General features: G+C 37.4%; 2 protein-coding genes across 15 annotated transcripts; both read right to left on the minus strand.

Annotated features, from left to right (window-relative positions):
- Positions 1 to 452: 452 nt before the first annotated feature.
- CLEC1A (C-type lectin domain family 1 member A) lies at positions 453 to 31,892 on the minus strand. 8 transcript variants are annotated; one of them, XM_036252205.1, is made up of 8 exons: positions 30,608 to 31,892; positions 26,190 to 26,215; positions 21,820 to 21,942; positions 8,287 to 8,385; positions 6,946 to 7,122; positions 4,258 to 4,409; positions 3,122 to 3,240; positions 454 to 2,378 (listed from the first exon to the last, which is right to left on the minus strand). In XM_036252205.1, the coding sequence occupies exons 3-8, from the start codon at positions 21,932 to 21,934 to the stop codon at positions 2,228 to 2,230; spliced, it is 813 nt and encodes a 270-aa protein (XP_036108098.1). In that variant the 5' UTR covers positions 21,935 to 21,942; positions 26,190 to 26,215; positions 30,608 to 31,892; the 3' UTR covers positions 454 to 2,227. The 8 variants fall into 8 exon arrangements, with proteins under 8 accessions (XP_036108097.1, XP_036108098.1, XP_036108096.1 ...); XM_036252203.1 differs by having other exon boundaries at positions 26,190 to 26,327; XM_036252202.1 differs by having other exon boundaries at positions 26,190 to 26,383.
- An 8,022-nt stretch (positions 31,893 to 39,914) lies between these two features.
- On the minus strand, positions 39,915 to 55,236 carry CLEC7A (C-type lectin domain containing 7A). Of its 7 annotated transcripts, none has more exons than XM_036252907.1 (7): positions 54,901 to 55,009; positions 54,454 to 54,647; positions 53,045 to 53,140; positions 51,073 to 51,129; positions 49,483 to 49,634; positions 47,747 to 47,865; positions 39,915 to 40,806 (listed from the first exon to the last, which is right to left on the minus strand). In XM_036252907.1, the coding sequence occupies exons 2-7, from the start codon at positions 54,596 to 54,598 to the stop codon at positions 40,674 to 40,676; spliced, it is 702 nt and encodes a 233-aa protein (XP_036108800.1). In that variant the 5' UTR covers positions 54,599 to 54,647; positions 54,901 to 55,009; the 3' UTR covers positions 39,915 to 40,673. The 7 variants fall into 7 exon arrangements, with proteins under 7 accessions (XP_036108800.1, XP_036108797.1, XP_036108798.1 ...); XM_036252904.1 differs by having other exon boundaries at positions 50,992 to 51,129; XM_036252905.1 differs by lacking the exon at positions 54,454 to 54,647 and having other exon boundaries at positions 50,992 to 51,129; positions 54,901 to 55,236.
- Between the last annotated feature and the right edge of the window lie 3,959 nt (positions 55,237 to 59,195).

Here is a 59,195-nt window from a genome sequence, read left to right on the forward strand (position 1 = left end):
TCCCCAAAGTAGGTTCCTCTCTACAATGTGTTCATTAATACAGGTCTCCAAAGAAGGTTGTTCATGCTCATTTGTGCTCTCCTATATTTCAAACAACCACTAAATCCCTTCTCCCCTTTTGCATATTTGAAATATACCTTAAATTTTATATTAGCAATTTAGATTATGGAACCAATTTCACATTTACCTCATTTCAACTAACAATAACACCATCATGAAATTATAAATATTTCCACTCTATACTTAATGAAATAAGCTTCTTGAAATAAAAGGATTTAATAATAATAAATAAGGGATATAAAATTTCCATTTTATGATCACAAACACAGTTCTCTTTGCACAACACAGTAAATCAACACAAAATTTTTTCAACACTGAATAAATTCCCTAGCTAATAGACAGAAAATTGAAAGAAAAAAAATCTTAAGAAATCTGCAATTAGTGATTGAAAGGTAAGAGTCTTATGAAAATGAACATGAAAGTGTTCTCTTTATCATTTAATGTCATTTTACCATAACATAGATGTTTACTGAAAATAAAACTGAAGCATCCCAGTTTCCACTGTTGAAAAGTAAAGATTTATAATAAATTATTCTTTCTAGTGTTAAAGCCCTAAAATGAATTTTTCTATAAACAAACGAAGTCAGTGTTTATGATGGTGTAATTCGCAATGGCCCCTGCGTGGTGGTGCATATTGTCATCCTGAGAAAAGGACACCTCCACAGGAAGCCAACTAAGCATGTCACTGTCTCTCACTTTTCATGACCTGATTGGATAATTTGCCCTACTGCAATATGATTTCTTCATTTTGAGTCACATGTTGATGACGTAAACTTGCCTCAAACAATTTCATTTCAGGAAAGTATTAAAACCATCCTCTTGAAGACAGCATGCATCTCAAGGACTTCTTATTTTCCTCAAATATCAGCACTCTTACAGAGCCCATAGGTCTCAATGAGGAGCCAACAATTAGAACACTGACATCTATCATCTTTTGAAGAACATTTCCACACTGAATATTTCCCTAAATCACAAATCCATTCTAAAATCACACATGCTTCACATTGTTTACTTTTATTATTATTAAATCTTCAGTACCTGAAAGGTATAAACATAGATCAAATGGTAGCAAATAGGAACTGAAACCAATGCACATAACAGATGCATATAAACAGACTGACTTTGGTTCTGGTCATCAATCTCTCTGAGAACATCAGGGAGAGTAATGCTGATATGCAACCAAGTTGAGAATATGTTTACCCTAGAAGAAATTGCTAGGGGAAGGAGACAATCAGTGGAATCTTAAATAGACATGTAAGAAGTTAAGACTCTAATGGAGAGAATTTCCCTGCAGGCCATAGACACAGCAATTGGGGGCTCTATCGAGAAATTGAGAAGGAAAAAATTATGAACTTAAGCAAACAAAATGAAATAGTTTTGCATTTGGTAGTTCAACATAAGAAATGATTGCTAATTTCTCATGGACTAATCGACTGTTGGAGCAGAGGATGTTACGTACATTTATTTCCTCTGTTTAAGTCTCTCATTTCTCTAAATATTAAGGGAGACATGGAAATAGGAGATGATATTAGATGCTGAAAGGGAAGAACACTAGAAAGTTATCTCAAAATCCAGAAGGTGGATTACAACTTGATGGGCTCCTGGAGCTGGTTGGTGACATGAATCAACACTCCTTTGTGATTGGTGAATACAGGCATGAACTTCCAAGCTCAGAAGTGCTGGTGATCTTGATCAAGAACCATAAAAATCCTTCTTGTGCCTGTCAGAAGGATTGCCCTTTCTGATTGTTTTCCCATTTCCCTAGGTCTCAAATATCCTTTGCATTGCCTTTGCTGTGCTCAAACTTTCTGTTGACTTGTTATACAAACGCGGATCAAATGACAGAGAATAGTTTAAAACCAAACTCTTACAAAGGCACGTGAAGAGACTGACTTTTGTTCTGATCTTCAATTTCTCTGAAGGGAGCCAGCGTCGTCGTGGTAGCTGGAGAGTCAATCACCTCCGGGGCAGGGGTGAGGGATGTCCAGCCACAGGCCGTGTAATGCCCATGAAATCAATACCAGCTGACATCGCACGACTCACCAAATTAGCCTGACCCAAGATAGCAGGCTACTTTTGAAGTTGATGATTTTGTCCGGCCCCTGAATGATGTTATAAATATCCAAATGGCCCTTGGCAGAGAGAAGGCTCCCGCCTCTGCGAGAGGCTAAGGGAGCCTCTCCACCCGGACTGCGGTTGCCCTCCTCTCACACGCACACCGCCTCAGCTCCTGACAGTTCTTCGAGAACACAGTTCCGCTGAGGATGGTCGCACAGTCCCTGTCTCTGAGGCTGGTCAAGTCTGCTTTAATCCTAAACCTTTAAAAAGAAGAAAAAAAATAATGTTCATTATAGTTTATTTCTAAAAGAAAATACTCGTACTCAGAAAGTATATAAGAAATATTCCTAGCGTGATAAAATTATAGAATAGATGCCCAGAGTGAGTTTACTGGAAAAATGGAGTCACCAACCTCTTTCTTTTCAGCCCCTCAACTTCCACAGTCATTTTTTGAAACATCAAGTCACCCCAAACAACAAAACCTATTTCTAACTAAAACTAAAGTACATGTTATCATCTAACTTTAACGAATACTTTACTTTTACAGCCATCTGAAAAATGACCTATCTTCTCTGTGACTCAGTTTCCTCAACCGTAAAATAAAAATGATTAAGTTGTATATGTCCTATCTCCTGGAAGAATAAACCTTATGTGGTACATAGAGAAGAGAGGTGTCTTTTTTTTTTAATTTTTCTTTTATTGATTTTAGAGAGGAAGGGAGAGGGAGAGAGAGAGTGGGGGCTCGGGCCCACAACCTGGGCATGTGCCCTGACTGGGAAGCGAACCAGCAACCTCTTGGTGCATGGGTTCGCCCTCACTGGTTAATCAGCCATTCAGAAGCAAGCACTATTTTATACATCATTGGGCATCCTCCTACAAACATGGTATCCAATACAAAGCAGATGTTCAGTTAATGCTTGTTGAATCAATTTGTTGAACTCTGTCACTCAAGCAATACCTTCCTATGACATGCCTTTCCTACAAAATATTTCTGAAGGCTTACAATTCCGAGGTGTAAGGTGCTCCATCCACCCACAGCCAGGCCTTGTCACTGCCGTTGCGGGATAGCCCTATCCAGTAAGAGTAGAAAAACTCATTGTAGCTCAGAGGCATGGCAAGCTGCTGAAAAGGCACACAAGAAAACGTTTAGCTTTTAGAGACATTATAATGCATATATATACAGGGATGTGTAGTGCCAGCCAGGAGTCATGTTGAATATAAGAACAGCACATGACTCCTGCCTCACATAAATAGTAGTTCACTTAAGAGGAAAGCATCTACGTTAGGGTCAGTTAATTTGTCCAACTTAAAGAATTTCATTTGTCTTAATAAACATGAATGATATACTGATATTCTGAAACAAAGAATCACATCAATCAAGATGTATGTGGCCCATTATTTTCAAGTCACAGGGTAAACACTTAGATTGATATAAAAAAAAAAAATACAGGAGGCAAATTTACAAAGAGATGTGAAGTGATTCTGAGAAATGCAGGAATGGGGAAGTAACCTTTAGAAATAATATGGAAAGGAACTAACCAAGAAGGACAAGAGAAAAATGAAAAGATTTAAAGTCAAAGAGGTAAAAGAATTTGGAAGGATGATTTATGTCTCAGACTAGGAAGAGGAGGAAGAGAAATATATATATATATATTAATCCTCACCTGAGAATATATTCTTTCATTGATTTGAGAGAGAGAGAGAGAGAGAGAGAGAGAGAGAGAGAGGTCAGATAGAAACATCAATCAGTTGGCTTCCATATGCACCCAGACTGGGATTAAACAAATAATCTATGTATGTAACCTGACCAGGAATCAAAACTGCAACTTTTTGATGTAGGGGATGATGCTCCAACCAACTGAGCCACCTAGCCAGGGCACATACTTATACACATATATGTACAAAGTGATATATAGCCCTGCTTAGGAGAGTCTGTGGACCGTGACACCTTAGATTCTTCTCTTTTAAAGACATCTTGTTGAGCCCTGGCCAGTTTGGCTCAGAGGTTGGAGCATCAGCCTGCGGACCAGAGAGTCCCAGGTTCAGTTCCCGTTAGGGGCGTGTGCGGAAAAAAAAAAAAAAAAAAAAAGACATCTTGTTGAGAATACTTCAAACACTGACCAAACCTCAGGACCTTACCAGCACGTCTTGTGTGTTTATCTTCAGCATGGTTGAGTTCTCAGCAATACAGAAATAGTCGCAGTCCTGCCAACTCTTGCTCTCTGTATAGAATTGGTAGCATTTGTTCCCATGCCACCTCCACTTTTCTGAGCAAGGGCTACATCTGTGCTCTTGGAAAGAAACCAGTTTTAGTAAGTTATTTTCTACCTAGATCTGTTTTCTTTCCTCTCTTGAAATTATACAGTATTTGATAATCCAAGAAAGAATGGATTCCCTTTCTCTTAAATATGTAGTTGCCTAGGCAATGATAACTACAAATGTTTACCTAGCAACCACTATAGACCAAGAGTTGTCCTGAGCATACAGTGGACATTAAAACAGACACTACCTGCTTTCATGGACATGGAATCTAGCATTGAATGATTGGAACTTCCTTGCTCCTTGCCCTATGCAATTCAGCATATAGAGAGGATGTTCAATGCATAAAGAACTTTTCATATGTTCAGAAACTCAACATGAAATGTACTTAAGAAACAACTGAAGTTTTATAATTTTCTTCTTAGAAATCCTCTTATATAATAGCAAAATCCTCTATACAGCAAAGTTTTTTTTAATGTTTCTACTGATTTTTTAGAGAGAGAGATTAAGAAATATAGATGAGAAACATCAATTGGCTGCCTCCTGCATGCCCCCTACTGGGGATAGGGCCTGCAACCGAGGTACGTGCCCTGACCGGAATTCAACCAGAGACCTCTTAGTGCATGGGATGAAGCTCAATCCACTAAGCCACACCGGCTAGGCTATATAGCAAAGTGTTTTAAATGCAATATTGCCCTGGCTGGTTTTGCTCAGTGGTTAGAGCATCGGCCCACAGACTAAAGGGTTGTGGGTTCGATTCCAGTCAAGGGCACGTACCTGGGTTGCAAGTTCAATATCCAACCCCCGTTGGGGTTGTGCCAGAGGTAATCAATCTATGTGTCTCTCTTATACTGATGTTTCTCTTCCTCTCTCTCTCTCTCTCTCTCTCTCTCTCTCTCTCTCTCTTCCTCCCTCCCTCCTTCCTTTCCACTCTATCTAAAATCAATGGAAAAAAATTTTTTTAAATACAATATTGCCTGGCCGGTGTGGCTCAGTGGTTGAGTGTTGACCCATGAACCAAAAGGTCACCAGTTTTATTCCCGGTCAGGGCATATGCCCCAGTTGTGGGCCAAATCCCCTGTGGGGGTATGCAAGAGGTGTCCAGTTGATGTTCTCTTTCATCAATGTTTCTATCTCTCTTCCTCTCCCTTTCTCTCTCTCTAAAATCAATAAAGAAGAAGAAAAAAATATATATATATATATATGCCAATAGGATATAAACTCTTTTCTTGTTCTAAACACAAGTAAATAAAATTTTAGGAAAAATGCATAAGTACTAAGCCAAGTATGAATTAGAATAGTAAATCTTCATGTATCAGAAAGAAAGAAAGGGCATCAAAGTTAGAGAATTCAGTACATACTTAAGGGTGAGATGTACTACTGTGGGTAGTGGTTGTAAATATAGGAACTAAGCCCTGACAGCCATGGTTTAATACCTATGTGGCAACATGGCCTTGGAGCTTTGAGAGTGGGGTACCTGTAACCAAGTCCCTTGTTGGCGTAGAGTAGGATGGGAACTTAACAATGCTATAAAAATGTCTTTATTTTAAAAACAATCCAGTGCCAAAATGTAAACACGTTAAAATCTGAGTGGTCAATAGAAATAGCTATATTATTGCTTGTATTTTACTGTATATTTGAAATATTTCATAAGACAAAACAAAGTTTTAAACAAATTAATAAATTAGGAGATGTCTTTATAAGTCAGTTTATATCTCTGGCCTAGATTTTATTTCTTATATACCAAACTACCTGGCCACAGCTCCACATATTTATCTAAATTACATTTCATATTCAGTCTGCCTAAAACAGCACTCCTGGTTCTAACCTCCCCCTTTATAGACACAGAACTTCCCCCCATTTTTCTTGATCACGTCTCTATGCTCTAGTTGCTTTTCTCAGAAACTCTGGAGATACCTTTGACTCCTTTCTTTCTCTCACAACTCATTTATTCCATCATGAGTTCATGTCTGCTGATCATATCCTGGTTTGAACCCCCACTATCTCTTACCTAGATTACTGCAATGGCCATCTCTTCGGTGATTTCTCTGTTTCTATCCTTCCCTCTTCTAATGTATATTCAACATATTTGAAGAGTAAGCCTTTAAAAATTCATGTCAGATACGTATTTCCTCTGCTCAAGGTCCTGTAATGAATCCTCATTTTGCTCAAAATGAAAGCCAAATCCCTTACAATGTCCCTTAGTGTCATAAATAATCTCTGCCTCATCTTCTATTAGTCTTCTACTCACTCACTCTGGTCCAGGTACACAAGCTCCTTATTTTTTCTTAAATATGCAGATATATTCACATCCTAGGCTTCTTGCATTGTCTAAAATCTCTGAATTTCAGGAATCGCTTCATGTGTTATAACACAGATGTATTTGGGTTAAATTATCCCAATAAATGGACATGCTCTGGAACCACAAACTATTAAGTTTGCCAGACAATTAGTTAAATAATGGAACTAGTTAATTAATATATTGGTTCCCAGGTACACTGATGAGAAAGCCAGCCCTACATGGACAGACATCCTGAGGGTAGAGCAAGCTTAGTGATCCGGACTCACCTCCAGTTTTGTTATAGAGCTCACGACAGTACTTTTCAGCCACCTGCTGCAGAGTTTCTGCAAGTTTCCTATTCTGGGCTTGCAGAGATTGCAGTTGTTGAGAGAGATTCCCCGATCTTTCTTCTAATTTATTCATGCTGTCTTTCTGAGTTTTGGAGAGCTGGTAGACCTGAAAAACTAACCCAAGTTACCAAGTCAAACGAGACCGTTTATTTCTTCATTTCTATTTCTATTTTCTACGTATAAGGAAGACAAAACAGTATGATCTCAGGCTCTGAGATCTTTTACCACCTATATTCAAGTTTGGACTGTAGTACATAACAGATTGTATTTCTGTGGGCAAATTAATTTCTCTAAGTCTGTTCCTTGTCTGAAAATATGAAGTCATAGTAACAGTTTCTAAAGTCAGGAATAAATTCCTTAACCATATTTACTGTTTAATAATTTTTTAATATATTCTCAAAACATTACTCAACCTAAAACCACAAGTCCATTTATCCTTTGTCCATTATATTGAGTATTGACAATGTACCATTATCTCAATGTCATATTATCATTTCTATATTTTTACACATTTGCAGTTTGAACAAGTGAGAACATGTTACTATCACTTGGTTTAAAATGTCAACACTTAGGTTTAAACTCTGAACAAAATATGGAAAAATGCCCTCGGGTGAGAATAAAAACAAAAAAAAATTGTGACGTTGAAACCTGCTCTTCAATGAACCTTTTATCTTGAACCATCTTCTTCAACTGTTTCAGGAAACATTGCGGTGATGCGATTTTCTGATGAAGCAAATGTGTCCAATTCCTTTTTAATGTTTTTGAACTTTGTCTGTACTCGTTTGAAATTTAAAGACTTTTCCTTTTTTTTATTTTCACAGGTTTTTAAAAATGATTCAATAACTTCCTGGATATTTTGAAACATATTATAGTGATTAAAGACCTGGTCTTTCTCCTTATATTGAGGGGGCGGGATATAAATGAAATCTCTTTCCTCTGTATTAGCCCACCGAGCTAGGTACGCTTTAACTCTTCTGTGGCGTGGTAGAAGCTGAAGCATGCACTTATTAAAAATCATTGATTGTAAATATTGGCATATAAACAAAGAGACAACCACTTCTTATCTCAGACAGATATAAAAGTCTAGCTGGCAAATGAGCTCTTTATTTTAATGCTTCTTCCACTACTCACTATTTAAGTAGGTACTTCAGAACAAGGTACATTGAATTATCCACAGAATCTAGAATTAAAGTAAAAAATATATATATTCCATAACAAATATTTCTCATCCTAGACAAACCCGGGAACCAGGATTATCCCCCCAGAGTACAGACTTACACATAAACCCCAGTATTGCCAGGCCAATCAGCAGCACCAAGAACAAAATGAGCAGGGTCAAGGCCACTGGACGCCATGCGGAAGAGGGAGGCGGGTGCTCTGCAGGGAACAACAACAAAAAAAGCAGGGTTTCACATCTTTTCCCTCTTGGATGTATGCCAGCTGCAAGCCAGTGAGAGGAGTTGGTTCTGGGAAAGGATAAATTCTGAAGGACAGCACTAATCAGGGACTAGATAACATTCCTTCTGTCCTCAGAAACGTCATCAGGCTCCTGGCCAAGGCTCACTTATCACCACTAGATTCTTTCACAAGCCCCACCCACTTCTATTCCCTACACCCACCCAGTCCTGCTTTGCTGTGAGTCAAGTTATGCATTACTGTTATCTTTATAGGGTTGTTTGTTTAACTCAATGTTTGTCGAAATTTGAATTGTAAAAGAATCTCTTGCAAATGCCTTAACGAGGAGCAACGTTTTACATCATCAAAGAGATTAAATTAATTCTTTGTCACTTTTGCAAAATACCACCCCTCCCAAGATCCATATATTTAAGCTTCTTCCAAAAGGAAAATTGCATATCATTAATAAGAAATGATCATTCTATTGTTTCTTTGGGGATTTCTTTGTTGAAAGTCTCTCTTTTGTAAAGACGTTGTTTGTACATTCATTTATAGCTCTCCAAAAACAGATTATAAAGAAACACGATTATCGGATCATCGCCCTGGCTGGTGTGACTCAGTGAGTTAAGCATTATCCTGTGCACCAAAAGGTTGCTGGTTTGATAGCCAGTGGACTCCCAGTGAGCATACATGCCAGGGTTGTGGGCTCGATCCCCAGTGGGGGACATGCCCGAGTCAGCTGGTCTGTTTCTTTCTCTCCCTTTCTCCCCTCTCTCTGCAAAAGTCATTAAAACATTTTTTTTAAAGAAGCAGAAACATGATCATTAATTTCTCAAGAACAGATCCAAGCATTTGAGTCAATTAAGTAATAAAAACGCTGTAACCTCATCCCTTGCCCATACCCTCACAAGTTTAACATGTGGCAATTTTAGGGGCTCCACTTAGTGGAAAAGAAAACCATCACCCAGTGAAATCAGCTATCAATCTGAATGAACTTGCAATATATAACCCTTGTCATATATAGGAAGACCCCCTGATCAGGCGCAGGTAACATCTAGCATTGTGATTAAAATGAAAGAATAGAGAAACTCTCAAACAAACTGATCTCGTCATCACTTGTGAGTTTTATTTTGGTGGGAACTCAAGCCAGTTTCTAAAACAGAAAGATTAAAGAAACATAAATTCATTTCCTCTTTAGAAAACTCCTCAATATATTCTAGGTACAGAGATTTGTACCAAACATTATTTCCAAATAGGGAATGATACATGGTGAAGATGTATAGAAACAGAAAATACCATCACCACCCTTTGGAGCTTACAATCTAGTAGGAAAATTAAGTAAAAATCATGGAGCATATTTTAAAATGTGAATCTTAATTTCTCTTAATAATCATCTTCATAAAAAAACTTTCAATGGTTTGTATTACAATTCAAATAAAAGCCAAATCACTTTTCATAAAGACTCAGATGTCTCTCTCTTTTTTTAATGGAAATTTGACTGTGGTACTTCCAGACTTAAACTTTTCCAATAGTTTTATTGCACTTAAAAATTCTGTGAGAATTTTTATCATCTAGATGCTGCCTGGCTCCTTCATCCCTTTCTGCATTATTCCGCCCTCAAGCAAATGCTCTACTCACAGTGACCTCAGTTTATCCGTGAAACAAACACGTGTGTCCCCGTCTCAGTGCCTTTGTGTAAACTCTGCCCCTACCCCAGCATGAATTAATGCTCAGATGGATTTATTCGTAGGATACAGCCTGGTATTCAGCTTTCAGTTTATTTATTTTATTTTATATATTTTTTTATCCTCACCCAAGGACATTTTTCCATTTTTTGTTCAGATAGAGTGTGAGGGAGAGAGAGGGAGAAAAAAAAAATCGATGAGAAAGGTGGCTGTCACTCGCAGGACCAACCAGGGCCTGGGACAAACTGCAACTGAGGTACCCACCCTTAGTGGGAACCAAACCCAGGTCCCTGTGGACTATAGGCCGATTCTCTAACAGCTGAACCAAACCAGCCAGGGCTTAGCTTTCAGTTTAAATGGCACATCCTCAGGAGAGGTCCATGCATTCACCTCTAGCCCATTACCCCAATGGATATGATTTTTCAAACTGAGATTATTAAGCATTTTTTTCAGGGTTTTTGTTGTTTCTTTTTCTCTATCTCCTCCCCCTTATATGTACACTCCATTACCAAGTTGTTCAGCAGTGTATTCCCAGTACTGAAAATAGTACCTGGCACATAGGGCGGAATATACATTTAATGAGTAAATGAATGAAGAATGAAATTATAAAAAATTAATATTACCTAAACTACATAATTTTTACAAAGGCACAGAAGACTATCTAAAGTTAAACCTTACAGATTGATTTTTTTTTAATCTACTGACGTTTGAGCAATCTTTGTGTCAGCAGAGGGCAGTCTCAGCTAAATTCCTCTCTAGCTCCACCGTGTCTCTAACCACTGACGTGTGAGAGGCTAAGTCATAAACAGATCTGAGGGATCTGGCCCTATGTGTGTTGTTCTAAATTTTCCTGGAAATTGCTGATTTCTCAAGGCATTGACTTTAAGAGTGTCTCAGGTTAGCAGAGCATAACAGAACAAGAGTTTAAACATCTTCTCCAAAACCTGAAGACTTTTTAAAGTTCTGTGTAGTCAAAAAACATTAACCAGGTGGATGTTTCTGATCCCAGAGATACATGTGCATATGTGGGCCAACCATTACAGTAGCTTTGTTTTTCTCCAATCTCTTATTACCATCAGATATACTATATACTATTTCTTTGGTTTACCCCAGTAAAGAGTAAGCTTCCTTCTTGGAAAAGATTTTTGTCTGTTTAGCACATAGACATCAGTTGAAATAAACTCAATGAATGTCCAATGGATGAATGTGTCTATTATACATAAATGTCTCTGTTATATGCCTATCTATTCCTGCTCAGACTTATTTATATTAATATACATGTAAACAGCATAATTTTTAAATAGACTGTCCTTTTATATGATTAATATTTCTTTAGCTGAAATGAGAAGTAGTAAGAAGGTCAAAGAAAAGAACTAAAAAATCAACCAAGTTATTTACTCTTTAAGAAAATTGTTTTCCCTTATATAATATTAGGGGCAAGGAAGGTATTGATTTTCTGTCCAAAGGATCAAAAAGAATGAACTTACATCTTTACTGTGAAGTGAGGGCATGGACTTGAGGGTTAAAAATATTATTTAATAATAATTTCATCCATGTAAAGAATAAATACATGATCCTTCCTAAGGCTACCTCTAGGATGGATGAGAAAAGAAGTATAGTATATCTTCTGTTAAAGAAACAAAGTTTAACATTTTCATTTCTGAGGAATGGTCTTTCCTTGATCATTTGGAAATTTTTTTACTCTGACTCTTCTCTCTCTCTTACTCTTCCTCCCTCCCTCTCTCATCTTTCCTTCTTCCCTCCCTCTTTTTCTCCCTCAGTATTCAAAATATCTTTCTGCTTTGTCTAAAGACTCAGAGAAATGAAACCCTAGGGAGTTCCTATACCAGGTTTAGTCATTTCTAAGAAATCAGATTTTCATGACGGAAAGACTATGGAGTTGCGTGTACCACTTTTCCTTTTCCCCTTCTAGGTGTTTTTTCCTGACTATGGGTTTAATATTCCTGAGTTTTAATCCAACTGCCTCTGATCAGTGAGGTTTCTCTCGAGGGACCACCCCCACCCTAAAATAAGAAAAATAAGCTGCTTTAGAGGTGCTTCAGTTAGGCTTGGCTTCATTGTGTCTTTATTTTTTGGAAGTGGACCTCTATGCTGTCTCCTGAGGCATGTTTAGAAAAAGGTGTGGACAGGCCAAGGAATAATATAAACATCCCTAGGAATAATAAGATATATATGTGTATATATATATATATATATATATATACACACACATACACACACACACACCAGCCCTTTCCTGTATCCCATAACTATACTATAAAAGGCTACAGTGCAGATTTTGAAAATAAATTCCTTTGTAGTTACGAGAAATTTTGTGGATGGAGAGTATCATCTCACTAAACAAGTAAGTTTTCCTCATCAGGCATCAGAGAGGAAAAATTTTATTCTCTGGGCCTATAAGAAATGAAACAGGTATCATCAAATTGGTGTATTAGTTTGCCCCCAAAATGGAAAGGATCATAAAATTTGGAGGAGACAAAGAGAATTTAAATAATTTGCATAAGCCTCATTGCAAACCACTGGGCAAAGCCAGGATTGAATTGTCATGCTGAACACCACACTTTGTACATGTCCCTGAGAACCAGGACTCAGAGAAGCAGGGGCTAACTGGTGACAAGGTACTGATATTTCAGGAAATGCATATCTCAACCTTTAGATTGCTGTTCTTTTTAACATTTTTCAGTTATTGCTAGCTCACATCTGATATGTGATTATATTTTTAAATTTTGAGTGTTTGTTTGTTTGTTTTTTAGCAACTTCTTCTTTCTTTAATCTTCACATGTGGCACACAGTAAATAAAGCCCCCCCTAGGAGAGTACCTGATGCTCTGTGGGTTGAGTCTTTTTTAGTGTTCATAAGAATGCATGTTTCTTTTCACTTATGAATTTATTTCAAGTATCTGCAATTTCCATTCTCCCTAAAAGCAAATAGGTATTATTCTTCCTATAATTTCAAAAAAATATACATCTCAAAACATCCATTATTTCCAGAATATACTGTTTCCTATTTACAGCAATTAGAAACTCAATTATATTTTTTCCTTTTGAGTAAAATTTAGGTGAGTTAATTTGGTATCCCAATCAAGGAGTTTACTTTCTGAAATATAACTCAAAAATTGGCAGTATTGACAACTGCTAATATTTCGTGAATTACTGAGATAAATGCCTTATATGAATTATCTAATCTATTCTTATGAACACCCTAGGAGGCAAATACTATTGTAATCCCCATTTACATATAGTCCATTGAGTCCTAGAGGAGTTAGCTACCTTGCTCGAGGGTACACAGCATCTGATAATACTTACCGAGTATGTTATATATGTTGTGGTTTCATTTGAGTCTCCCAAAAATTATTCAAGAGGGCACTATTTTTTCCCTTTATTTGGATAAGAAACCAGAAGTACTGAGGAGTTACTTCATTTGCTCAGGCTTAAACAGCTAGTAATTGATGGAGCCAGAAGTATTATCTAAGTTCTCTCATTCCAGAGCTGAATGTTTTCAACCATTTTTTTATCCTCCCAACAAATCTCACATAAAGACTTGCCTCATATGCCCTGGCCAATTTGGTTCAGCGGTTAGAGCATCAGCCTGCAGACCAGAGAGTCCCGGGATCGGTTCCCACTAAAGATGCTACCTCGGTTGCAGTTTGTCCCAGACCCTGGTTGGGGTAGTGTGGGTGGCAACCAGTCGATGTATCTCTCTCACATCGATGTCTCTCTCTCTCTCTCTTCCTCCCTCTCTCCTTCCTGTTCTGTCTGAAGATAAATGTAAAAAAGAAAAAAGAATTGCCTTATATGGCAGTTCCATACGGATTTATAGAAAGATGCTAAGGTGTCTGCCACTTGTAAATTTTCACTTCTATGTTGTGAAATATCCCAGTAATAGCCACCTTAAATAATACATTCTTCACTCTACCACCAAAGTGAACTTTATCGAGTATAAATTTAATCCCTTCCTTAAGGAAGCAAAGTTTCTTAGCATGCTGTGTGAAGCCCTGCATAGGAGCGCCTCACCCTACATTCGGCCTCATCTGCCCAAATCTGCCGCATACACCCCTCCCTTCAAGGATTCACATTCCCCATCCCAGTCATCTGCCCTGTCACATTTCATGCTCCTGATAGTTTCCAAAGTTATCTTATTCTGATCTAAATTCCAATCCAAAACTAGTACTTCAACTTTTCCCCCTGACCTCTTATCACTCTTCATTTTACCCATTAGTGCACTGCACCAAGCTAGTTCCTTACCTGTTTTTATCTTTGCACATATGGTCCCCACAATGGAAAGGCCACTCAGTGCCTCATCTTGCTCCACCTGTTAAACTTGAACTCAGCCTTACAGACCAGATCAAATGTCATCTCCTTCAAAAATATGCACATGAATAAACACAGTAACTTATTCACTCCTATTTGCTTTTGTGGCCTCCTATACATATTCCATAGCACTACATAACATCTTCTCGTAATTATTAAGTTTATTCCTTCCACTTCTCCAAACACCTAAAAATAGGGTCTCCATGGTGTCTACCCTAAGGCTTGATATTTAATAGGTATGCATTAAAGATTTATTGCCCTGGCCAGTTTGACTCCACAGTTAGTGTCAGCCCGCAGACCAAAGAGTCTCTGGTTTGATTGTGATCAAGGGCGTGTACCTCAGTTGCGGTTCTGTCCCCCACCCTGGTCAGGGTCATGCAGGAGGCAACCAATCGATGTGTCTCTCTCACATCGATGTCTCTCTCCCAACCACTCTATCTGAAGGTAAATGGAAAAACATCCTCAGGTGAGGATAAAAAAAAAAAAAAAAGATTTATTGAATCTATTCGATGTGATTTACGTCATGACTCTTCAATGAAGGGTTTATGTTGTAGTTAGGAAAATAAAACTAAATCCAAAAAAATGAAGAATATTATAATTAATATGAGTAAGGAAGAGTCTAAGTTGAATCGATCAATAATTATTTTTTTCCTTAAATCCAAACAGGTTTTCATATTCTTTTGATAGGATTACATTTAATCTTCATCAGAAATTTGACCCATCAGTTAATTTTCTCTCTCTCCCGTATAATTACTGTGAGCTGTTCCAACAGTACTTTTTTAAATCTACAATTGAGTGAGACTCTCCTAGATCTTAAAAACTAATTTTAATAAGTACTTACTCAGCCCCATAATACCTCATCTCTAACACTTCACCTAGGCTCCTCTTAAAACAAGAGAAAATGACAAATTATTTCTTTTCCTACTTCACTATTAGTTGCTTTCAAACCCATGCTGTTAAAAATTACCAGTAATCTAGTTTCCTTATAGTTAAAACAGTAAATTGTTTTTAGCATTCCTCTTACTTGAACTCTCTGCAGCATTTATTATTATTATTAAAATTCACTATTCATTACTGTTGACCTTTGCATTTCTTTTGAAGTTATTTTCTCTTGGTTTTCTAGATGTGAATCTCTCCTTGGTCCACTTCTACTACTCTCCACCCTTCATTCTTAGTAGCTCCGACTGAAATCTTTTACTCATCCTGCCCTTCAATATTGTATTCTCTAGAATTCTCTGGTTGGCACTTTTCTCTCTTTAATGTTGTTGGGGTGTTTCTAGTTGTTGTTTGTTTGTCTTTTGTCTTTTCACTTAACATTCTCTTCCTCGGTGATATCACTCATTCTCAGAAAGTTTAATTCCTACCTAAATGCAGATGATTTTCACATAAATATGTAGCTCAGAATTCTTACCTCCAATCCACATACTGCATGTACAAGTATCTTTGGGCAACACCCACTGCATGTCCCTTCTCTTGAAGGCATCTCAAACTCAAACTGAATTCATCATCTTTCCTATTCTTCCTATAGTTTCCATCTCAGTTTATGGCAGCACCATAGACATACTATCAGATGAAACCTAGTCAACCTATGTTCGCCCTTTCCTTGTCTTCCTACTTGTAACTAGTCACCAATTATTTAGATCCCACCTCCTTAACAACTTTCATTCCCTTACTACCTCAGTTAAAGTTCTTCTGATCCCATTATTATACTAGTGCAAAATCTGCATTCGCTCATCCTGTTTCACACTCTATCAATCTATTCTCCTTATTGTAGCCTAGATGGTCTTCTAAAAACACAAAATTGATTATGTTACTACCTGTTTAGATCCATCAGTTAACTCATTTTACCTACGGAATAGAATCAGAATACCTAGTACGACATAATAGGTCCTCCTTACCTTTCCAGACTCACCCACGCGTCAAGCTTCCCCCTCCAATCCTATACCTGAGCTATGACATACTGCTTCTAGTTCTCTGAAACACGAAGCTACCAAAGACCTCCTTGTCTGCCTATGGGGCCTCCAGTCCCTTAAACCTTCCAATTTCTGTTTCCATATCATGAGGAACATCTTAAAGTAAACTCAATTCAATGGTTACTTTCTCTCTCAAAACTTTTTTGGAGGTAAGTGAAGTACTCTCCTCCTCCCACAACCACATCAAAATTACAACTAAACTGCAGAACAACCGTCATTCAGAACTGCCTGAAATTAAGCTGAATGGAAGTCCTACGACTAGGGAATTAAAGAAGCCACATCGAAACTTCTGGTGGGGGATGCTAGAGGTGAGGTTGGGCTGGTCCCACACACTCATGTGGCAGATAAAAATCAAGAGGGATAACCCTGGCCTATTTGGCTCAACTGTTAGAGTGTCGGCCCATGGACTGAAGAGCCTTGGGTTCAATTTCGGTTAAGGGTATGTACCTCAGTGGCAGTTTGGTCCCCGGCCCCTGTCAGGGTCATGTGGGAGGCAACCAGTTGGTGTGTCTCTCTCACATCTATATTTCTCTCTTTTCCCCACCCCCACTCTATCTAAAGATAAATAGAAAAATAGCCTCGAGTGAAAATTTTTAAAAAAAAATTTTTTTTTTTTAAATTAGGGGTTAGACCTCAGCTATGAAGGTCCTCTCTGAGGACAGAGGGTTCCCAGCCCACACTAGACACCCCAGCTCAGGGTTCCAGTGCCAGGAAGAGAAGTCCCCACAAGTTCTGGCTCTAAAAACCAGCGGGAACTGAAGCTAAAAGAGGCTGAGTCTTCTGAAGACCTGGGTAGCTCCTCTTAAAGGGCCTGTACACGGACTTACTTGAACTCTTACCCTCCAATCTCCAGCATTGGGGAGGCAGCCAGAGACATACAGAAAATAACTGAGTTGTTTGATATTGGGGCAAGAGCTGGAGGGGCAGTTCTTCCCTGGACAGACTTGCTGTTGGAAGCCATTGTTCCTTTGGTGAGCCCCTCCTTGGGGTGGCAGAGGCTGCCATAACCTGGCTCACACTGTTTGCCCAGCTCTGGTGATTCCCTGAGGACCTGCCCAATCCAATTTTCAGACCCACTTAAGTTGTTTTCAGCAGCTTTACCACAGCATTGGCCTGTCTTGGATTCTGCTTCAAATTTTCCTAAATTATCTCAAACAACGAGTATCTGGCCCCAGTGAGCCCCATTCCTCTTGCTAAGTGGCCCCAGGCCTGGCACTAGTAGCGGCCAGCCTTGGTTCACAGCTGGGCTTTGCCCGGGCACCTCCAAGCCCAGCACAAGAAGCTGCCATATGCAGCTTTGTAGCTTATGCCTGGTGCCCCCAGGTAGAACACAGGCAGTGCCTGCCCTTGCCCCAGGGCCAGTACACCCAGTGGACAGCTTCCAACCATGTTGAAGTACCACTACCCAACTACCTCCACAAGTGACACACACTCAAGGAGTGGATTCAGTGGGTGCCAGAGCCCTGCTGAAGTAAGTCTTGTGGTGGGCCCCTGCACAGCTGATCTTTCAAGGTAGTCAGAGGTCAGTGGGCAGTGGGCACAGCCAGTCCTTACAGCTGATCAGCCTGAGTAATTCCCTCCTATTGACATGCCAACAGCGATCAAGACTCAATTACAACAGAAGGGTGTACAGTCCACACTAGGGGTTCACCTTGAGGGCCCTGCTGAGGTGATCAGGGAGGCTGTGCCACTGAACCCTACAAGATACCTACACTAATAGGCCACCCTAGGAAACCTAGGGGACATAGCAGCTCTACCTAATACATAGAAACAAACACAGGGAAGCAGCCAAAATGAGGAGACAAAGAAACATGTCCCAAATGAAAGAACTATAAGAAATGGAGATAAGCAATCAATCAGATGCAGAATTCAAAACATTGGTTATAAGTATTCTCAAGGAAATTAGTGACAACTTCAAGGAAGATAGTGAGAACTCCAAGGAACTTAGTGAAAACATCAACATAAGAGAGGACCAGTCAGAAATGATGAATTCACTAACTGAAATAATGAATAATTTACAGGGAATCAATAGTAGAGTAGGTGATGCCAAAAAGCAAACCATCAATTTGGAATATAAGAAAGCAAAAAACACCCAATCAGAACAGCAAAAAGAAAAAAAGAATTTTAAAAACATGAGGATAGTGTAAGGAGCCTCTGGGATAACTTCAAGTGTACCAACATTCGCATCTTGGGGGTGCCAGAAGGAGAAGAGAGAGAGCAAGAAATTGAAAACCTATTGGAAACAATTAATGACAGAAAACTTCCCTAACTTGGTGAAGGAAACAGACATACAAGTTCAGGAAGCACAGAGGGTTCTAAACAAGATGAACCCAAAGAAGTCCACACCAAGACACATCATCAAAATGCCAAAGGTTAAATACAAAGAGAGAATCTTAAAAGAAGCAAGAGAAAAGCAGTTTCTTAGCTACAAAGAGCTCCCATAAGACTGTCAGCTGATTTCTCAAAAGAAACTTTGCAGGTCGGGAAGAAGTGGCAAAAGATATTCAGTGATGAAAAGCAACAACCTACAACCAAGATTACACTATCCTACAAAGCTATCATTTAGAATCAATGGACATATACAGAGTTTCTCAGACAAGAAAAGACTAAAGGAGTTTATCACCACCAAACCAGTATTATATAAAATTTTCAAGGGTCACCCTGGCCAGTTTGGCTCAGTGGTTGAAGCGTCACCCCAAGAACCAAAGAGTTGTGGGTTTGACTCTTTCAAGGGCATGTACTTTGGTGGCAGTTCAATCCCAGGCCCTGGTCGGGGTTGTTTAGGAGACAATCAGTGGATGTGCCTCTCTTGCATAGATGTTTTTCTCTCTCTCTCTACCTCCCTCCCTCCCACTTTATCTGAAAATCAATGGAAAAATATCCTTGGGTGAGGATATAATAAATAATAAATAAAAACATAACTTTATATTAAAAAATGAAAATTTAGAAAACAAATGTGTATCATTTATTTTTAATAATTCTAAAATGTTCTCGTTGTAATTGTGCCACAACATCATGTAGAATTTGAATCTTCTGCATTGCCAAAAAAAAAAAAAAAAAAAAATCCCAGAGTAATTTTTAGTCTGTCTTTTTAACAAATGTATTTCAGACTATTTTCCTAAGAAATAAATAGCCCTGGCCGGTTTGGCTCAGCGGTTAGAGCGTCGGCCTGCGGTACGGAGAGACCCGGGTTCGGTTCCCGCTAAGGGCACGTACTTTGGTTGCAGTTTGTCCCCGGCCCTGGTTGGTCGTGCGGGTGGCAGCCACTCGATGTGTCCCTTTCACGTCGATGTTTCTCTCTCTCTCTCTCCCTCCCACTCTATCTGTACAAAAAATGGAAAAATGTCCTCAGGTGAGGATAAAAAAATAAAATAAAAAAATAAAAAAGAAATAAATAGACTTCTATAGTGACATTGATCTAGATGTTTGCATTATCACAAGGTGAAAACAAGATATCATGCATCTGTAGGGTAAAATAACTATTTTCAGATGTTTTCTTGGAAGAGACTGCTTTTAAGCTCTACGCCTACTGTTTCAATTTCCACTTCTTACAAAAAGTTGCCAGATGTTTCAATTAGTGTTTTATCCTACTCCACCTCCCTCTCCACCCTCCAACCTCAGCAGAATTTATTTGTGCACTCTGTTCCTGATTATGCTGATCACTAATCTTTGTGAGAGTTCCTGGCTCTTGTCAAAGGTGAAAAATTTAGTTACACACATGCCACTTGAAACCACCGCCCTAAGCCTCATCTCTTCATAGGATGTGTTGGAGGAAAACATATCACATCCTATTAAACATATCTAGTGGTACAGAAACTGACATCCCAAAGTTGTCAGATTGTTTCACATCAAGAAGGCTGGAAATCCCCCAGTGTCTCCTCACAATTTACTGGAAAATTAAGGAAAATAAAATTAAATTAAAAAGCCACATTAGTGATCTATTCAATAATTAGAAAGTGAATGGAAAGTTTTAGTAGGGGATAAGAACAAAACCTAAAGAGAAGGAGAAATAGAAGAGAATAAGGGAAACATGTGTCTAGAGACACAAAATTGAAGAAAACCTGGATATAGTCAAAAAGGAAAGGATATGTTAAGATCCAGACATCGAGTGAGGATCTCTCTGATACACAAAAATGTTAAACAGAGCACTTTAGCAATTCTCAAGGAATGCAGTATTGAAAAGTAACGCACATTTTTGGTGTGTCTGCAATGTACCAAGGACTTTGCATAGCTTCATCAGCCTTAGTACTCAGAGCCAGTTAATTAGAGAGATTTTGTTACTTCTATGTAACATTGGCTTAAGTTAATATGAATGAAAACAATACCAGATACATAATAATCACTACATACATGTTTATAATCACTAGCATTTTATAAATGGAGAAACTGAGGCCCTAGAATACTTGAGTAACATACCTAATCTCACATAGTTAGTGAATGACTTAACTGGTATAGAACCTAGTCCTGTCTGCAAGAGAATATAAGGCCTTTCACTAGATTTCAAGACACGTGTCTGCCTTAGATTTGCTGAGTTGCCTGGGAAATAAAACCCTTCTCTACGTATGTGAATTATCTCTTCTATGGACTAAAAAAAAAAAAAAAAATTATTAATATGTCACAGGGTGAATTATTGGAAGTAAAAGTATAATAAAGAAGCTAAATGTAACTGAAATTAAATATTTTCATAATTTGATTCAATCATCTCAATAATATTCTGGAACACAATAGAACAAAAGAAAAGGAGGGGATGAGATATAATTGCAACCAAATAGTATAAGGGTATCATTTAAATCATTGAATCACAGAGTGTCAGAGCTGAAGGGACCTTAAAAGGCATTTGCTTTAATCTCCTCTCATTTCACAGGTAATATGACCAAACAGCTGATGTTGATATGACTCTTCAAAGGCCTCACAACTTCACAATGCAGAACAATTATAGCAAAATACCAGGTTTGATGTGTCTGCTTGGAAACCTCCCTCCAAAGCCATGAGTTCAAAACTAACCAAAAGGTAGCCTTTATAAATCTAAATTTCCAGATGAGGTCACAGATGGTAAATAAAATAGCATTGGTTTTGGCCATCATGGAATGACAGGAAGAGGAAGGAAAAATGTTCTACTGGTACACGCAATCTCACCTTTGTATGCTATACCTAATTGGTCAAAACAACACACCGTCAACTGCAAAGCACTGTGCCAGCAAGAGAACCTTAGAAAAACAAACATCTGTGCATTTATACAGAGTTTAATTTTTCAGATGTTCTTACAGGAAGTGGAACACAAGTGATGGAAAGTGAACAGTTCACACGATTGTAAATCATGACAACATTCATCTGCCTTTCCTCTATTTTGTACATTCCTTGGAGAGGTAGCTTATCTCATGCATTTCTCAGGGGTCTGGCCAATCTTGACTCCAGGAGACAGAGTACCTGTGTTCCCACGCTCTGGACGCCGGGATATAGTAGAGACTCGGGAATGCAGGCTCACGGTTGTGTCCCAGTCATCATCCAGCATGTTCCGCGTGCTGCTGTACTTGGCCTGCATCTGGATTCCTGTAGGGGTAAGGGTAAGCTGTGGTTGGATTGCCCCAAGCTGCCGGGCTTCTGTGAGACAGTTCAGGAACCTACGCACTGAAAGGCATTCCTAACGTTCTCTCCCAGCTAGTAGCAGGGAAACCTCTGACTCAAGTTCCTGCCTGGAGAGGCCCAGCCCCTGTCCTGTAAACTTGTACTCTGAATGCCAAATTGGTCAGGCAAAAGGGAAATAGCATGTGTTTTCTGTTTGGACTGCCTCTGTCTGAACAATTACCGAAGGGGTTGAGCTTCTCAGATCTCTTTTGTTCATTTGTTTGTAGTTCCTGTTTAACTGTGTAAAGAAGGCAAGACCTTACAATCACAGAGAGGCTCCTTCAGACTCTGTAAAACACTAATCAGTCAGAGGGCTACATTACCTTCTTACGCATCATATACTCACTGAGGCACTTAGATTAAGTTTAATCTCTCTGTGCCTTTGAGAAAACCAAAGAGACTACAGAACCAGCCTTTACCTTTCTCCCAAGCTATAGCATAAAGCATCATATACATGGAATGTCAGCACAAAAGAGTCCTTTTGAGGATACCTAATTGATTCTACTCTTATTTTACAAAAAGAGAGGTTGAAGGCCAGATAGGTGAGAAATTGCTCTAAAGCCACCTTGCTTAGGGACAGAATGAGCTTTAAAATACTTTCAGGCCCTGGCTAGGTGGCTCATTTGGAGCGCCGTCCCATACACCAAAAGGTTGAGATTCAATTCTGATCAGGACTCATACTTAGGTTGTAAGTTTAATCCCTGTTTGGGGTATGTACTGGAGGCAACCAATTAATGTTTCATTGTTACCCCCCCCCTCTCTCCCTTCCTCTCTCTAAACGTATCCTGGGGTGAGGATTAATGAGAGAGAGAGAGAGAGAGAGAGAGAGAGAGAGAGAAAGAGAGAAAAGAAAGAAAAGAAATAAGAAAGAAAGGCACTTTCTGGTTGTCAATTCAATTCAATAATCTTTTGTCTTACAGTATGTGGGCTCAATTTAACATTTTATAGCACATTTGGTACATCATGATGATGATATTTTACTGGAAGTAAAGACTTTTAGAATTATTACTAACTATCTGTGACTTTAGGAAGCTAGATAACAATTCGTTCCTAAATTTCCTAAGCTGGAAAGGATATGAGAAGTTTATTTTAGATAATGTCCAAAAACTCTTTCCAAAACAGTACAATAGAATTATATTAGTCTGCTAATACTTTTCTATATTTGTATAGGGGGATAGCTTGGCTAAATCAAGCATACTAAATATAGTGCAGAAGATGCTTGGATTAGGGCCACTAACCCTTATGAGGGATGGATCAGGAAGTATATACTGTGGATTCATCATGTGTCTCAAGCTATGTATTGTTTACCAGGTTATTCTAAATAAAACAAATCTAAAGAGACCTTTCTCTTGCATAATGCCTTGTAAAAAGTAAGAAGACAAAAATTATTTGGTTATTTTCAATGAGTTTATGGCTTAGGAAAGGTTATAGAAGAGAAGGCAGTAAAAAATTTTGAAGGAAACAGTAAGTGAAGCACATTTACTGTGAGAAAGAGGAAGAAAGATGGAATATTAGAAGTCAAAACAGGTGAGGCCTGAAAAATATACACTTAGGAAGTGCTGATAATTATGATTCTAATGAAACAGCAGTTAGAACTATTTTCCAAACTTCAGTGATTCATGTGGATCCTTGACAATGTTTTTCCAAACAACCTACATTAACATTTTACTACTTGTCCTTAAATAATTTTTTTCAACAATGACAAAAATTGTTTTTGAACACCTACATTATTGCAGGTACTGTTCTCTGAGACATATCAGTATAAAATAAAACTCTCCTTTCTTTTAGAGCATACATTCTGTGGAGGAAAATAGATGCTATACAAGAAAAATAATAAGTAAATAGTAGAGTTTACTAGACTGTAATAAGAGATATAAAAATATATGGAGGATAAGGGAGATTAAGAATGTACAGGAAGGAGAGTTGCTAATTTTAAATAAATTAGTCAGCCAAATTAAGAAAGTGCTATTTTTGCAGAGAACTGAAAGAGATGTAAGGGTAGGTCCTGAAAATTTCTGGGGTAACAGTCATTCAGATAAAGGGACTAGAGAGCTCAAAAGCTCTGAGGAGGGAGTATGCCAGCTATAGCTGAGAAACAATACAGACATCAGTGTCCTACGTAGAATGAGTGAAGCGAAGAGTAGAGTAGCTTAAAGGAGTAAAGTAGACCACAGTAATTGTCTTTTAGACAATTTAAAGATCTTCTGCTTTTTATTTTGATTATTTTTCACTCTGAGATATATGGGAAATCATAGTCTTAGTAGAAGACTGACATGATTTTTTAAAAATTTAGTGGAATCACTCTGCTATGTTTGAAAATAGATATAGAAAGACAGGCAGATACTGGGATACTACTTTAAAAATTATTGCAATAACTCAGGCAAGAGAAGATAGTGTTTCTTCATTATTCATCTTGAATTTTTCTTTTAGACACAAATTCAGCTAGCAGCTCTTTTCCCTTTCTGTCTCTTGGAAAAGTGTCAATGTTTTCTGTTCATTCCTGCATGCATTTCCATGTAAGCTGATATAGTATGCCTTGGACAGCCTAGAGCAATCTTTCTTTACACCATCATTGTTGTCATAATCATGCTTTTATATTTAAGTCATAGATTATTGTTGCCTAGCCTGTCTGTTTTTGAGAAATACAGCTGGACATTCAACAACCAGAATTATTTTTCTATATAATGATTCTTTTAAATCATCCACTCCATGCTGGGGACTCAAGGGTAACCAATCAAACCAAAAACAAAATTCAAATACATGGCATCTCTTTTTAATTACATCTTGTGTCCTTTTTTAGCAATTAGTGGTGTTTTTAAAAATACATATTTTTATTGATTTAGAGAAAGAGAAGAAGGGAGAGGGAAACAAACATCTATGTGAAAGAGAAACATAAATCAGTTGCCTCCCACAGCACCCCTACTAGGGATTGAACCCAAAACTTGGGTATGTTCTCTGGCCGGGAATTGAATGGGTGACCTTTCAGTGCACAGGATGATGATGCTCAACCAACTGAGCAACACCAGTCAGGGCACCACCTTGTGTCTTCATTTAACTCTCAACCTGATTTATCTTTCCCCTTTCTTCCTTTCTTTTTAGAGAGTGACAGTACAGGTTTGTATCTTTAAAAACTACTGTAAATTCACTAAAATCTCTATCCTCTGCTCTTAGATTTTTAAATATTTGAGATTGAAAATATAACCTTCAGCACAGTACTACTCTACTAGCTCTTCCCCAGTGGCAAGTTCATCATTATTTGGGGGAGAAGGCAAAGCGTGTTAGTGATTATTACTCACAGCATAAAATGGGGGGCCAAAGTTTGTTTGATTAACATTTTTTTTTATTAAAGTGGAATGTGTATTGCACAAAACTAACCATTTTAAAGTAAAAATCCAGTGAATTTGAAACAATTTCTGTTCACATATTAGTAAACATAGGAAGGCAATAAATGCCTTTCCTACTGGAAATAAAAATAGCACCTGTGGGAAAGTTTAAAAGAAAATAAGAGACCAATCACCATATGAGAAAATATATTTATGTTCCAATAATATCTTTATATAGCAATTACTGAAGAATTGCTGAAAACTGCAAAGCAGTAATTATAAAAATAATAAAATGTTTTGCACTCAAAATGATTGCTTTTTTATATCTTTACCAGATCTTTTTTTTAATTTTTTTTATTGATGGCATTTAAAAAAAAGAAAGCAAAATTGCCATTAAGGGTTTTGGTAAAAATGGCAGGGTAGGTAAACACTGTGCTCACCTCCTCCTATGACCACTTCAAAATGAGAACTAAATTATAAGACAGTCAACCTGGAGAACCATCTAAAGACTAGCTGAACAGAAATTCTATAACTAAGGCTATAATGAAGAAGCCACTTTGAGACTAAAAGAGTTGAAGATGAAAATGGGCTGGCCCCACACTAACGTGTGTCAGTTTACGATCAGGAGGTCTATCTCAGTGCACAGGATCCCGCCTGAGGAGAGAAGGGGCCCAGCCCCATGCGGAGCTCCCCAGCCCATAACACCAGTACCAGGAAGACAATCCCACAAAACATCTGACTGTGAGAGTCAGCTGTGATTCCATCCATCCAGGGGAGACCAAAGACTGCTTGTAATCCAGGCATTCTCTTAAAGGACCCACACACAGACTCACACTCACAGGTACTCACCTTCAGTTGTGGCAGAAGGATAGCAGCTCGGAGTTACCAGAGGCACGGGGAGAGAAAATGAATTGTGAGCTTCCGTAGGGTGTGCTGGAAGGATGTCCACCATTGTCCTTGTGTTGAGCATTCCTCTAATGCAGCTGACTGATAGATACCATCTTTTCTGTGTTGAGCAATCCTCCACATGGCCAAATCTAAATCTGCATTGACTTGGTGAAATCTACTTGCTCCACTCTGATGATTCCCTGAAACTCCACCCAATCCAACCCCCAAACCATCCCAGGCTCCTTCAGAGGCCAGCAGTCAACCTTGACTCACAATGGTCTTTCTTTAAAAAACTCTCAAGGAGTTCTAGTCAAGCACAGAGGTCACCAGAGACACACAGGAAGAAACTGAGTTGTGTGGCTTTAGGGCAAGGGCCACTATTGTCCCTGTGTTGAGCCCTCCCCCCACCACATGACCAAATCTGAACTTGCATTAGCCTGATGAACTTCACTCACTCCACCCTGATGACTCCTGACACTCCAACCCACCACAAAAGTCTGTATAGGCCCCAGGCAGGTGGAGGCTGACCTCAGTGTACACTGTGACATTTAATGGGTGGCCTCAGGCTCAGAACTGGTGCCAAATCTGAATCTAGATTAACCTGGTAAACGTGACTCACCCCACCCTGCTGAGACCCTGTTTCACCTAACTTGTATACCACACTAGGATTTTTCATAGGCTGAGCCTTACAGGTAACAGGCAGGCAGCAGCAGGTTTCAGGCTACCTTGTGCCTTTTGTCTCAGTTCACAGTGTGGATTTTCCATGTGCATCCAGGTCCAGCAGAGGTGCTACCAACTGCAGGTCACTTACTGGCTCCTAACAGGTAATCCCAGGCCGGTTACAGGCAGCATCTGACTTTGGCTTGCACCAGAGACTCTCCCTAGTGGCTTCAGAACCAACATACCCAATGGCCAACTTCAGACAGCAGAGCACCACCTAATTAGTGCCTCAAATATCACATCCAAAGGATGGTCTAAGCAGGCACCAGACCCTGCAGGGGCAAATCATGCTCTGTGGGGTAAACCCTTATATAGCAGCTCATATAACATGGTCATGGCCCATACTCATAGTCAGTCAGCCCAGGGATCAATCCCACCCACTGACATGCCAACAGCAATCAAGGCTCAACTACAACAGGGGGACAAACACAACCCATACAAGGAACTCTCCTGAAGCACCCAGCTCTGGTGATCAAGGAGTTTGAACCACCGGGAAAAGCAAGACACCTACTACATAATATCACTCTGCCAAGGTCAGGAGACTTAGCAGATTCAACTAATATAGAAACAAACACAGAGAGGAAGCCAAAATGAAGAGACAAAGAAATATATCCCAAATGAAACAACAAAAGAAATCTCCAGAAAAAGAGCAAAATAAAATGGAGGCAAGCAATCTATCAGATACAAAATTTAAAACACTGGTTACAAGAATGCTTGAGGAACTTAGTAACTTCAGGAAAGAGATACTAAGCATAAAAAAGGACATAGAAACCATAAAAAGAACTAGTCAAATGAAGACTACAATAACTGAAATAAAGAATACACTAGAGCCCTGGCCGGTTTGGCTCAGCGGTTAGAGCGTCGACCTGCGGTCCTGAGAGACCCGGGTTCGGTTCCCGCTAAGGGCGCGTAGCTCGGTTGCAGTTTGTCCCCGGCCCTGGTTGGTTGTGCGGGTGGCAGCCACTCGATGTGTTCCTTTCACATCGATGTTTCTCTCTCTCTCTCTGTTCCTCTCTCTCCCTCCCACTCTACCTGAACAAAAAATGGAAAAATATCCTCGGGTGAGGATAAAAAAAAAAAAGAATACACTAGAGCCCTGGCCGGTTTGGCTCAGCAGTTAGAGCGTCGACCTGTGGTTCAGAAAGACCCAGGTTCGCTTCCCGCTGAGGGACCATACCTTGGTTGCAGTTTGTCCCCGGCCCTGGATGGGTTGTGTGGGTGGCAACCACTTGATGTGTCCCTTTCACGTCGATGTTTCTCTCTCTCTCTTCCTCCCACTCTATCTGAACAAAAAATAAAAAAATGACCTCAGGTGAGGATAAAAAAAAAAAAAAGAATACACTAGAAAAAAATCAACAGCAAATTAGATGAAGCAGGAGATTGGTTCAGTGATTTGGGAGACAAGGTAGCAGAAAACATTCAATCAGAACAGGAAAAAGAATTTTTAAAAATGTGGATAGTGTAAGAAGCCTCTGGGACAACTTCAAGCATACCAACATTTGCATCATAAGGATTACCAGAAGGAGGAGAGAGAGAGCAATGGATTGAGTAACTCTTTCAAGAAATAATAAGTAAAAACTTCCCTATCCTGGCAAAGAAAAAGAACACACAAATCCGAAAAAGCACAGAGAGTCCCAAACAAGATGAACCCAAAGAGGCCCACACCAAGACGCATCATAATTAAATGCCAAATGTTAAAGACAACTAGAAAAATTTAAGAGCAGCAAGAGAAAGACAGTTACTTATCTATAAGGTAGCTCCCATAAGACTGTCAGCTGATTTCTCAAAAGAAACCTTGCAGGCCTATAAGGATTGGCACAAAATATTCAAAATATGAAAAGCAAGTATTTATAACCAACACTACTTGTAACTGGCAAGGCTATCATTTAAAATGGAAAGAAAAATAAAGAGCTTTTCAAACCAGAGAAACCTAAAGGAGCTCATCACCACCAAACCAGTATTAGAAGAAATGTCAAAGACACTTCTTTGAAAAAAAAAAGAAGAAGAAGAATGTAAATATGAAAAATAAAATGGCAATAATTATGTACCTATCAATAGTAACTGTAAATGTAAATGGAATAAATATTACAATCGAGATATAGAGTAGCTGAATGGATTAAAAATAAGATCTAATACATTGTCTACAAAAGACCCACTTCAGATCAAAAGACACATACAGACGGAAAATAAAGGAAATGAAAAAAAAAAATGGGATAGCAACACTTATGTCAGACAAAATAGACTTCAAAGCAAAGGGTATAGTGAGAGACAAAAGGACGTTTCATATTGATAAGGGGATCAATCCAACAAGAGGACATAACCCTTGTAAACATTTATATACCCAGCATAAGAGCACTTAAATATATAGAGCAAATATTGATGAAAATAAAAAGAGAGATCTACAATAATACAGTCATAGTAGGGTACTCGAACACAATATTGACATCAATGGTTAGATCTTCCAAATAGAAACTCAACAAGAAAACTGTGGCCTTAAATGACACAGTAGATCAGATTGATTTAATTGATTCTTTTAAAGCATTTTACCTAAAGCAGCAGAATATTAATTCTTTTTAAGTGCACATGAACATTTTCCAGGATAGATCACATGTTAGGTGACAAAACAAGTCTCAATAAATTTAAAGAGATTAAAATTATATTGTGCATCTTCCTGACCACAGTGGTATGAAAATAAAAATCAATTACAAGAAAAAAATCTGAAAAACACACAAACACAAAAAAGTTAAATAACATGGTACTAAAGTATGAATGCATTAACAGTGAGATCAAGGGGGGAAAATCAAAAAATATCTTATGACAAATGAAAATGAAAACACAATAACCCAAAATCTATGAAACACAGCTAAAGCAGTCTTAGAAGGGAAATTCAGAGCAACACAAGCCAACCTTAAGAAGCAAACAAACAACTCTAATAAACAATCTAACCTTACACCTAGAGGAAATATAAAAAGAACAACAGATCAGCCCCTGTCTTTACTGCTTGAGGGTCAAATCTCAAACTTTATGTTATTCATATGATTTGAATATAAAATAACTTTGTCTTTAAGAAACAGAATTGGGAGTAAAAAAATGGTGGCAGATTGAATGAAAGCTACACTGCCCTTCTCCTAGGACCAAACTAGAATTAAAACTAAAATAAAAAATCAGCCAGGCCAGGCTGGTGTGGCTCACTGGTTGACTGTCAACCCAGGCACCAAGAGGTCGCCAGTTCTATTTCCGGTCAGGACACATGCCCAGGTTGTGGGCCCAATTCCCAGTGAGGGGCATGCAGCTGGCAGCCAATTGATGTTCTCTTTCATTGATGTTTCTATTTTTCTTTCTTTCTTTCTTTTTTCTAAAATCAACAAAGAAAAATTATTTTTAAAAAATCAGCCAGAATAACCAACTGCAGACCAGCTGGAAGGAACCCTTATAACCTTATAACTAAGGACATACAGAGGAGTCCACATCAAGTATGGTAGAAATTTCAAAGGCATGAGAGGGCTGACTGAGCTCCCATAGACAGCAGCTGAAGTTCTGGAGGAATATTTCAGCTGTGTGGGGGGGGGGAGGGGGGCTCCCCCTGGAAATTCTGGGTCTAAATGCCAAGCTGGGCACCCCAGCCCAGAGTGGCAGAACCAGGAAAGGTGTCCACATACCACTGGCTGTTGAAAGCACCAAGAGGTTCTGTCTGGCAGGGACTGATGGCTGGAAAACTGGCACCCTCTTGAAGAACCAGTGCACTAAATTTGTCTACAGCCTCTCATTTGGGCTGAGTGGACTAGAGCTGTGTGAGGAGAGTCTGGCATTCATGGCACCGGAAAGGCAACCACAAGGAGCCCTATGCCGAGTCATTCCCCCATGTTGAAGAAGCCATCTATCGCAGGCTGTTTCCCCTTCAAAGCAGCTTTAGCCTAGGGTGAAGTGATAGCCTCACCCAATGGAATTTCTCTCACTCCGCCCACTTGGTGGAGTTTATATCTAGTGAACAAAGTTAGCCTGAGGATCATTAAGTGACTGAGTCTAACAGTCAGTCTAAAGGCAGAGATGGATCTCTGGGCACTTTGAATCTTTGCCTGGCCTGCAGTCTATGGGAACCATGGCTCTGAGGACAGAGCTGGGAAGGCCACAGTCTAGACCTCTGTGCTTAGTCATTACCCTACACTGAAACAGTATCTTTTTCAGGCAGAAGTTTCCCATTCAAGAAGCTTTAGCACAGGGAAAAACAATTACCCTACACCCTAGAATTTCTCTCATCCTTCCTGTTTGGTTAGTTTACATCTAATGGAGGATGGAAAACTGAGGCTCATTAAGTGACTGACACTAACAGCCAGCCTACCGGCAGAGGCAGATTTCTGGGTGCTTTGAGTTTTGCCATCTGTAACTCTGCCCTGGGAGAGTAAAACAAGACTTTGGTGTTCAGCATGGTCTGGTCCATACTTATCCAACTTCAGCAGAAGGATCTACAAACTTTTAATCATTGATATCCACAGGGAGATATTGGCAGGTTCCAATCCCTGATGAGGTGAATTGCACTTCAGATGATAAGTAACTGTAGAGCAGACTGCTCACTATTTTAGGGGTTGAGAATCACTATCAGCCAGCCAGAGGGCCAAGCCCCCAAAAAATGGACCAATAGTGATCAAGACTCCATCACAGCAGAAGGTCCCACACAAAGCATTATTGGAGCATATGAAACATTATTAGAGCATCCAGGTCTGGTGATCAGGGAGACTGCACCATTAGGTCCCACAGGTCACCTAAAAAACAAGATCACCTTACCCAGACTGAGAGTCATAGCAGATCTACTAAATACATAGGAAGAAAGGGGGACAGGGGAAGGAAGCAGCCAACACAGTGAAACAAAAAAACAAGCCTGAAATGAAAGAATGAGAGAAATTTCTAGAGTAAGGGCTAATGAAATGGAGATAAGCAAGCTATCAGATATAGAGTTCAAAGTAATAATTATAAAGATGCTCAACAGCATTATAAAAAAATACAGAAACAATGTAAAATAACCAATCAGAAATCAAGAATGACTTAGCAGAAACAAAGAACACACTTGAAGGAATTAATAGCAGATTAGAGGAAGTTGAGAATCAGGTCAGTGAATTAAAAGACAGGATAGAAAAAGAAGTCACTCAGTCAGAGAACCAACAAGAAAAAATAATTAAAAAACAAGAGGACAGTTTAAGAGACTTGTGACATAATTTGAAGTGTAACAACATCCACATTATAGGGGTACCAGAAGAAGCAGAGAGTGAGCAAGTGATAGAGAACGTGTTTGAAGAAATAGTGGCAGAAAAATTTCCTAACTTGGGAAAGGAAAAAGGTACACGAGTTCATGAAGCACAGAGAGTCCCAAGCAAGAAGAACCCAAAGAGGGCCATACTAAGACACATCATAATTAAAATACCAAAAATTAAAGACAAAGAGATCACCTTAATGACAACAAGAGAAAAACAACAGGTCACCTATAAAGGAGCTCCCATAAGGCTGTCAGCTTATTTCTCATCAGAAACACTACAGGTCAGAAGAGAATGGCATGAAGTATTCAAGGTAATGAAAAACAGGGATCTGAAACTAAGATTACTCTATCCAGCAAGGCTATCATTCAAAATAGAAAGTGAAATAAAGAGCTTCCCTTTGGGAGGGCAGGGGAGGCTAAATGCATTTATTACCACCAAACCAGCATTGCAAAAAATGTTATAAAAACTGCTGTAATAATAAGAAGACAGACAGAGAGAGAGAGAGAGAGAGAGAGAGAGAGAGAGAGAGAAACATAGGCATAATGAATTAAAATGGCAATTAATAAGTACCTCTCAATGATAACCTTAAATGGAAGTGGATTAAATGCTTCAGTCGAAAAGCACAGTGTAGCTAACTGGGTAGGAAAACAAGAGACCCACCTCAGAATAAAAGACTCACACAGGACGAAAGTGAAGGGATGAAAAAAAATTTTCCATGCAAATGGAAATTAAAAAAAATATATATATGAGGTAGCAATCCTCATATTGGATAAAATAGACTTCAAAATAAAGGCCATGACAAGAGACAAAGAAGACCACTATATAACATTAAAAGGATCAATCCAACAAGAGGATATAACCCTGGTAAATCTATATGCAGTCAATATAGGAGCAAAAAATATATTTTAAAACTTCTGGAGGACTTTAAGTGAGAGGTCAACAGCCATACAATCATAGTATGATATCCCACTGACATCATTTGATAAATCTTCTAGACAAAAAATTAACAAAAAAATAGAGACCCTAAATGATGCACTAGATAAGTTGGATTTAGTTGATATTTGCAGAGCATTTCAGCCCTAAACTGCAGAATATGCATTCTTATCAAGTCACATGGGACATTCTCAAAGATAGACCACATGTTAGGAAAAAAACTGTCTTGACAAGCTCAACAAGATTGAAATCATATCAAGTATTTTCTCAGATCACAATGGCATAAAGCTAGAAATCAATTACAATAAAAAGATTTTAAAAAATTCAACTACATGGAAGCGAAATAGTATGTTATTAAACAATGGATGGGTTACCAATGAAATAAAAAAATAAATCAAAAACTTCCTGGAAACTAATGAAAATGAACACACCACAACACAAAAACAATGGGACACAGTGAAAGCACTCCTGAGAGGGAAGTACATAACATTACAGGCCTACATCAAGAAAAAAGAAAAATTTCTAATAAACTATTTAACCCTGCAACATAAAGAGCTACAAAGATAACAAATAAATAAACCCAGTGTATGTAAAAAGAAAGAAAGAATAAAGATTAGAGTGGAAATAAATTACATAGAAACTAAAAAAATACAAAGCACCAATGAAACCAAAATAAGAGCTGGTTCTTTGAAAAGATGAACAAGAATGATCAATCTTTAGCCAGACTCACCAAGAAACAAAGAGAGAGGACTCAAATAAATAAAATCAGAAATGAAAGAGGTGAAGTAACAAGTGGCACCACAAAAATACAAAAGATTGTAAATTATATATATAATTTGTATATATATAATTGTAAATTATATTATACATACACACACACACTATGAACAATTATATACCAACAAGCTAGACAACCTAGGCAAAATGGACAAATACCTAGAATCATACAATCATCCAAAACTCAACCAGGAAGAGTCAGAAACTTGAACAGACCGATAAAAACTAAAGAAATTGAAGCATTAATCAATAAACTCCAAGCAAACAAAAGCCCTGGGCCAGACAGCTCCACAGGGGAGTTTTACCAAACATTTACAGTAGAACTAACACCCGTTCTACTCAAACTATTCCAAAAAATTCAAGAGGAGGGAAGGCTTCAAAGCTCCTTTTATGAGGTTAATATAATCCTAATTCCAAAACCAGATAGACATTACAAAAATAAATAAATAAATTACAGACCAATATTTCCAATGAACATAGATGTCAAAATCCTCAACAAAATATTAGCAAATAAGCTCCTGCATTATTATTTAAAAAATATTCACCACATCCAAATGGGGTTCACCCCAGGGATGCAAGGGTGGTATAATATTCACAAATCAATAAATATGGTACGCAAAATAAGCAAAATTAAAGATATAAATCATATGATCATCTCAATAGATGCTGATAAACACTTGACAAAATCCAGGATTCGATGCAATTCCGATGAAAATAAAATGGTATATTTCACAGATCTAGAACAAATACTCCAAATATTTATATAAAACATTAAAAAAAATAGCCACAGCAATCTTTTAAAATAAGAACAAAGTTAGAGGAATCACAGTACCAGATATAGATTATACTACAAAGCCATTGTAATCAGAACAGCCTGGTACTGGCTTGAGAACGGGAACATAGATCAATGGAACAGAAGAGAGAACTCAGAAATTGACTTAAGACATTATGCTCAATTAATATTTGACAAAGTTGGCAAAAGCATACAATGTAGTAAAGACAGTCTCTTCAATAAATAGTGTTGGGAAAGTTGGACAGGTACATGCAAAAAATGAAACTTAACCACCAACTTAAACCATACACAAAAGTAAACTCAAAATGGATGACAGACTTAAATGTAACTAGTGAAACCATAAAATTTCTAGAAGAAAATGTAGGCAACAAAATCTCTGACATCACACATAACAGAATTTTTACTGACACATCACCTAGGACAGGAGAAACAAACAAACAAAATTAATAAATGGGACTGTATCAAACTTAAATTTTCTGCACAGCAAAAGAAACCAGCATCAAAATGAAAAGGGAACCCACTACATGGGAGAACACAGTTGCCAATGATACATTGGATAAGGGGTTAATATCCAAAATCTATAGATTACTCATACAACTCAACAAAAGAAAGACAAAACATCTGTAACAAAAATAAATGAATTAATTTTTTAAAAAAATGGTCAGAGGACATGAATAAACACTTTTCCAAACAGTACATACAAATGGCCAAGAGACATATGAAAAAAATGCTCATCATCACTAATTATCAAAAGATGAAAATTAAAATAACTATGAGGTACCACCTCACATCTACCAGAATGGCTACCATCAATAAATCAACAAACAACAAGTGCTGTTGATGATGTGGAGAAAGGGAACCCTAGTGTACTGCTGGTGGGAATGCAGACTGGTGCAGCCACTATAAAAAACAACATGGTATTTCCTCAAAAAATTAAAAGTGGAACTGCCATTCGATGAGTGATTTCACTTCTAAGAATATATCCTAAGAAGCCTGAAATGCAAATCAGAAAAAACATGTGCATCCCTTTGTTCATAGCAATGCTATTTGCAATAACTAAGATCTGGAGACAACTTAAGTGTCCATCAGTAGATGAGTGGATAAAAAAGTGGTGGTACATTTACACAATGGAATACTAAGCAGCTGTGAAACAGAAACATCTCTTACCCTTCGAGATGATATGCAGGGACCTGGGGAATATTATGCTAGGTGAAATGAGCCAGTGAGATAAAGACAAGTATCACATGATCTCACTTATTTGTAGAATCTAATGATTAAAATAAGCTGATGAACAAAATAGATGCAGAGACATGGAAGTAGGGAACAGATAGATAAACCCCAGAAGGAAGTGGTGTGGGAGGAGTGCTGGAAGAGAAAGACCAAAGAACTTATATGCACATATTCATAACCAATGGGCACATACAGTAGTTCAGTGAAGACAGGGTAGAGCAGGAGCAGGGAGGAGGGTGTCAATAGGGATAAAAAGGGATATTTGTAATACTTTCAACAATAAACATAAATTAGAAATAAAGAAACAGACAAAGAAATAAAAAGCAGGTGGAAAAAAGAACAACAAAGCCCAAAATATGTAGAATGAAGGAAATAATAAAGATCTGTGGATATAAATACAATACAGTCTAAAAAAAAAAAAAAGAAATAGAAAAGTTCAAGGCTAATTCTTCGAAAAGATAAACAGAATTTATAAATCTTTAACCATACTCATCAAGAAAATGAGATAAGATTCAAATAAATAAAATCAGCAATGAAAGAGAAGTGACGACTGATGCTTCAAAAATACAAAGGATTACAATAAAATAATATGAATAATTCTATGCCGACAAATTGTGCAACAAATTGGAAGAAACGAATACATTTCTAACAACATACAATCTTCCAACACTGAATCAAGAAGAAACACAAAATCAGAACAGATGGATTACTAGCAATAAAATATACTCAGTTATCAAAAAACTCCCAACAAATAAAAGTCTTGGACCAGATGGCTTTAGAAGGAAATTTTACCAAACATTCAAAGAAGAATTAAACCCTATCTTTCTCAAATTGTTCCAAAAAATTTAAATGAAGGGAAAGCTCCCAAGCTCATTTTTATGAAGACACTACTACCCTGATTCGAACAACAGACAAAGACATTAGAAAAAAAGAAAATCATCAGGCATTATTCCTGATGAACATAAGTGCAAAACTCCCCAACAAAATATTAGCAAACTGAATTCAGCAATACATTAAAAAGATGATACACCATTTCCAAGTAGGATTTATTCCTGAGACACAAAGTTGGTTCAATAGTTACAATAAATTGAAGTGATATATCACACAAACAAAATGAAGAATAAATATTATATTTTGTTATTCATAGATGTAGATAAAACATTTGAAACTTCCAGCATCCATTTATGATAAAAATTCTCAGCAAAGTGAGAATAGAGGGAACATACCTCAACACAATAAAGGCTATATATGACAAAGCCACAACTAACATCACACTCAAAAGAGAAAAGCTAAAAGTGGTTTTCTTAAGACCAGGAATGAAGGATTGAGAAAAAAAAAAAAAGAAAGGAGAGAGAGTGAGAGAACTCTTAAACATGGACAACAGTATGGTGATTTTGTGGGGGGATTGTAGAAGAGGGTACAGGAAGATAAATGGTGATGGGAAAAACAAAATAAAAGCTCAAGAACAGCCCTGGCCGGTTTGGCTCAGCGGTTAGAGCGTCGGCCTGCGGTCCAGAGAGACCCGGGTTCGGTTCCCACTAAGGGCACGTACCTCAGTTGCAGTTTGTCCCCGGCCCTGGTTGGTCGTGCGGGTGGCAGCCACTCGATGTGTCCCTTCACGTCGATGTTTCTCTCTCTCTCTCCCTTCCTCTCTCTCCCTCCCACTCTGTACAAAAAATGGAAAAATATCCTGGGGTGAGGATAAAAAAAAAAGAAAAGAAAAGAAAAGAAAAGAAACTAGCAGTGAATTTAACCAAGGAGGCAAAAGGACCTGTACTCAAAAAATTATAAGGCATTGAAGAAAGAAATTGAAGAAGAAACAAATAAATGGAAGCATGTGCCATGCTCATGGATAGGAAGAAATAACATCATTAACATGTTTATACTTATCTAAAGTAATCTATAGACTCAATGCCATCTCTATCAAAATACCAATGGCATTTTTTACAGAACAAGAAAAAATAATTCTAAAATTTATATGAAACCACAAAATATCCTGAATCCTCAAGGCAATCTTAGGAAAGAAAAGCAAAGTCGTAGATAATCATGCCACTTGCTAGCAAACTATACTACAAGCCTATAGCAATCGAAGCAGCATGATACTGACATTAAAACAGACACTGAGATTGATGGAACAGAGTAGAGAGCCTAGAAACATACTCATGCCTATGTTGCCAATTAATTTATGGCAAAGGATCAAAATATACAATGGTCTAAAAACAGTTTATTCAATATATTGTGTTGAGAAAATTGGACAGATACATGCAAAAAAAATTAGACTATGTTCTTACAGCACACAGAAGAATAAACTTGGGATTAAAGACTTAAATGTAAACCCCAAAACCATAAAACTTCTAGAAAGAAAAGACAGTAAGCTGTCTAACATTGCTCTTAGTAATATATTTTCTAATGTATCTCCACAGGCAAGAGAAACGAACAAACAAAAAGAATAAACAAATGGGACTACATAAAATTTTATAAGTTTGCACAACAACAGAAAACACATCAAGGAAATGATTAGACACCTATTAATAGGAAGAAGATATTTGCCAATGATATATCCAATAAGGGGTTAATATCCAAAATGTATACAACTTAACAAAAAATAAAATGGGCAGGCGAACTGAGTACACATTTTGTCAAACAGGACATAGAGTTGGTTAACAGACATATGAAAAAATCACTAACCGTCAGAGAAATGCAAATTAAAACCACCATGATATCACCTCACAACTGTCAGAATGGCTATCATCAATAGTCAACAAACAACCTGGCTGGTGTGGCTCAGTGGACTGAGCATCATCCCGTGGACTGAGAGGTCCCAGTCCCATTCCCAGTCAGGGCACATGTCCGGGTTGCAGGCTTGCTCCCCAGTAGAGGGTAAGTAAGAGGCAGCTGATTGATGTTTCTCTCTCACATCAATGTTTCTACCTCTCTTCCCCTTTCACTCTTTCTAAAATATCAATAAAAACATATTTTTTTAAAATAAATCAACAAACAAGTGTTGGCCAAGATGTGGAGAAAAGGGGACCCTTGCGCACTGTTGATGGGAATGCAACCTGGTGTGGACCCTATGGAAAACAGTATAAAGGGTCCTTAAAAAATCAAAAATACAACTACCTTATGACTGAATGATTCTATTTCTGGATATTTATCCAGAGATTCAAAACACTAATTCAAGAAGATGTATGCACTCTTATGTTCATTGCAACATTATATACAACAGCCAAGATATGGAAGCCAGCTAAGTGCCCATAAATAGATAATCGGATGAATAAGGTGGTATATATAAATTGGAATATTACTTGGCCATAAAAAATGAAGTGTTACAATTTGCAACAACATGAATGGAACTTGAAGGTATTGTGTTAAGTGAAATAAGTCAGACGGAGAAAGACAAATACCACATTATTTTATTTATATATGTAATCAAAAGAACAAAATAAACAAACATACAAAACAGAAACAGGCTCATAGATAGAGAGAACAGACTGATGATTGCCAGATGGGAGTGGGGTGGAAGGCTGGGTGAAAAAGGTGAAGGATTAATAAGTACAAATTGATAATTACAAAATAGTCCTGGAGATATGAAGTACAGCATAGGTAATATAATCGATAATATTGTAATGACTATGTATTATTCCATATGATTACTAGGATACCAGTGAGATGACTTTGTAAAGCATATACATATTTAAATACTATGGTATAAACCTGAAACTAATATAAAATAATACTGAATGTCAACTGTAACTGAAAAATTAAATTAAAGAAATGTGAGTACCCCTGGCCAGTTTTGCTCAGTGGTTAGAGCACTGGCCCATGGTCCAGAGAGACCCAGGTTTGGTTCCCCCTACAGGCACGTACCTCGGTTGCAGTTTGTCCCCAGCCCCGCTTGGGGTCGTGTGGGTGGCAGCCAGTTGATGTGTCTCTCTCACATCAATGTTTCTCTCTCTCTCTTCCTCCCTCTCTCCCTCTTGCTCTATCTGAAGATGAATGCAAAAAATGTCGTTGGGTGAGGATAAAAAAAATAATAATAACAACAACAACAAAAATGTGACTAAACAACAAAAATAGGAGACAGCTTTCTTTTGAGAGCAATTTCCCTACAAGTGCACATTATAGGAGATCTTATTAGAGATGTGGCAGACATATTTTCTGGGCTATTTACTTGAAAAAAAAAAAAAAAGTTGGAGTTCCTGCTTTTCATGGTGGTTTTTATCACAGTCATGACATAGTGACATATTGATGGACAAAATAAAAAATAGCTCTGATTATAGTGAAACAATTTTTTTAATTCAGCTATTTGTAATTACATTGCGCCTTCTACCTGTGTCTGATGATGCACTGCTAAATGTGGAGAAACAAACCGCAGAAGCACACCATGTGTATTTTAGTGTCACTATTTAAGAACAAGAACGACAGAGCCAGAAATTAAATTCTCCTTGAAACACCAAGGAGTTCTGGTTAATCCCAGGTAAATGCCAAGTCAGTTGTAGAATAAAATTTCAAGTTCTGCTGTTCTATCTCCATTAGGACATAATACTGGACTACCAATACAGTTAACATGCAGAAATGACAGTCTTTACATCTGTTTCTCAGCTAAAACTAAACTTGCCTGAGCTCTGTTGATATTTCCAGTATTTATTTTGACCTCAAGTACCTCCGATTCATGTTTTGTTTTATTCTCTCCTTACTATCTTATATACTTCTCTCTGCTCTTCCATGTCAACACCCCCATCATTATATCGACAGCTTCTTTTCACAAATACTGTATGAGGGCACATCACAAAGCTGATCATAAATTGCTGACACGTGAATCCATACACAATTTCGAGGTGAGTTTTCCTGTACACCTGTGCTTCTGATTTGAAACCTGTTAAAATAAAATATAATGAGGTAATTAGAACAAATATAAAGAATACTGTCTACTGTTTGCACAATGCTGAAATAAACTCGTGAGGATATTAATAAGAAGTTTTTTAATTGTCTACATTATTAGAACAGGAGACTTGAATTTAAATTGTATTCGTTCTCAAAGGGCAACATATCCTTCATTATTAAGGCATAAACACTACTGGAATTTTTTTTTATTGAATTTATTGGATGACAGTGGTTAATAAAACAATACAGGTTTCAAGGGTAAAACTCAATAAAATATCATCTGTGTACTGCAACACGTACTAACTTCACAAAGTCAAGTCTCTTTTCATCACCATTTATCCCTCTCTGCCCTCTTCCACCTCCCCACGCCCTTTCCCTCTGGCAATCATCATATTGTTGTCTGTGTCTGTGTTTTTGGTTTTTTGCTTAATTGCCTCACCTTTTCACCCAGCCTCCCAATCCTCCTTCCTTCTGACAGCTGTCAGTCTATTCTCTGTATCTATGAGTCTGTTTCTATATTGTTTGTTAGTTTAGTTTGTCCATTAGATTCTACATATAAATGAAATTATATGATATTTGTCTTTCTCTGACTGGCTTATTTCATTTAGCATAATACTCTCCAGGTCCATTCATGCTGTCACAAAAGGTAAGATTTCTTTCTTTTTTTTACGGCAGAGGAGTATTCTGTTGTGAAAATGTAGTATATTTTTTTTAATCTCCTCATCTACTGATATGCACTTGGGCTGCTTATGTTTTTAAGAAATACTACTAGTTGCATACAATTAAATGAAGCTTATGACAAATAAAATAATAATATTCTATAGACAGTTCCTCTTACCTAGAAATATATTTATCAAACAAAGCAACAGTTTAGTGAAATTATTATTGGATATATTAGTGAGTAGACCAAGCAGAAGAGTTATAGAACTAAATTAAGAATGAGAGATATCAGCCCAGATGGCATGGCTTAGTGGTTGACTGTAGACCCATGCACCAAGAGGTTGCCAGTTCGATTCCTGGTCAAGGCACATGCCCAGGTTGTCAGCCAAATCCCCAGTGAGGGAGCATGTAGGAGATGGCCAATCAATGTTCTCTCACATCTATGTTTCCCTCTCTCTCTCCTTCTCCTTTCCTCTCTCTCTAAAATCAATAAAGAATATGGTACATTTATACAATGGAATACTATGAAGCTATAAAAAAGAGAGATATTTTACCCTTTGAGACAACATGGAGGGACCTGGAGAGTATTATGCTAAGTGAAATAAGCCAGTCAGAGAAAGACAAGTACTACAAGATCTCACTTATTTGTGGAACATAATGAACAAAATAAACTGTCGACCAAAAGAGATCCAGAATCATGGAAGTAGGGAACAGACTGACAAACCTCAAGCGATGAGGGATAGCAGGGGTGGTAAGAAATAAACCAAAGAACTTATTAGCATATATGTACAACCAATCAACACAGACACTAGGCTGGGTAAGGCAGGAGGCGCGTGGGAGAGAGGGGAGAGAGAGGGAGGGGGGTTCAATAGGGAAAAAAGGGGGACGTCTGTCATACTTTTAACAATAAAAATAAATAAGATCAATAACAAAAAAATAAAATAAAAGAATCAGAGATATCAAAGGAATTTAAGGAAAGGGAAAGAAAAAAAATCCTGTATATTTTAATGCATCCTGAAAGCAGAATTATATTAGAATACAATGTCAAAAAACAAACAAACAAACAAAATGAGAGAGAGAGATAATACAGTGTCAAACAATTTCATTAACTAACATGGGTCAGTGGAAGCATGGTTCTGTTCTATTTGTCGTCAATCTCCTGAAGAAGCAGTGTTAATTAGTCAAATTCAAAGAACATCACTGAGCCTTGGTGTAAAAGCTATAGTCTGGTATTTTTTTTTAATCCTCACCCGAGGACATTTTTCCATTTTTTGTTCAGACATAGTGGGAGGGAGAAAGAGGAAGAGAGAGAGAGAAACATCAATGTGAAAGGGACACATTGAGTGGCTGCCACCCGCATGACCAACCAGGGCCAGGGACAAACTGCAAGCGAGGTACGTGCCCTTAGCGGGAACTGAACCCAGGTCTCTCTGGACACTCTAACCGCTGAGTCAAACTGGCCAGGCCTAGTCTGGTATTCTTTATCTTGCATATCTATCTCTTCTTGGCCCTGAGCTTGGACTATTGAGAGAATTCTTCTGTAAAAAAGAACTAGGCTAAGAGCATGAAACAATTTTGATCCAGGTCACAGGGAGAATTCTGACCAGTGTTCTCCAAAAATTTTCCTTGATATCCAAGAGTTTTTTTTAGGTGTGGACAGAAGTAAATTAAGTTATAGCCACCCAAAATACCAAGGCATAGTAACATATCACAATATTAATTTGGGACCACTCTTGTGATTTTAAAAAGAGCACATTATTTCTGATATATCTCAGCAAGTAAGGGAAACAGAAGAAAGAATAAACAAATGTGACTACATTAAACTAAAAAAGTTTTTGCAGAGCAAAGGAAACCATCAAGAAGACAAAAAGACAACCTACTAATTGGGAGAAGATATTGTCCAATGATACAATGAATAAGGGGCTATAATATATCAAATTTATAAAGAACTCATACAACTTAACAAAAAACAAACAAATAAAATGAGCAGAGGACCTGACTACACATTTCTCCAAAGACATACAGATGGCTAATAGACATATGAAAAGATGCTCAAAATCGCCCTGGCCAGTTTGGCTCAGCGGCTGAGCATCGGCCTGCGGACCAGAGTCCCAGGTTCAGTTCCTGCTAGGGGCACGTACCACAAAAAAAAAAAAAAAAGAGAAGAAAAGATCTTTGCTCAAAATCACTAACCATCAGAGAAATGAAAATTAACATCATCGTGAGATATCACCTCAGATATGTCAGAATGACTATCATCAATAATCAACAAACAAGTGTTGATGAGGATGCAGAGCAAAGGGAGTCCTCACACACTGTTGGTGGGAATGCAAATTGGTGCAGCCACTATGGAAAATATGGAGGTCCCTCAAAAATTAAAAATAGAACTACCTTATGATCCAGCAACTCTACTTCTGAGAATTTATTCAAAGAAATCCAAAACATTAATTCAAAAAATATATGCACCCCTATGTGCGTTGCAGTGTTATTTACAATAACCAAGGTATGGAAGCAACCCAAGTGCCCAGCAAGAGATGACTAGATGAAAAAGAGGTGGCATATATATCCAATGGAATATTACTGGGCCGTAAAACAGGATGAAATTTTACAGTTTGTGACAACATGGATGGACCTTAAGCATATTATGCTAAGTAAAATAAATCAGACAGAGAAAGACAAATATCATATGATTTCATTTATATCTGTAATCTAAAGAATAAAATCAAAAACAGACAAGCAAAAGAGAAACAGAGATACAGAGAACAGACTGATGGTTGCCAGATAGGAGGAGAGTTGGAGGGCTGGGTGAAAAGGTAAAAAAATTAAAAAGCACAAATTGGTAGTAAATAATATTGTAATAACTTTGTATGCTGCTGGATGGGTACTAGCATTATCAGGGATATCACTTTGTGAAGTATATAAATGTCTAATCACTCTGCTGTACACCTGAAACTAATATAAAATAATAGTAAATGTCAAAATAAAAAATAAAAGGTATTTTACTCCATGTAACAAAACAAAAAAAAATGAGTCAATCATTAGTCATATGTTAAAATAGCAAAAGAAAACAAGTGCTATGAAAATATAGATTATATACTTTGTCAAGAGTGTTTGTTAATAAATTAACTATGATTGTGCCCGTGGAAGGTGTAATAGTTCAGTGGTGCTAAAATGAAAATGTAATCATACTCAGCAGTTTGACCTAGTCCTACCCAATGGTGCCTGCCAGAAGCAAATGAAAAGCCACTCTGTGAACTTCAAGTTAATTTTACAAACATTTGAGATGTAATGTTAACACCATCAAAACTAATCAGGCATGTAAAGAAAACAAATCAACAGGAATGAAAAATAGGAAAAATATAGTAGAAACTGTCTCACACGAGTATAAGACATTGAAATTATCAACGACAAATGTTAAACAACTGTACTTTGTATTTTTGGAGTTAAAGACAATGTTGGGAATGATGAAAGAAAGCTAGGAATTATAAATAGTGATGGGATAGATTTTAAAAAGAACTAAGTTGTAATTATAGAACTGAAAAATTCACTAAACAAAATTTAAAATTTAATGGATACTTTTTTTTTTTTTTTAATCCTCACCCGAGGATATTTTTCCATTTTTTGTACAGATAGAGTGGGAGGGAGAGAGAGGAAGGGAGAGAGAGAGAGAAACATCGACGTGAAGGGACACATCGAGTGGCTGCCACCCGCACGACCAACCAGGGTCGGGGACAAACTGCAACCGAAGTACGTGCCCTTAGCGGGAACGGAACCCGGGTCTCTCCGGACCGCAGGCCGTCGCTCTAACCGCTGAGCCAAACTGGCCAGGGCTAATGGATACTTTTAACAGCAGAATAGCAACAGATGAGAAAAAACTAATAAACTGGAAGATATATGAGAAGTAAATAGTTTAAAGTAAAAAAGATAAACTATAATGCATATAACTGGGATCCCAGAAGAAAGGAAGACAGGGAGGAAGCATCATTTGGAGCAAGTATGGCTGAGTATTTTCCAAATCTGAAAAGAAACAGCAGATTTAAAACATCCGTTGCCTTCAAATAGCTAATCTTTAAAAGCAATAATAAAGTAGAATACATTATAATAAAATCGGTCTAAGAGCAAAAAAGCTACTAATGTCTAATCTTATACTCAAAGAAAATAGTTTTTAGAAAGAAAAGTTGAAATAAAACAGTTTTACACAAATAGAGAATTTAACTCTAAAATTTCAACTCTGAGGAAATACTAAAGAGTATTCTTCAAGCGTGAGGAAAACAGTGTAAAACGGAAGGTAGAAGAAGCAAAAAGGAATAAGAAGCAATGAAAACCATAAACATGTGGGAATATCTAGATAAACGGACTTCATGAATCCATACATCTAAGTCTATATGCATCTAATAATATGGCTTTAATACATCAACTAAAATGCTTGCAGAATTTGAAGTAGAATTATTGGAAGATTTTAATAGAAATCTCTCAGTATGGGAAGAAATAGATAAAAATCAAAGAACTTCAGTCACACTGAGTGTTTTCTGACCACAATGGAATTAAGCTAAAACTTAAAATGATAACTATAAATACACAGATATAAATAAATTAATAAATACATCTTGAAGTAACTCATAAGCCAAAGAACAACTCATGGTGAAAAATAGAAAGTATCTCAAATTAAATGACAATGAAAATAAATTAAAATTATAGCCTTAAATGTACATATTTGAGAAAAAGGGTGAATTACAGGAGTCAAGCATCCATACAAAAAATGTTAGAGAAAGAATAGCAAATTCAACACAAAGAAATTGGATGGAAGAAAATATTAAATATGAGAATTGAAATTAATGAAAGAAATTAATATAATAAAAAGTTAAAAGAAAAAAATTTAATTTAAAAGGAGAGACAATCAACAAAGCCAAAACTTCTTTCTTTTACAGACTAATTAAATTGGAAAACATACCCACTGAGATTAATGGGGGGGGGAGGGCAGTCACACACACACACCAATAATAGAAACTAAAAAGCAGAATATATTTCATATTCTGAAGCTATTAAGAAGAAAATGAATGGCAATTTCAGTAAGAAAGATTTCAATACTTAGTGATGGCTAATTTAATGTGTCAGCTTGACTGGCCACATACATATTCAATTAAACATCATTTCTGAGTGTCTGTAAAAGTGTTTCTGCATGAAATTAGTGTCTGAATTAGTGAACTCAGCAGAGTAATTTGCCCTCTCCAATGTGGATGGGCATCATCCAATTCCCTGAGTGCCTAAATAGAACAAAAAGGCAGAGGAAGGAAGAATCTGTCCTTTGTTTCTTGTTTCACTGTGTGAGCTAAGACATACCAGCTCAGTTCATCTTTTCTTGCCCACTACTGAGTGCTACATCACTAGCACCCCTGGTTCTCAGTTCTTTATATTTGGACTGAATTACACCACAGGCTCTCCTGCCTTTTCAGTTTTCAGAGGCAGATCATGGGATTTCCCAGTCTTCATAATCATGTGAGTCAATTCCTCATAATAAATCTTCAAATGTGAATTCTTCCTCATTGTGTGTGTATTAGGGATCTCCAGAGAAGAAGATCTGCATAGGTCTAGATAGATCTCCTATTGGTTCTGTTTCCCTGAAGAACCCTGATTAATATGTACACAATTAGAAGAATTTGTAATCATGCAAGTGTAAAATGTTTAAAAGAACTTTATAAAAAATAAAATGCAGTTGCTTTTAAAATTAATGATAATAGTGTGTATTACATGTTGACTATATGCAAGACACTATCCTAAGTGATTTTACTTTATTTCCTTTATCTCAAAATTCTAAGAGGTAGCTACTACTTTTATTCTTGTTTATAGGTGAGGAATGAGGAGCTCAGATAGGTTAAGCAATTTATCCAATTTCACGTGTGAGTGGGCCAATCATTGATTCAAACAGAGACATAACTCCAAAGCCCATGCTTTTAATCAGTTTTACACAAACCAACAGTGACTCTCCTTACTGAACAGCTTCAAACTGGTGGTAGATGCTCTCCCGGTGAAAAAAGGGAGCATTTGTGTTGATAGCACTAGATGGCAGCTCAGTTCTTTTGGATGGTCAAGTCCTCTGCTAGCCTCTTCTTTTATTTTATTTTTTTCCTGGCTCACTTTTTCTTTTTCCCCATCACTAATCATGGTTCTCTTTGTCTCTCTTACATATGGTCAACAAATCACATTCCTAACTACTTGACATGCTCTTCCCTTTCTGAGAAAGGGTGTGAGACTTTCTCTCTCTAGATACTTACAAGTTAGAAGAGAACTTTGAACCGTCTTCCCAAAGCCATGGTCCTTCAGCCGAAGGGCGAGAGAGCCCTATCCAAAATGAATTATAAGGAGTGGAAGACACTTGGTTTTCTATAAAGTCCTGCAGTGAAACAAATACAAATACATGTCAAGAAAAGAGAGAGATAAACAGAAATGATAGAGATAGAGAGACAAAGACAGAGAGGGGTTCTTACAGACACTGAGAAAGAAATAATCTTGATGATTGTCACCCTGGAAAGAATATATCTCTAGTGTCAAAATTGTACTACCTCCATTTAATCTACCTGACAACATCCAAGGACAACAGGTCTCCTAGGCACTGTTCATGGATGACTGGTCACTATCTTTTCCTCAAATTGAAAATATTAATTTATGGGAACTTTGTCAAGAAATACTTCTCAGAGTTAGATGACAACTTAAGAATAATTTAGTCTGACTGCATGTTTTGTGAATAGTAATCTGGGGATTAATGATGATATTTGAATTGTTGACAAATATAGTGCATATAGTGGCAATAACAGGAAGGTCTAAATGCCAGGCAGACTCAGTTTCTTTTTCTTTTTCCCTACATATACTTTAACTAATTGTCATGTGAACTACAACTGTTGGGTAAGACAAGACAGCAACAAAAAAATTGAGAGTAGTGAAAATTAAGGTAGGAATTATAAATTGTTTAGATTTATAGTGTAGAATGCTTCCCAATCACTAACCCTTGTTATAGCCTATCTAAGATCTAGCCTTCACTCATGATGCATTATAAGTCCCACCTTTTCTGTAAAACATTTTATGTCCACAGAGATCTATCTCTGAATGTCTATCACATTTGTTGCCAATACCAAATATTTAACTTTTAAAAAATTCTTTCCTGAGGATATGTTTTTATTGATTTTAGAGAGAGAAGAAAGGAGAGAGAGAGACAGGTGGGGGGCAGAGAACCATCCATGTGAGAGAGAAACACCCATCAGTGGCCTCCCATTCCCACTCCGTTCTGAGATCAAACCCACAACCTATGTAGATGCCCTGACAAGAAATTGAATTTGAAAATGTTTTGGTGTACAGGAGGATGTTACAACCAACTGAACCACCCAGCCAGAACACAAATATTTACCTTTTAACCGCTGTTGTTTCTTTTTTTTCTTACAAATAACATGAGCATTGCAATATCAAGTTTACTTTTCAAACCTCTTTGCCTTTTTCAGTATAAGGAGTAAGTGATTTATAAGCGTATATTATCACTACAGCTATTTTTCTTGCTGATTATGATAACATGGGAGTGAATGTTCTACCACCAAATTTAAAATTTGAAATCCAAACCCACAAAAATGAGTAGTGGCCAGATTCTTGTAGTCATGCAAACTTGCAGTGTGTTCAAAAAGATTTATTTTAAAATACAATGTGCTAACCAATGGACACAGACATTAGGTTGGGGAAAGCAGGAGAAGGGAAGGATTAGGAAGGAGGGGGTCAATGGGAAAACAAAGGGACATCTATAATACTTTCAAAAATAAAACTATATAAAATAAAATGTGCTTATTTTTTAATTAATTAAAATGAAAAGCATATATTCTAAACATTACCCACTTAATGAATACTGTTATTATAATTATGGAGAGTACTAAAAATTATTTTTCTTAGGGAAGATTATCATTATCTAGAATCTACCTGTTTTTCTACTCACTATAGATCATAGATAATTAAAACTGAAATCTACACTTACCAATTCTTTTAAACTATCTATCTTCAGGAGAGAAGAGCCCAGTTGAGAGCATCGGCTTTTACTTCTGTTCCAGGAATTCAGTGATATACTAAATAGATAACAGCTATTCTCAGATAATATCCAGTTCGGGGGACAGGGCGTGGAAAGAACCCCTGGAAATAAAAGATAAATGTGATGTGATTCGTGTCAGACCATTTCGCTCTTTCAGTGCAAACACCACCATCCTCAGGACACAATAAATAATTAAGGAATTGCCATTAAAATATTTCATTCCTAGCCCTGGCCGGTCTGCTCAGTGGTTAGAGCATCGGCCCAAGAACTAGTGAGTTGCGGGTTTGATTCCGGTGAAGGGCATGTACCTCAGTGGCGGTTCGGCCCTGGCTCTAGTCGGGGTCATGCGGGAGGCAACGAGTTGATGTGTTCTCTCTCGTCAAAGTTTCACTCTCTCTCCCTCCCTCCCACTCTATCTGAAGTTAAATAGAAAAATATCCTCAGGTGAGGATTAAAAAATATTTTTTTTTTCATTGCTAATTTAAACTATAAGAATATGACTTTACAAAAGCGGCCACACTGAAATGCCCCCATTCATTTAAAATTAAAAAGTGAATTAACTATAAAAGTGTTTTAAGGCAGTCAACCTTCCTTTCCTTCTTGTCTATCATTCCCTCAAATTCAGCCCAGAATTCCCTTTCTTCATAACTCTTAAAATAAATCAACTCGAAACAATCATTGGGGTATACAGTAATTTCATGTTAACTTATTTTACAGGTGTGAGATCCATTTCAGAAGGCAATTTTCCAAATGAGAAAAGTATAAGAAAAATTATTCACATTGCAGAGTATTTGTTTTGTATTATTAGCTACTTGAGACAAATCATGAGGAAGTATGGGTACAGAGATGGAAAACTGAAGTCAAAATGTTGCCATAGTCAATAATGATGCAATTAGAAGTACAGATCAAGTGTATATAAAATTGTAAAGAAGTCAATGAAATTGTATGATGAAAGAAAAACAAATTTAAACAGAATTTTCAGGAACATATCTATTAAGTCTATCTCTCCTACGTGTGTGTAATTTAGCCTCTTAATTCTCACCAACATTTTTCCTTCTTTCCTTTATCTCTCCCTTTTTTCCTTTCTAATATACTATTTCTTCTTACTATATCACTTTAACATTTCATTTCTCCAAGAACAAAGAATGTATTTCAAGTTACACAATCTTCTGTAGGCCTAAACACATAGATGGGGATAAATTAGTTACTGATTTGGGAAAAAATAATCCAACTTAGAACTGTTCAGTCAAGTGCATGGATGTTTACAACATAACTTTATTGTCTATATGACAGGGTCATATTAGACTGAGATAATACTAATGTGTGCTTTCCTTGAAAGTGCAATCACTGCCTATAAAAATGCTCTTTTTACCCCACCCCACCCCCTTCTAGGCCATAACACCAATAATTAACCTTCTTGAATCAAGAATTCCATTAATCATTTAAGTCTGTCCTTGCCTGTGGTTGTGAGAGCCTTTGGAGAAGTCACACTCCCTTCTAAAGATGATTGCGTGTGTTGACTGCCACTCTGTTCATTACCTGATGGAAAACTATCATTCTTCAATGGGTCATTTCTTGAATTGGTTCTCCAAATACCTTCATAGAATGACAACAACAATAGTGACAAAAAGATAATTCTATTATGTTTGAAAATTAAAATTCTAAACCCATATTTTTATTGTAATATAAAGACCAATTCAAAAGAATAGATGCATCTCATATTCACTGCAGTGTTATTTACAATAGCCAAGATATGAAAGCAACCCAAATAACCATCAATAGATAAGTGGGCAAAAATGTTGTGGTACATATATATATAATGGAATATTGCTTGGTCGTAAAAAAGAATAAAATCTTAGAGGGCATTATGCTAAGTGAAATAAGTCAGACAGAGGAAGACAAATGCCATGTGATTTCAATTATATATGTAATTTAAAGAACAAAATAAATGAACAAATAAAATAGAAACAGATATATAGATATAGAGAACAGACTGATGATTGCCAGAGGGGAACAAATAAAAAAAGTGAAGGGATCAAGAAGTAAAAAGAGATACTTTTTAAAAAAATCCTCACCTGATGATACTTTTTTTAAAAATTGATTTTAGAGAGAAAGGAAGAGAGAGAAAAAGAGAGAAATATATTTGCCTCTCGCACATGCCCTACAGGGAATCAAACCTGCAACCTGGGCATGTGTCCTGACTGGGAACTGAGCTGTGACTCTTCAGAGCATGAGACAATACTCCAAGCAATTGTGCTACACTGGCCAGGGCTAAAGATACATTTTTTATTCGTGATAAATAGATAACACATTGCTGATACATAGGTAAAGATGGACAGATGATAGATAAACAGATGACAGATTAAATAGATGGGGAAAAATAACTTCCATAAAGGTGGTATAGAAAAAAAAATGAAGCAGTTAGAGAGAAAAAAGAGATAATTAAGGAGAAAGCAGAAAGCAAATGGAATAAAGTCAGTTGGAGTCATGATAGATTTGAAATAGTAATATATCTTCTATATTTTTCATTGTATTTTTTAAATGAGAGCTCCTTGCCATGGCCAGTGTGGCTCCGTGGTTAGAGTGTCGGCCCACACACCAAAGGCTTGTTGGTTTGATTACCGGTCAAGGGCATATACCTGGATTGCAGGTTCAATCCCCCGCCCTGGTCGGGGCACATGCAGGAGGCAACCAATTGATGTGTCTCTCTTACATCAATTTCTCTCTCTCTCTCTCACTCCCTCTCTCTCTCTCTCTCTCTCTCTCTCTCTCTCTCATAATCAATGGCAAAAATATTATTGGGTGAGGAATTTTAAAAAATTAAAATAAAAGCTCCTGGAGAACCTACCCAGTACCTATAACATAGACTGTATTCAATAAACATTTGAATAATTAAAGAATCTAATAAAGACCCTCTGAAGGCAAAATAATTCTCTATTGATAATTGAATGCATGAGATATAAATCTAAAGAAATTTATTCATCCATTACAAAATACCTACTTAGTACTTAGTAAGTGCTTCAGGTAATTTCTGGTATTATCCAACAGAGTTTAGATTAGAGATGGGGTTTAAAACAGTTTTCTTAAATCATGAGACATAGTCTCTTTAGAGAATTTATTTTATTGGGAAGCTAGCACCACTTTGTACTTTCTCCTTCACCTCCACTGGTTTCCTTCCATTAATTTATCCTGGTAATTCCACAGCATTGAAACCAGCTAGCTATTCAAGGAAGGTAGTAAAGCAAGGTACTTCAGAGTACCTTTTAGACAGATTGCCTAAATTTCTAATCATCGTTCCACCACCAACTAGTTTATGATCCTTGAAAAGTAAAACAGCTTCCCAGTCTCTTACTTCCCTTATAAATAAAATGAAAATTAATAGCACCAATTCAATAGGGTTAGTATACAGATGAAATTAGATTATACATTTCAAACTTTGAAAAGAATGTATGGCACATTAGAAATATGTGTTAAATATATGTTGTTGTTAATCTTCCCCAGAAGTACTCACCCTTAGTACCCAGAACCACAGCTACCACCAGTGTTATCAAGCAAAGGATTCCCAAGAACACAGCGATGGAACGCCAAGAAGATGAACCGCAAAGGCCTGATGGAGCCAGAGGGAACAGGGATTGAATGAAGAAAAATGATGATGGATCATGGAGCACTTCAATTCTACAATTCATCCAAATCTGGCGAATTCTAAAGTGAACCATTAATCACTGATAGCAAGATAATCAAGTTATCTAGGATTAGTCTGAATTTTCCCCCACCTTTAGCACATCTCTTTGGGTTCTGGAACTCTAATTTGAGCACAGTGCTCTCATACTTATGCACTCTTAATTTCAGTTCCACGTTGATGTCTACAGGTCTCGACACTACCAGGATTCCTGAAATCCCACTCATTCTTAGAAGAAATAGCTAAGTAGGGGAAATAGCACTGATTACTAAAGATGATCTTCTCTTTTAAGGTAGGTGTTGCATGACTTTGGGCAAATTACTTTCTTTTTTATTTTTAAGTTTCTCTTTGTGAAAAATGGGGTAAAAATGCTTCAAAGAATTGTTGTGGGAATTAAACAGTCAAACACATGGAAAAGCACCTCGTTTAGAGATCACTAGCAGATTATAGGAAACTACCTGTTTATGTACATATCCTCATAAACACACACACCTCCCTACCTCTTACGTCATCCAGTTTTTCCACTCTTCAACAGGTTGCCCAAGAAAAGAATTGTGCAAGTGGAGAGAGCAAAGTAATTGTGCAATGTGAGCCACCAGAAAGAAGAAGAGAGTAAATTCTGAAGTCGAAACCTGTGAATAATCTCTCTCTTGATAACAGGGAATACATTTTATGTTAAGAACACCACACCAAAAAACAGTTTTGTCTTTGAGAATAAGCAGGAGAGCATTTCAGAGAGTTGTCAGATAAGAAAATTATAGAGGAGACTCATTCTAGGAAGTGATTTTTTTTTAAGAGAGAGAGGAAGAAATATCCATGTGAGAGAGAAACATTGATTGGCTGCCTTCTGAACACCCCCAACCAGGGATTGAGCCTGAAACCTAAGCATATGCCCTGACTGGGAATCAAACCAAGACCTCAGTCAAAGGGATGTCGCTCAATCCACTGAGCCACACCAGCCAGGCAAGAGAGACCTTTTAACACTCTTTTCCACATTTCACTTCTTTTATATTTTGTGTAAGACTCATGTCTTATTAATAGGACTTTTTCATCTCACACATACAGTTTTCTTCACTGATATACAAAGAATTCCCTTTCTTAAAGAAACACAATACAGATACACACACACACACACACACACACACACACACACAAAATCAGATTCAGGATTCTAAATTCTGTAACTTCCAACTTTCCTTTGGCCTCTACCACAAAATCACAAGTTTGTTTTTATCCCTCACCTATCTTCCATCTTTTCAGTCTTCTCTTTCTTATCTCTAGTATCCTGATGTGGTTTATGTAAGCTCTTTTTTCAGTTTCCTTGACGTTTGCTCTACAATTTACTTCCATCAAATAAACAAGCCACTCCTGTTGGAATTCTTTCATCTTTGTAGCGCGTTATACTTATTACCATCTCCTCACTGCTGTCCTATTTCTGTAGAAAAAATACTGTGACTATTTTCTGTCATCATCATGACTACTTTAAATACTAATAATTAGACACTGAATGGTTGCCAGGAGAAAAGGCTTAGTGCACATTCAAGTGATCTTCAATGACTTCTGAAAACTTAAAAATATATAATAATAATAATAAAACTCCTACAATCACAAATTTCTCCAATTTTTTCCATTTAAGTGTTTTAGTTGATGAGAATGAAAATGTTGAAGGCAGAAAGAAAAAAAAATACCTTTCTCTAAGGATGCAGTTCTCCTGGTAGGGACTCGAGAGTTGAATTGTAGTTGAGTATATCCATCTTCATCCAAATTGTCCAGCTCAGAGTGGTTTGTCATTGTTCTGTTGAGTCCTTCAATTGGCACAGCGTTTGAGAGCTCTTCTCTCTCTTCTAAGACAAGTGCCTGTGGACAAAAGAGGACCCTATGAGTCAAGTCACCAAGCTCTTCTCTCTCTTCTAAGACAAGTGCCTGTGGACAAAAGAGGATCCTATGAGTCAAGTCACCAAGCTCTTCTCTCTCTTCTAAGACAAGTGCCTCTGGACAAAAGAGGATCCTATGAGTCAAGCCACATGAGATATGCATTGATTGAACCTTAACAAGTTGAGCTTAAGTAAGTAGTCCAACCAGTTTTCCAAAAGCAGGAAATAAAAACTATGATGTAAGTTCCTACGTGTATCTTTAGATCTTGTTTCTGAAACTCAAGATTCTTAAGAAAATTATAAGGCAGCACAATAGATAGGGCTCTATTTTAGATTTTAAAAAAATAAGAAACATAAAAAGATAAGCATTTTATACTGCCTTCGTTATTCTCACAAATAAGTTTGACATCATTAATTGACTTGGCCTATGTAAGCTATTAAGCAATTTGGGTACCTTAATTTTATCATTATTTTGTTTACTATAGATTCATTCACTGATTCATGTACTTGCTCATTCACTAAACATATATTGAGTACCAATCTTTTCAAATGACAGGAACTGGGGACACAAGGACAAATGAAGAAACTCAGCTCATAGAGGAAACCTACAGCTAAGTATATGAAGGATGTCATAAAAAGGTACATTGTTGTAACAACACAGAGACCAAACAAAGTTTTTTTGTCATTTGTCAGGGATTAATAATGCAATCGTAATTATGTTTTGAGCAATTACTATGAGCTAGGGACTACTCAGTGAGCATGTTTTCTCATTCAATCTTAATTTTCCAACAAGTCCATGTGATAGGTATTATTTTCCCTATTTTTAACTGGAAAAGATAAGACAGACATTCTAGTCCCTTGCTCAGTTTTAAGACACTAATAAAAATATTGAAGCAAGGAATCAAATGAACATCTACTCTTGATGCAAAACTTATTATCTTGTCTATTTTGCTGCTCTGCCTCGTTCATCATCTTGTGCATTTATATTGCTAGTGTCATTATGGAAAGCTCCGGACTGAAATATTATGCTAAATGTTTGATTGTTTTTCTCTATTCCAAATGCCATAGTCATGCCTCCCCCCCAAAAAAATGCTTACAATTGCTAGAAACTAGAGAGGTACCCAACCCATGTACAAGACTTTGAAGCAAGCAGAATGAAGAAGGCATGTAACATTGAATCCATGAGGACAGATTTCCTTCAGTAATACTGTTACAGTAGAGAAGAGGACCCAGCTTCAGATAGATTTCATTAACTCAACTTCCCCAAATCAAAAGACCAGAGATTTTTTAAAGGCTGGGGTGTGCTAAGGAAAAGTCACTGAGTGGCATTAAGGAGGGTTAATCCATGTGACTAGGCCATTTGGATTTGTTAATTATACTTATCCTGAAGGGAAACAAACTTCTCCTGTCCTGATGACAGGAGGCAGTGGTGCTTGTTGAGGATGAAGGGTGCTTCCACTGAAGTTACAGACCCTTATTCTCCCTTCCATGGGGACTGGAAGAACAAGAGTTATCTCCCTAATCCCCTGAATGTTTGCATTCAAAGAGATGTCTCTAAGGTCCTTGAAGAAAGTTTTGGATGGTAGATTTACATCTCAAAGGGCAGAGAAATAATTTATAGTTCTAAGTTTCTAAATAACTGTTCTAAGGGGATGCAGGGGCCTATCTGGTCTATTGCTTGGTTTTGACTGAAATAAATAGTAAATTCTCCTGGAAGCACTCAACTTTCTTAGGCAAGTATTTTTAGGGAATCTGGAGTCATTGTTGTGCCACCACTGTTGAGGTTCTTGGGTTCCCCAAGATAGAAATTTAGAGAAAACCCTAGGTAACTTTCCAGACAGATTTTATTAAGCTTATGCTCAAGCACAAGGGAGACAGCACAAGAAATGAGAAACAGCCCTGGCCAGTTTGGCTCAGCGGTTGGAGCATTGGCCTGTGGATCAGAGAGTCCTGGGTTCGGTTCCCACTAGGGACATATACACGAAAAAAAAAGAAGAAGAAGAAGAAGAAATGAGAAACGGAATGTTCTCTAAACTGGCTTGGGGACTGGCTGCTAATATAACCTGGAGACAAAGTAGTTTTGTGTGCAATGGTGGGCTTTTTGAAAAGGCGGACACGTAAAAGGTTCAGGAGTGGAATTTTCCATGCCAGGGTGGAGTTACTTCCTTCCTCTGTAGGGTAGCTTAGAAATTATCTTCCTGTGCTGTGGGGGGCAAGATAGCACTGTTGCTCATTACCGCCACCCCAGGAAGGCCATGTAGCCCTCAAACCTTGATCCACGGCACATGTGGGTGAGTAGTTAAGGAGGCAGTTAGAAGAAAGATAAAATCAGCTTTGTGTGTTTTAGTAGGGAGTGGAGGGGTGGTGACATTTTTAAGGTCAGTTTATCCCAACTTCCGTCTGACCACCTAGTCTTAACTTGGCTTCCTGGCCACCCGGTATTTTCCATCCCTGGCCCAAGTCCTATGCTGTCTCAGTTGAGGCATGACCTTAAATAGCTAGATGCCATGCTAGAGCTTGTCATCCAGTCTCTTAGAGCAGAGGTTTGGATGAAGCTGTTATATGCCAAGAGTTCTGCAGTTCTCACTAACATATATCAAAATGGAAGGCAGTGCAATGGATATCAAAGGAGTGAGTTTCTTTCCCTAACCCAGCCTGCAAGAAAAGTTTTACTAACTTTAATTCAGGCATTAGTTACAGTGCTATTGGCCAAGTGTTTAATGTTAATGGATCAACAATATACATTAATTAAGGTGGCTTTAAATAGGAATACATATAAAACAAATTTGTATATTAATCTGTTGACAAAAAATGTGACCAGATGCTCATGGGAACCTAACCTTATATTTTCCCCAGAAGCAACAGTTTATTCAGTGATCTTTGTGACTTCATAGAACTTAACTACCATGAATGACAAGAATTGACTGTGTAGATAAATAGATAAACAGATAGTTTTCAAACTTAACAGTAACCACAATAAATGTTTAAAGCTTGGGCCAACAAAAAAATATTTTCAGGGAATAATATTATTTAGTATTGCTGGCAAATGGTAATAATAAAAAGCAGACTGACTTTCAGTACATTTTATTATCATTCCATTTCTCTACAGACAATTCACCACCACTTTATTTCCTGCTGAACACTCCTTGGGATATTGTCTCTTCCTTATAAGGATCCAAATAATCTAGTGCCTGACTACCTTTCTAACTTCTTTTTCTAACCATCGTCCCTTCACTGTCATGAAACACTGGCTTTCTTCTTTTTTTTAAATATGTTTTTATTGATTTTTTATAGAGAGGGAAAGGGAGAGAGAGAGAGAGAAACACTGATGTGAGAAACACAGATCAACTGTCTCCTGCACACCCTCTACTGGGGATTGAGCCTGCAACCTGGGCATGTGCCTTGGCCAGAAATCAAACCGGGATCTCTCAGTCCAGGGGAGGACGCTCAATTCACTGAGCCACACCAGCTGGCTCTGGCCTTCTTTTTTATCACAGGAACACACCAATTTGTTCTTGTCTCAGGGACTTTGTTACACTTTGGCTGAAATGCTTTGCCTTGAGCACTTTGCATGGTGGAATTTTTCTAGATAATTAGTTTTCAATTTACATATATCACCCTGTCTGACAGGTCTTCCTTAATTACTCAGTCTGAAGCAGAATATAACCACGGTGCTTGCCCATCAGTCTGAATCATATCATATAGTTTTTTTTTTTTCTTCAAAGCACTTTACAATATTTAAATATATCACATCGGTTTATGATTAGACTCACCTGTACACATTTGTAAGCTCCATGAATTAAGAATCTTACTTGCTTTGGTCACTGATAGTTTCCAAGAACCTAAACTAGTTTCCAATTCATTGTAGGTTATCAATAAATATATGTTGAGTTGATGTATAAAATAATGTGTATAAGTAAATGAAAATACTTTGAAGTTAATAATATATGTACAAAATGTATACAAGTACCTCCATATATTATAGCCTAAAATTACTGAGTTCCATTGTCTGATTTAGTTTACAAACTCCAAAAATACAAACATTCTATTTCTATTGGTATTCTGTGTCCAAAGTCTAACACATTGCCACAATAGTCCTGTCTACCAGG

The sequence above is a fragment of the Molossus molossus genome, unplaced genomic scaffold (assembly GCF_014108415.1).
Source record: "Molossus molossus isolate mMolMol1 unplaced genomic scaffold, mMolMol1.p scaffold_m16_p_10, whole genome shotgun sequence".
NCBI classification, from domain to species: Eukaryota; Metazoa; Chordata; class Mammalia; order Chiroptera; family Molossidae; genus Molossus; species Molossus molossus.

What these genes read in the sequence shown, in the direction of transcription:
- CLEC1A (XM_036252203.1), bottom strand. Translation starts at nt 26,310, where the DNA reads ATGCTCAACACAAGGACAATGGTGGACATCCTTCCAGCACACCCTACG. An exon ending in GGCAATACTGGGGTTTATGT is followed by an intron (nt 7,123 to 8,286) that starts GTAAGTCTGTAC and finishes AACTTGGGTTAG; the next exon opens with TTTTTCAGGTCTACCAGCTC. An exon ending in GCACCTTACACCTCGGAATT is followed by an intron (nt 2,379 to 3,121) that starts GTAAGCCTTCAG and finishes TTCTTTTTAAAG; the next exon opens with GTTTAGGATTAAAGCAGACT.
- CLEC7A (XM_036252904.1), bottom strand. Translation starts at nt 54,598, where the DNA reads ATGAAAGAATTCCAACAGGAGTGGCTTGTTTATTTGATGGAAGTAAAT. An exon ending in TGTGGTTCTGGGTACTAAGG is followed by an intron (nt 51,130 to 53,044) that starts GTGAGTACTTCT and finishes CATTCTATGAAG; the next exon opens with GTATTTGGAGAACCAATTCA. An exon ending in TAGATAGTTTAAAAGAATTG is followed by an intron (nt 47,866 to 49,482) that starts GTAAGTGTAGAT and finishes GTTTCACTGCAG; the next exon opens with GACTTTATAGAAAACCAAGT.